The sequence below is a fragment of the Oncorhynchus mykiss genome, chromosome 19 (genome assembly GCF_013265735.2).
Source record: "Oncorhynchus mykiss isolate Arlee chromosome 19, USDA_OmykA_1.1, whole genome shotgun sequence".
NCBI classification, from domain to species: domain Eukaryota; kingdom Metazoa; phylum Chordata; class Actinopteri; order Salmoniformes; family Salmonidae; genus Oncorhynchus; species Oncorhynchus mykiss.
The window spans coordinates 39,296,460-39,362,411 of NC_048583.1; the positions used below are offsets into that span (position 1 = coordinate 39,296,460).

Sequence of the window (65,952 nt, forward strand, 5' to 3'; positions counted from 1 at the left end):
GCTCATCCCAGGTGTGTGTTGAAATGCAAGTCCTTCCTTGCTGCGAAATTCAATTAAATCTTTCTTACAGTGCTAATAATCCCAAACAATGTCAACACAATCCTCATAGATGTAGAAGACACATTTGAAAGCAAAAATGAATTAGTTGTTTAATTTATGGTCTTCCAGCACCTCTGACCATGTCTTTTCTTAGCTCCCCTGACAGCGTTGGTGATAGCCAGAGACGTTGGTCTGATAGCGGCTGTTTTCTACGTCAGATACAAGACTGTCCCACCTCCTGTAAGTCTCACACACACACACAGCGGGCTGGTTCAGGGCTGTCACGGACACTTGCCCATCAGTAGGATACAGGAACGAGGAGATGAATGGCAGTGGATCCAGAACTTTGTTGCGTCTAGATCTTTGGCGTTGCTCTTTTTAGACTACATAATAATTATCTTCCGCTCCCTCCTCTTGCTCTCTTCTCTCTCGTTCCAGGTGACTCTCAGTAAGTTTTTTAACCCCTGCTACACAACAGCGCAGCTCAAACCCACCACCCTCAGCAAGGTAAGTTTCTGTACCATATATATATATATACACACACAAACACATATATCTAAATATATACACAAACACACGCATATATCTAAATACCCATGCAAAAAAAGTCATACAACAGTCCTCAGTCGTTTGTCTAGTTGGTTAATCGTGTGTGTGTGGGTTGTATGCTTGCGTGCAGGTCAACACAGCGATCCAGCTCTTCCTAGTAGCAGCATCGTTGGCCTCACCTGTCTTTCACTACACAGACAGTCCGCTCCTGCAAGCCCTATGGTAAGACACACACCACAGGCAGTCTGTTTTGGCACACTGCACTCTGAAACTCTAAATGGTTAATTGTTTTTGTTCTGCATGTGTTGGTAATACTGTGTTTATGTGCAGGTATATCACAGCGGTAACGACGACTGTGTCAGGCTACAGCTACTATCACTATGGCATGAAGACTGTCGCTGTGCTCAACAGCACCAAGTAACCATGGCAACTCAGCAAGCGCCAAGTAACGGTTGCAACTTAATACACTCCACAACCATTGTTGCGCCTGAGTACTCAAGTTGAACACACACCCACGTGTGTTTGGAAAGACTCCAAAATGAACTGAGTGTGTATTTTTAATCTCAGTATTGCCATGGGAACGTTTTGTATCTGATGAATGTGATTAAACCATAAACCTGCTCTACTGCCGTATTTATCAACTCCTTGTTTAGATTGCTAGTATGGTCTGTAAAGAAGATCATGATTCTGCAAGAGTGTGTGTGTGGCAGGAATTTTAAATGTGTATGCGATGGGGACGTTTTCGACATTGCCACCAATTGTACCAAGAAGGTTTAGTGTGTCAAAGCTGTGTGTTAGTGACATCTGCTGGTCTACTGAAGTCACCAGCTGTTGATTGACTATTGATATTTGTATTGCCATTTGTTTTTAAAATGTTTATTTAACTAGGCAAGTCAGTTATGAACACATTCTTATTTACAATGATGGCCTACCCATGCTGCGCCACTCGGCAGTTCTGTCTCCTAGCTTAGTGATTTCTCCAATAGAGCAGGTTTTGTCAAACCCTAAGAAGCTCATGGTTCAGTGAGACAAGATTGGGAAGGATGGCTGTGCACGGCTAGTCAAACTGCAACATCAGTAATAATGGAAAGAAACATGATTTAATGAGGCTTCAAATGATCAGTGGTACTTAAGTAAAAACACTCCCAAAAACGACTTAGTACTTTGAAGTATCTGTACTTTACTATTTAAATCGGACAACTCCATTCCTGAAGAAAATGTACTTTTTACTTTACATTTTCCCTGAAACCAAAGTACTCATTACATTTTGAATGCTTAGCAGGACCGGAAAATGGTCTAATTCACGTACTTAAAGAGAGAATCCCTGGTCATCCCTACTGCGTCTGACCTGGCAGACTCACTAAACACACACTTTGTTTGTAAATTTATGTCTGAGTTGGAATGTGCCCCTGGCTACCTGTAAATAAAAAAAACAAGAAAATCATGCAGTCTAGTTAGATTAATATAAGGAATTTGAAATTATTGACACTTTTGATACTTATTTAAAGCCAAATACTTTGACTTTTACTCAAGTAGGATTTTACTAGGTGACTTTTACTTCAGTCTTTTTCTGTTAAATGTATATTTACTTTCACTCAAGTATGAAAATTGGGTACTTTCCCCACCACTGCAAATTATACCTGGTGATGAGGGTTATTTCATCAGTACATTACATCAGATTTGTAGTGTTTTGGAAACTTGAAAAGCAGCGAGGATCACTACAATTGACTAATTTATTAAATCATTAATTTATCCAGGTGTTACATGGCTGGTGCCTTGGAATCCAATTTGTGTGTGAGAGAATTCAGCTTCTTCACTCTTCAGATCCCGGAGGTGAATTCAGGTCTTCTGACTAGGGATCTTTTAACCTCCGCCAGAGAACAACATCCTGCGGACAAAATACACAGTTCAACCCTCACCTCTGAACTCAGGTCAGTGCAGATACATGCAGTCATGGGTAACTGCATACGTGGAGTGTGTCTGAAAGTTGCCATGGCGAAAGAACAGGGTGGATGAACAGAAGTTGGTGTCTGGAAAGCGAATTAGCTAATTGGGCAGATTTGTTTCCACTCGACTGTTTCAGGTGGCTGCTATTTTAACATTAAGCTGACCCATTGCACACCGGGATATGGCCTCTCTAACCATTAACGGAGTGCTGATGTTACACACATCACTGTTGATCCACCCACTTTTGCAACACCCACTTTCAGACATTCCAAGTATGCAGTACACATGCTTGGATAAATGAAAGGATTGGAGTTGAGGGCTAGAATTAAGAGACAAGGAGGTAAGGGCCAGAGTAGCTTAATTAGCTATGGATAGTGGTTACCTGCCAGGGCCATCGCCAGATGTAGCTCATCTCTCATGAGCTCCAGAACATAACTGACACCTTGCTCTCCCTACAAACACCCACACACATTTTACATTTCACTTATTTAGCAGACACTCAACTAAAGTAGGTAACAACCACATATGACCATTGTAATTGGCATCATCTGCCCACACACACAGTTGTACCTGGCAGGCGAGCCCCCAGAGTACAGGTCGTCCAAAGAAGACAGCGGTAGCCCACAGAGCTAAGGTCTTCAGGACGTCAGTCCCTCTCCTCACCCCTCTGTCCACGTACACCTCACCAAATCAAATTGTTACCATGAAATGCTTACTTACAATCCCCTAAAATGAACCAACAATGCAGTTCAAGAAATAGTTAAAATATTTCCTATATAAACTAAAGTTTAAAAAAAATCGGATCAATCAAAAAGTAACACAAATGTACATAACAATAATGAGGCTATATACAGGGGATACCGGTACCGAGTCAATGTGCGGGATACAGGTTATAGTCGAGGTCATTTGTAAAGTGACTATGCATAGATAATAAACAGTGAGTAGCGGCAGTGGAAAAACCTATGGAGGACGGGGTCAATGTAAAATAGTCCGGGTGGCCATTTGATTAGTTGTTCAGCAATTTTATGGCTTGGGTGTAGAAGCTGTTAAGGAGACTTTTAAAATCTTGTTTAGTGTTCTGGGGCCGCATGTCTTGTTCTGGGCTTTATTTACAATGCGTCTGCCGCAAATGCAACCCCCCCCCCGGACATTCCTACTTCATAGACAACAACCCTAAGTTCAACCAGGTCCCTACACATCAATCATCATGACAACTTCAAAGGAATAGATGCAATATAGATATAAAATAACACACCCTCTAACTATATAAATGAACATACGTTTTCATAAATATTTTTTTTTACCCATGCCGTCTACTTTATTCTCTCTGCTGTCGGTGATCAGGTGTTGTGTCGTCAGCAAACTTAATGATGGTGTTGGAGTCATGTTTGGCCATGCAGTCATGGGTGAACAGGGAGTACAGGTGGGGACTAAGCACGCACCCCTGAGGGGCCACAGTGTTGAGGATCAGCAAACGTGTTGTTGCCTACCCTTACCACCTGGGGGCGGCCATTCAGGAAGTCCAGGATCCAGTTGCACAGGGAGGTGTTTAGCTTGGTGATGAGCTTTGTTGGCACTATGGTGCCCACCAACACCACCTCGGACACCACATCCAGCTACAGACAGACACATATAACACATGTCACAGGCTATAAAATTAAACATTTTTGAAGAGTGTGTGTGTGTTGGGTTCCCTCACCATAGCTGGGACCCCGTCTAGCTGCCTATCTTTGCTTTAAATCAGTGTACACACGAGCACACTCTCGCAGAATTTTTCTCTCTCCATCAACTCCATTCAAATTGCATCCAAAATAGATAATCCTGTTCTATATTGATTTATAGCCCTATATACAGTATATACAGTGGGGAGAACAAGTATTTGATACACTGCCGATTTTGCAGATTTTCCTACTTACAAAGTATGTAGAGGTCTGTAATTTTTAGCATAAAATCCAGAAAATCACATTGTATGATTTTTAAGTAATTCATTTGCATTTTATTGCATGACATAAGTATTTGATCACCTACCAACCAGTAAGAATTCCAGCTCTCACAGACCTGTTAGTTTTTCTTTAAGAAGCCCTCCTGTTCTCCACTCATTACCTGTATTAACTGCACCTGTTTCAACTCGTTACCTGTATAAAAGATACCTGTCCACACACTCAATCAAACAGACTCCAACCTCTTCACAATGGCCAAGACCAGGGAGCTGTGTAAGGACATCAGGGATAAAATTGTAAATTAATTACTTAAAAATTTGTTTTAGATTCCGTCTCTCACAGTTGAAGTGTACCTATGATAAAAGTTACAGACCTCTACATGCTTTGTAAGTAGGAAAACCTGCAAAATCGGCAGTGTATCAAATACTTGTTCTCCCCACTGTATATTTCCATATATAGACACACCCTACGTGTTTTAATAAAATCAACTAAGCTATATGTACTGAGATTGTCTGATGCTTTGAGCACGCTGTTTGATTAAATAATTAAGACACACAAATTACTCAAGAGGGAACCAGAGATAAAGATTGCCTAACCAGAAGAAAGAAAACCTGTTCTTGACCCTCCTCCCACTGCTGATGGCCTTAGAATATTCTGCCTTTATGCATCTGAAGTTGCCGGTAATAGGCTATACCAGCGGTCGGCAACCTTTTCCATTTGGAGTGTCAATTTATGTTACCATTTCTACCAATCTGCGTGCCAGTTATGATTTTCATAAGCACAATTTCGTAGAACAGTTTAATTTCATTAAAATAGTCTTTGTATCTCAAAATCATTGTCCGTGGTTAATCTACAGTCTAGATTTAAATGAAAATTATACAAATCTAAAAGTAACTTTTATTGCCATTGCCAACTATGTAAAAATAGCCTACATAAAAACATTGCAGCCTGCATGTAAAAAATATCCTGATAAAAATAAATATCCTATAAATCACATTGGCTATGCGGGACAGACACAGCTGTAGGCTATTTGTGCAACGGATAAGAAGTAATCAAATCAAATTGTATTTGTCACATGCTCCGAATACAACAGGTGTAGAACTTACCGTGAAATGCTTACTTACAAGCCCTTAACCAACAGTGCAGTTCAAGAAAAAGAGTTAAGAAAATATTGACTAAATAAACTAAAGTAAAATCAAACAAAACCGGGAGAAGGGTGAATCTGTAGACATGCTGAGATAAAATGACATACTCTGACAGAATTCAGCCAGCCTTCAAATCAAATCAAATCAAATGTATTGGTCATATACATGTGTTTAGCAGATGTTATTGCGGGTGTAGCAAAATGCTTGTGCTTCTAGCTCCGAGAGTGCAGTAATATCTAACAAGTAATATCTAACAGTTTCAGAACCCAAAATACACGTAAAATGAATTAAAGAATGGATTAAGAATATATATATATATAAACTCAGCAAAAAAAGAAACGTCCCCTTTTCAGGACCCTGTCTTTCAAAGATAAATAGTAAAAATCTAAATAACTTCACCAATCTTCATTGTAAAGTGTTTAAACATTGTTTCAAATGCTTGTTCAATGAACCATAAACAATTAATGAGCATGCACCTGTGGAACGGTCATTAAGATACTAACAGCTTACAGACGGTAGGCAATTAAGGTCACAGTTATGAAAACTTAGGACACTAAAGAGGCCTTTCTACTGACTCTGAAAAACACCAAAAGAAAGATGCCCAGGGACCCTGCTCATCTGCGTGAACGTGCCTTAGGCATGCTGCAAGGAGACATGAAGACTGCAGACGTGGCCAGGGCAATAAATTGTAATGTCCATACTGTGAGACGCCTAAGACAGCGCTACAGGGAGACAGGATGGACAGCTGATTGTCCTCGCAGTGGCATACCATGTGTAACAACACCTGCACAGGATCGGTACATCCGAACATCACACCTGCGGGACAGGTACAGGATAGCAACAACAACTTCCTGAGTTACACCTGACATGACCCTCTAGCATGACAATGTCACCAGCCATACTGCTCATTCTGTGCGTGATTTCCTGCAAGACTTTTTTGAGCCCCCCCCCCGCCTTTGTTCAGGGACACATTATCCCATTTCTGTTAGTCACGCGTGTGGAACTTGTTCAGTTTATGTCTCAGTTGTTGAATCTTGTTATGTTCATACAAATATTTACACATGTCACGTTTGCTGAAAATAAACGCAGTTGACAATGAGAGGACGTTTCTTTTTTTGCTGAGTTTATATGTCAGAGCGGCATTGGACTAAGATATAGTGGCATAGTATGGAATATGATATATACATATGAGATGGGTGATGCAATATTTACACACAATTAAAGTGCCCAAAATACCATAGAATAGTATAGAGTACTGTTTACACATATGAGATGAGTAATGCAAGATTACAGAGAAATTATTAAGTGGCTAGTGTTTCATTTTCCTTAAAGTGGCCAGTGATTCCTAATCTATGTCTATAGGCAGCAGCCTCTGATATGCTGAAGATGGCTGTTTAACAGTCAGTGGTGTAGTATAGAATACAATATGAGATGGGTGATGCAAGATGTAAACACAATTTAAAAGTGACAAAAATATCGTAGAATAGTGTGGAGTGCAGTTTATACATAGGAGTTGGGTAATGCTAGATACAGAAACATTATTAAAGTGGCTAGTGATCCATTTCTAAAAACACCAGTTTCAACGTCAACAGTGAAGAGGCGTCTCCGGGATGCTGGCCTTCTATGCAGAGTTGCAAAGAAAAAGCCATATCTCAGACTGGCCAATAAAAAAAAAATATTAAAATGGGCAGAAGAACACAGACACTGGACAGAGGAACTCAGCATCCCGGAGTCGCCTCTTCACTGTTGAAGTTGAGACTGGTGTTTTTCGGGTACTATTTAGTGAAGCTGCCAGTTGAGGACTTGTGAGGCGCCACAACGGCCCTCAAAGAACTTCAGTGGACTTTATGCAAACTGGAAACCACATATATCCTGAGGCTGCATTTATTGTAGCTGAAAGTTCTGGTGAGTTACCGTTGCTCTAATATACAATAGTTCTTCCCGGCTGTATGTAATGACAAAAAACAATTCCTGAGCAAATAACGTAAAAAAAATAGTACATAAACAAAATACTGCAGAGTTTCCTAAGAGCTAGTCGTGATGCTGCCATCTATGTCAGCACCATCACGTCAGATGATGCCAGAGGTTTCAAAGATTTAAACTATTGCTGTACATTTATACATTATATTATCCAAGAATAGAATCAATGGTTCAATCATTTAAATTACCATTATTCCCAGATCCCAGACTGTAGGTCTACCCATCAACTCAGATGGAATTTTGTATCTGTTCACCGATTGTTATAATATACTGCAAAATTCACCTGAGCTCCGTAGACTGGTCTTCCCTGGCTGTCTGATGAGCATAGTATTGTGTACTGACTGTGCACCTGACAGTATAGCTTGTAGAGCTGTTTATACCATGTCATTGTGAAAAGTAGGCAATTATCTAGGGAAACTGACAGATCAATAGCGTTACATTGCTATACTCATATTGCGCTGTCAAAAAAGTAAAAATAAAAATATTGGTCTTCGATTGTTTGGCCTCTGGTTTCATCGTTCGATTCAGGTCTAGTGTTATTGAGGCACAAATATTAGCTAAAGTTAGTGAGCTACCGAATGTTAGCCAACTTTTGGCTAGCTCTAATAGTAAGGTTACACCAACTGAATAAAACTAGCCAAGTTAATTTGAAACAGGACAAAAAGGCTACAAAACATTTCACACACACAAAATCAAAATCAAATCAAATCAAATTTATTTATATAGCCCTTCGTACATCAGCTGATATCTCAAAGTGCTGTACAGAAACCCAGCCTAAAACCCCAAACAGCAAGCAATGCAGGTGTAGAAGCACGGTGGCTAGGAAAAACTCCCTAGAAAGGCCAAAACCTAGGAAGAAACCTAGAGAGGAACCAGGCTATGTGGGGTGGCCAGTCCTCTTCTGGCTGTGCTGGGTGGAGATTATAACAGAACATGTTCAAATGTTCATAAAAGACCAGCATGGTCGAATAATAATAAGGCAGAACAGTTGAAACTGGAGCAGCAGCACAGTCAGGTGGACTGGGGACAGCAAGGAGTCATCATGTCAGGTATTCCTGGGGCATGGTCCTAGGGCTCAGGTCCTCCGAGAGAGAGAAAGAAATAGAGAATGAGAGAGCATATGTGGGATGGCCAGTCCTCTTCTGGCTGTGCCGGGTGGAGATTATAACAGAACATGGCCAAGATGTTCAAATGTTCATAAATGACCAGCATGGTCGAATAATAATAAGGCAGAACAGTTGAAACTGGAGCAGCAGCACGGCCAGGTGGACTGGGGACAGCAAGGAGTCATCATGTCAGGTAGTCCTGGTGCATGGAGGGGGCGCCAACCCAGACAGGATGACCACATCAGTGAATCAACCCACTCAGGTGACGCACCCCCTCCAGGGACGGCATGAGAGAGCCCCAGTAAGCCAGTGACTCAGCCCCTGTAATAGGGTTAGAGGCAGAGAATCCCAGTGGAAAGAGGGGAACCGGCCAGGCAGAGACAGCAAGGGCGGTTCGTTGCTCCAGAGCCTTTCCGTTCACCCTCCCAATCCTGGGCCAGACTACACTCAATCATATGACCCACTGAAGAGATGAGTCTTCAGTAGAGACTTAAAGGTTGAGACCGAGTTTGCGTCTCTGACATGGGTAGGCAGACCGTTCCATAAAAATGGAGCTCTATAGGAGAAAGCCCTGCCTCCAGCTGTTTGCTTAGAAATTCTAGGGACAATTAGGAGGCCTGCGTCTTGTGACCTTAGCGTACGTGTAGGTATGTACGGCAGGACCAGATCAGAGAGATAGGTAGGAGCAAGCCCATGTAATGCTTTGTAGGTTAGCAGTAAAACCTTGAAATCAGCCCTTGCTTTGACAGGAAGCCAGTGTAGAGAGGCTAGCACTGGAGTAATATGATCCATTTTTTTGGTTCTAGTCAGGATTCTAGCAGCCGTATTTAGCACTAACTGAAGTTTATTTAGTGCTTTATCCGGGTAGCCGGAAAGTAGAGCATTGCAGTAGTCTAACCTAGAAGTGACAAAAGCATGGATTAATTTTTCTGCATCATTTTTGGACAGAAAGTTTCTGATTTTTGCAATGTTACGTAGATGGAAAAAAACTGTCCTTGAAATGGTCTTGATATGTTCTTCAAAAGAGAGATCAGGGTCCAGAGTAACGCCGAGGTCCTTCACAGTTTTATTTGAGACGACTGTACAACCATTAAGATTAATTGTCAGATTCAACAGAAGATCTCTTTGTTTCTTGGGACCTAGAACAAGCATCTCTGTTTTGTCCGAGTTTAAAAGTAGAACGTTTGCAGCCATCCACTTCCTTATGTCTGAAACACATTCTTCTAGCAAGGGCAATTTTGGGGCTTCACCATGTTTAATTGAAATGTACAGCTGTGTGTCATCCGCATAGCAGTGAAAGTTAACATTATGTTTTCGAATAACATCCCCAAGAGGTAAAATATATTATGAAAACAATAGTGGTCCTAAAACGGAACCTTGAGGAACACCGAAATTTACAGTTGATTTGTCAGAGGACAAACCATTCACAGAGACAAACTGATATCTTTCCGACAGATAAGATCTAAACCAGGCCAGAACTTGTCCGTGTAGACCAATTTGGGTTTCCAATCTCTCCAAAAGAATGTGGTGATCGATGGTATCAAAAGCAGCACTAAGGTCTAGGAGCACGAGGACAGATGCAGAGCCTCGGTCCGATGCCATTAAAATGTCATTTACCACCTTCACAAGTGCCGTCTCAGTGCTATGATGGGGTCTAAAACCAGACTGAAGCATTTCGTATACATTGTTTGTCTTCAGGAAGGCAGTGAGTTGTTGCGCAACAGCCTTTTCTAAAAATGTTGACAGGAATGGAAGATTCGATATAGGCTGATAGTTTTTTATATTTTCTGGGTCAAGGTTTGGCTTTTTCAAGAGAGGCTTTATTACTGCCACTTTTAGTGAGTTTGGTACACATCCGGTGGATAGAGAGCCGTTTATTATGTTCAACATAGGAGGGCCAAGCACAGGAAGCAGCTCTTTCAGTAGTTTAGTTGGAATAGGGTCCAGTATGCAGCTTGAAGGTTTAGAGGCCATGATTATTTTCATCATTGTGTCAAGAGATATAATACTAAAACACTTGAGCGTCTCTCTTGATCATAGGTCCTGGCAGAGTTGTGCAGACTCAGGACAACTGAGCTTTGAAGGAATACGGAGATTTAAGGAGCAGTCCGTAATTTGCTTTCTAATAATCATAATCTTTTCCTCAAAGAAGTTCATGAATTTATCACTGCTAAAGTGAAAGTCATCCACTCTTGGGGAATGCTGCTTTTTAGTTAGCTTTGCGACAGTATCAAAAAGGAATTTCGGATTGTTCTTATTTTCTTCAATTACAGTGCCTTGCGAAAATATTCGGCCCCCTTGAACTTTGCAACCTTTTGCCACATTTCAGGCTTCAAACATAAAGATATTGTGAAGAATCAACAACAAGTGGGACACAATCATGAAGTGGAATGACATTTATTGGATATTTCAAACTTTTTTAACAAATCAAAAACTGAAAAATTGGGCGTGCAAAATTATTCAGCCCCCTTAAGTTAATACTTTGTAGCGCCACCTTTTGCTGCGATTACAGCTGTAAGTCGCTTGGGGTATGTCTCTATCAGTTTTGCACATCGAGAGACTGACATTTTTTCCCATTCCTCCTTGCAAAACAGCTCGAGTTCAGTGAGGTTGGATGGAGAGCATTTGTGAACAGCAGTTTTCAGTTCTTTCCACAGATTCTCGATTGGATTCAGGTCTGGACTTTGACTTGGCCATTCTAACACCTGGATATGTTTATTTTTGAACCATTCCATTGTAGATTTTGCTTTATGTTTTGGATCATTGTCTTGTTGGAAGACAAATCTCCGTCCCAGTCTCAGGTCTTTTGCTGAGTCTCCTGACTCCATCAGGTTTTCTTCCAGAATGGTCCTGTATTTGGCTCCATCCATCTTCCCATCAATTTTAACCATCTTCCCTGTCCCTGCTGAAGAAAAGCAGGCCCAAACCATGATGCTGCCACCACCATGTTTGACAGTGGGGATGGTCTGTGTTGCTTTTACGCCAAACATAACGTTTTGCATTGTTGCCAAAAAGTTCAATTTTGGTTTCATCTGACCAGAGCACCTTCTTCCACATGTTTGGTGTGTCTCCCAGGTGGCTTGTGGCAAACTTTAAACAACACTTTTTATGGATATCTTTAAGAAATGGCTTTCTTCTTGCCACTCTTCCATAAAGGCCAGATTTGTGCAATATACGACTGATTGTTGTCCTATGGACAGAGTCTCCCACCTCAGCTGTAGATCTCTGCAGTTCATCCAGAGTGATCATGGGCCTCTTGGCTGCATCTCTGATCAGTCTTCTCCTTGTATGAGCTGAAAGTTTAGAGGGACGGCCAGGTCTTGGTAGATTTGCAGTGGTCTGATACTCCTTCCATTTCAATATTATCGCTTGCACAGTTCTCCTTGGGATGTTTAAAGCTTGGGAAATCTTTTTGTATCCAAATCCGGCTTTAAACTTCTTCACAACAGTATCTCGGACCTGCCTGGTGTGTTCCTTGTTCTTCATGATGCTCTCTGCGCTTTTAACGGACCTCTGAGACTATCACAGTGCAGGTGCATTTATACGGAGACTTGATTACACACAGGTGGATTGTATTTATCATCATTAATCTTTTAGGTCAACATTGGATCATTCAGAGATCCTCACTGAACTTCTGGAGAGAGTTTGCTGCACTGAAAGTAAAGGGGCTGAATAATTTTGCACGCCCAATTTTTCAGTTTTTGATTTGTTAAAAAAGTTTGAAATATCCAATAAATGTCGTTCCACTTCATGATTGTGTCCCACTTGTTGTTGATTCTTCACAAAAAAATACAGTTTTATATCTTTATGTTTGAAGCCTGAAATGTGGCAAAAGGTCGCAAAGTTCAAGGGGGCCGAATACTTTCGCAATGCACTGTAAATGTTAGCAACACCTCCGCCTTTGCGGGATGCACGGGGGATATGGTCACTAGTGTAGCCAGGAGGTGAGGCCTCATTTAACACAGTAAATTCATCAGGCTTAAGCCATGTTTCAGTCAGGCAAATCACATCAAGATTATGATCAGTGATTAGTTCATTGACTATAATTGCCTTTGAAGTAAGGGATCTAACATTAAGTAGCCCTATTTTGAGATGTGAGGTATCATGATCTCTTTCAATAATGACAGGAATGGAGGTGGTCTTTATCCTAGTGAGAGGCGAACACCGCCATGAGGCGAACACCGCCATGTTTAGTTTTGCCCAACCTAGGTCGAGGCACAGACACGGTCTCAATGGTGATAGCTGAGCTGACTACACTGACTGTGCTAGTGGCAGACTCCACTATGCTGGCAGGCTGGCTAACAGCCTGATGCCTGGCCTGCACCCTATTTCATTGTGGAGCTAGAGGAGTTAGAGCCCTGTCTATGTTGGTAGATAAAATGAGAGCACCCCTCCAGCTAGGATGGAGTCCGTCACTCCTCAGCAGGTCAGGCTTGGTCCTGTTTGTGGGTGAGTCCCAGAAAGAGGGCCAATTATCTACAAATTCTATCTTTTGGGAGGGGCAGAAAACAGTTTTCAACCAGCGATTGAGTTGTGAGACTGCTGTAGAGCTCATCACTCCCCCTAACTGGGAGGGGGCCAGAGACAATTACTCGATGCCGACACATCTTTCTAGCTGATTTACACGCAGAAGCTATGTTGCGCTTGGTGATCTCTGACTGTTTCATCCTAACATCGTTGGTGCCGACGTGGATAACAATATCTCTATACTCTCTACACTTGCCAGTTTTTGCTTTAGCCAACACCATCTTCAGATTAGCCTTAACGTCGGTAGCCCTGCCCCCCGGTAAACAGTGTATGATCGCTGGATGATTCGTTTTAAGTCTAATACTGCGGGTAATGGAGTCGCCAATGAATAGAGTTTTCAATTTGTCAGAGCTAATGGTGGGAAGCTTCGGGGTCCCAGACCCCGTAACCGGAGGAGTAGAGACCAGAGAAGACTCGGCCTCTGACTCCGACCCGCTGCTTAATGGGGAAAACCGGTTGAAAGTTTCTGTCGGCTGAATGAGCGACACCGGTTGAGCGTTCCTACAGCATTTCCTTCCAGAAACCGTGAGAAAGTTGTCCGGCTGCGGGGACTGTGCCAGGGGATTTATACTACTATCTGTACTTACTGGTGGCACAGACGCTGTTTCATCCTTTCCTACACTGAAATTACCCTTGCCTAGCGATTGCGTAAGGCGAGTACAGCGACTGCAATTAGAAGGCATCATGTTAATGTTACTACTTAGTTTCGGCTGTTGGAGGTCCTGACGAATCGTGTCCAGATAAAGCGTCCGGAGTGAAAAAGTTGAGGAGGAAAAAACAAAAATATAAACGGTAATTAAAAAGTAAAAACCGTAAATTTGTCAGGTAGCAAAACAGGTTGCCAACAAAACGCACAGCAACTCAAAAACAAGTCTGCAAGTTGTGACCGGAAATGACGTGTGCACAGTGTACTGACTGATCATCTATAATCATATGCAGTAGCTAGGCTAGTTTTTAGATACAGTTAACCTGACAGTTGGCTAGTGACTAGAGCTGAACTGGCTGTGGTAGCTACTAGCTAGTTCATTCTCTTCAGACAGAACTTCATTTGAGAGAGAATTAAATATTACTGTAGCTAACATTATATGTCAGTTACACTGATAGCTCAGCACTGGGAATATATTTTTTTTCTTCTGTTAAGTCAAACAGCAGTTACCTTGCCAGCTACATCATTCAAATAAAGAGTAGCCAGTTTCTGTTCTCCTTGCTTTTATGACTTGGAAAAAAAGTGTAACATACACAGAGACAGCAGCACCATGCCTTTCAGAAGCTTTGCCTTCACACAGCCTGTCCGCATGCTCTGTGGTGTCTGCTTGGTCCTAAATCCAGCCATCTGAAACCGGCCAAACAGCCTACCCAACCACTCTGAGGCGCCCGCATGATCCTAAAGTACACCGATGCAGCTTTTAGTAACACAGTGCAATAATTAAACTGGGGGGGGGACAAAAATTATATTTTAGAATGCAACTGGCGCCCCTGTTTTCGGGTGCCAGCAAGCATCTTTTTCATGTCAGTCAGTCACAGAGTTTCTAAACCATACTGTACTGTCTTTGAGTCAGTCATGTTTGGTCTAGATAACTAGTTTGCCTGTCTGTAAAGAGAAGAGCGGGCTGTACGTTGATCCTGCTGCTCTGATTGGAGAGAGTGAAGCTGTATTTCTTTGTCCACTTGCTTCATAATTTCACCCGATCACTTTTCCTCGCATCGGTCTGATCATTTAGATTGCTGCTGCCTGCTACTATGATAAATCAAATGGCGAGGAGGTTTGCTATCACACTATCAATATGCATAATATCTAACAAGTGGGGCAAGGGCAAAGAAAAAAGATGAAACTAATATACATTCTGACAGCAAATTTGGTTGCCTGCTACAAATTGAGCACACAAACACACCCACCCCTCCACACTACTCCTAATCTGTAGCTTTTTTTGCAGTGAGAATGTGCAGGGAGGTATTTTGACAACATCTATTTAGGGATATTTTTATTTATTTAACTAGGCAAGTCAGTTAAGAATAAATTCTTATTTACAATGACAGCCTAGGAACAGTGGGTTAACTACCTTGTTCAGGGACAGAATGAAAGATTTTTACCTTGTCAGCTCGGGGTTTCGATCTAGCAACCTTCCAGTTACTCGTCCACCATGCTAACAACTAGACTACCTGCCGCTACAGTTTTTTCTACACTACAGTTTTTTCCAATCACTAGTATCATCTGATCCGACTATCAGCTGTCAATTTATGGATACGAGTATGGTGGCCATGTCGGCACACCCCTACTTTCATAACAACCACATACAAACAGCATGAGCACTGTGATTGTTGGATAATTCCTTCTCGCATCCATGCTCTCTCCTCTTCCCTTTGCTTTTGGACTTCAGTGCACAACACATCAGCTGTCTGTGACCAGGTGAAAATAACTTACCAAGCCATATCATAACCGCTAACCGCTACACACAGCCTACATCGTTGTCACCATATTAGCTAACATCAAGTCAACATAACTACTAGAACTTACACATCAGTAAATGCTCTGTAATCATACAGTACATTTAGCAAGCAGTTTAGCAGTTACACAGTGGCAATAAATTAATAAAACCAAAAGCTTACCTTGACTTGGTTGAGTTCCAGTGCCAGCTAGGTAACATAGCATCACTCTCTGGTTGAACCGGGTGTTTGAGTAGGCTAAACTAACTAGCTGCATTTGATAGTAAGTGAAAGTGAAAAAAAAGAAAATAAATATAGCTAGCTCTCTCTCGCCCTCTCTCTCTCTCTTGCTTCTCCTTAATTTTTGAAGAAATTCATATGTTAAAAACATTTAAACTATTGTCTTTCTCTCTCTTTGAGTCAAATACACACCACATGTTATGCACTGCAGTGCAGTGCTACTGAGCTGTAGCTTATGATTTCAATACTAGATTCATTCTCTGATCCTTTGATTGGGTGGATAACATGTACAGTACCAGTCAAATGTTTGGAAACCCCTACTCCTTCCAGGGTTTTTATTTATTTTTGTATTTTCTAGATTGTAGAGTAATTGGGAAGACATCAACACTATGAAATAACACATATGGTAACCAAAAAAGTGTTAAACAAATCAAAATATATTCTATATTTGAGATTCTTCAAAGTTGTCACCCTTGAAGTCATCTTGGCATTCTCTCAACCAGCTTCATGAGGTAGTCTCCTGGAATGCATTTCAATTAACAGGTGAGCCTTGTTAAAAGTTAATTTGTGGAATTTCTTTCCTTCTTAATGCGTTTTTTATTTACCTTTATTTAACCAGGTAGGCAAGTTGAGAACAAGTTCTCATTTACAATTGCGACCTGGCCAAGATAAAGCAAAGCAGTTCGACAGATACAACGACACAGAGTTACACATGGAGTATAACAAACATACAGTCAATAATACAGTATAAACAAGTCTATATACAATGTGAGCAAATGAGGTGAGAAGGGAGGTAAAGGCAAAAAAGGCCATGGTGGCAAGGTAAATACAATATAGCAAGTAAAACACTGGAATGGTAGTTTTGCAATGGAAGAATGTGCAAAGTAGAAATAAAAATAATGGGGTGCAAAGGAGCAAAATAAATAAATAAATTAAATACAGTTGGGAAAGAGGTAGTTGTTTGGGCTTAATTATAGGTGGGCTATGTACAGGTGCAGTGATCTGTGAGCTGCTCTGACAGTTGGTGCTTAAAGCTAGTGAGGGAGATAAGTGTTTCCAGTTTCAGAGATTTTTGTAGTTCGTTCCAGTCATTGGCAGCAGAGAACTGGAAAGAGAGGCGGCCAAAGAAAGAATTGGTTTTGGGGGTGACTAGAGAGATGTACCTGCTGGAGCGTGTGCTACAGGTGGGAGATGCTATGGTGACCAGTGAGCTGAGATAAGGGGGGACTTTACCTAGCAGGGTCTTGTAGATGACATGGAGCCAGTGGGTTTGGCGACGAGTATGAAGCGAGGGCCAGCCAACGAGAGCGTACAGGTCGCAATGGTGGGTAGTATATGGGGCTTTGGTGACAAAACGGATTGCACTGTGATAGACTGCATCCAATTTGTTGAGTAGGGTATTGGAGGCTATTTTGTAAATGACATCGCCAAAGTCGAGGATTGGTAGGATGGTCAGTTTTACAAGGGTATGTTTGGCAGCATGAGTGAAGGATGCTTTGTTGCGAAATAGGAAGCCAATTCTAGATTTAACTTTGGATTGGAGATGTTTGATATGGGTCTGGAAGGAGAGTTTACAGTCTAACCAGACACCTAAGTATTTGTAGTTGTCCACGTATTCTAAGTCAGAGCCGTCCAGAGTAGTGATGTTGGACAGGCGGGTAGGTGCAGATAGCGATCGGTTGAAGAGCATGCATTTAGTTTTACTTGTATTTAAGAGCAATTGGAGGCCACGGAAGGAGAGTTGTATGGCATTGAAGCTTGCCTGGAGGGTTGTTAACACAGTGTCCAAAGAAGGGCCGGAAGTATACAGAATGGTGTCGTCTGCGTAGAGGTGGATCAGAGACTCACCAGCAGCAAGAGCGACCTCATTGATGTATACAGAGAAGAGAGTCGGTCCAAGAATTGAACCCTGTGGCACCCCCATAGAGACTGCCAGAGGTCCGGACAACAGACCCTCCGATTTGACACACTGAACTCTATCAGAGAAGTAGTTGGTGAACCAGGCGAGGCAATCATTTGAGAAACCAAGGCTGTTGAGTCTGCCGATGAGGATGTGGTGATTGACAGAGTCGAAAGCCTTGGCCAGATCAATGAATACGGCTGCACAGTAATGTTTCTTATCGATGGCGGTTAAGATATCGTTTAGGACCTTGAGCGTGGCTGAGGTGCACCCATGACCAGCTCTGAAACCAGATTGCATAGCAGAGAAGGTATGGTGAGATTCGAAATGGTCGGTAATCTGTTTGTTGACTTGGCTTTCGAAGACCTTAGAAAGGCATGGTAGGATAGATATAGGTCTGTAGCAGTTTGGGTCAAGAGTGTCCCCCCCTTTGAAGAGGGGGATGACCGCAGCTGCTTTCCAATCTTTGGGAATCTCAGACGTTTTAGCCAATAAGTTGTGTTGTGACAAGGTTGGGGTGGTATACAGAAGATAGCCCTATTTGGTAAAAGACCAGTCCATATTATAGCAAGAACGGCTCAAATAAGTAAAACAACGGTCCATCATTAATTTAAGACATGAAGGTCAGTCCATCCGGAAAATGTCAAGAACTTTGAAAGTTTCTTCAAGTGCAGTTGCAAAAATCATCAAGCACTATGATGAAACTGGCTCTCATGAAGACCGCCACAACAAAGGAAAACCCAGAGTTACCTCTACTGCAGAGGATACATTCATTTGAGTTAACTGCACCTCAGATAGCAGCCCAAATAAATGCTTCACAGAGTTCAATTAAAATCTCAACATCAACTGTTCAGAGGAGACTGCGTGAATCAGGCCTTCATGGTTGAATTGCTGCAAAGAAACCACTACTAAAGGACACTAATAAGAAGAAAAGACTTTCTTGGGCCAAGAAACCCGAGCAATGGACATTAAACCGGTGGAAATCTGTCCTTTGGTCTGTTGAGTCCAAATTTGATATTTTGGGTTCCGACCGCCGAGTTTTTGTGAGACACAGAGGTGGTGAATGGATGATCTCTGTATGTGTGGTACTCACTATGAAGCATGGAGGAGGAGGTGTGATGGTGTGGCGGTGCTTTGCTGGTGACACTATCAGGGATTTATTTAGAATTCAAGGCACACTTAACCAGCATGGCTACCACAGCATTTTGCAGCGATACCCATCCCACCTGGTTTGTGCTTAGTGAGACTAACATTTGTTTTTTAACAGGACAATGGCCAAAAACACACCTCCAGGCTGTTTAAGGGCTATTTTACCAAGGAGAGTGATGGAGTGCTGCATCAGATGACCTGGCCTCCACAATCACCTGACCTCAACCCAATTGAGATTGTTTGGGATTAGTTGGAGTCAAGAAAAAGCAGCCAACAAGTGGTCAGCATATGTCGGAACTCCTACAAGACTGTTGGAAAAGCATTCCTCATGAAGCTGGTTCAGAGAATGCCAAGAGTGTGCAAAGCTGTCATCAAGACAAAGGGTGGCTACTTTGAAGAATCTCAAATATAAAATATATTTTGATTTGTTTAACACTTTTTTTGGTAACTACAATAGTAAAACTAGTAAAAATAAAGAAAAACCCTGTAATGTGTAGGTGTGTCCAAACTTTTGACAGGTACTGTATGTCTCTGGGCTTAGCTATGCCACAGCCTCTGCCATAGAAGCAAACAGAGCATGGCTTTGTGTCCATGGTTGCACCTTTGCAATGCAGAAAACCGCTCGTCAGTAGCTCAAATTGTTCAACACTAGAGACCTATTTTACCAGAGCTAAAAATATATATATACACAAATTAACCATCAAGAGCAAGGAACTATCAAAACAATTTCAAATAAATCCTATTTAATCCCCCAAAATTATTTTACTCGAAATGTGCAGTATGGATCAGATGAGAAAGCAGTCATTACCACTAAATAAATTCTGTTAATTTTATCCTATCAAGGTGTGCCACGGTTCAAAAAAGTTTAGAATTAAGGTAGTTAAGAGGGCAAAGTTAATGTCAGTGTGGGCAGGAGTTGAATTCCAAACTTTTAGGCGCTAGAAGACAGCTGGTTACACAAGAGAAGCTGAGTGCAGCCCACACACACACACACACACACACACACACACACACACACACACACACACACACACACACACACACACACACACACACACACACACACACACACACACACATCTGTCCTCCTGATGCCTCTCCAGTCTCCTCTGCCCAGTCCCGAAATAGCAGCCATCCTCCTACTCCCACTCTTACATAAGATCACATTTCACTGCAGAGAAACTCATCGAAGTGTGTGTTTGTGTGTCTACATACTCTAGTAGGTTGTAAGGGAGAGGTGATTTGGCATCTTTCTCAGAATGATGACATTGTCAACATGTTCAGTACCCTTCAAAAGCACATTTTGTTATGTTACAGCCTTATTCTAAAATGTATTAAATTGTTTTGGGCTGTTGGGTGTTTATTAATAGTAAAGTAGTAATACCATAACATAGTGAAAGTATTATTAGTGTGTAAATAACCGGTCCCATGAGCAGCCCAGTGACAAGTGTTGCCATGGCAAAGGAGAGGTAGGAGCCCCACGACAGCATGTCCAAATCCCACCTTGAATACCCATGAGTCCGCTGCACACGCACACACGTATGATTCTGTGTGTGGATCCTTTACACCATTCAGTGTGTGTGAGTGTCAGTGTGAGTGTGAGTGTGTGTGTGTGTGTGTGAGTGAGTGAGTGAGTGAGTGAGAGAGAGAGAGAGATTGGGTCTCACCCTGATCCACAGAGAAAGCCTGAAAAGTCCGGCCATGCAACTCATCCTGGAGGGAGGAGATCCACAAAGTCAATGCTAAAGTCAGATATTAGGTTACTGCCAGGTAACTGCCAAAATAATAGCACCTGCTTTCAATATACTTTGGATCCCTCATTTACTCAAGTGTTTCCATTATTTTGTGTTTACAGAAGAGAAAATTAATATTTCCATGTTTATGTGTAATATACTGTATGTGGTGTGTATATTTACAGAGGAGAAAGAAGGAGACTTTCACGAAGGCAGTCCTCCCACCTAATGTCAGAGACTTACGCATGGAACTCCAACGCCTCACGGACAGACACGTACCTCCTCACGCTACCCTCCTTTACACTGTAAAATATACACACACACAGATAAATACTGTACACTTACATGGAAAAGTTAGAGGTTTACTGAGATACTAACTGGAAAATGGTTGGTTGTGTAGTGTGAGAGAGAGAGAGAGAGAGAGAGAGAGAATTATAAATACAGTTTATACGGTAAAAAGAAATAGCATCTAAAATATATTTAAACATACCATAAATGTCTACATACGCCATAAATGTCGTGGTAATGACTGGGGCAGAATCAGTGGAATGGTATCAAATACATCAAACACATTGTTTCCAGTTGTTTGATGCCATTCCATTTGCTCCGTTCTGGACATTATTATGAGCCGTTCTCCCCTCAGCTGCCTCCACTGTATTATATGATACAATATCAAGCACTTGTTGCCTTTACAACTTGTCTAAGTTCTATTATCAAATGATTTCAGCCAGTGTATGGTTGTGGATTGACTGCGTTGGTTGAATCGAATGTTGGCATATTGGCAGATCATTTGAAAAATGTATGGAATCATTCCTCTAAAACTGTCTGGCTCGTTAGCTAACAAAGATACGGTGCAGATAAATTCTTAAAATTCCTCATTTTATAATTATGATGAGGCAACAGTTACACTGTCTGTCTGTATGTCTGTCTGTATGTCCCTATATGGAACATTTACAGTGCTTTCAGAAAGTATTCACACCCCCTTGACTTTTTCCACATTTTGTTGTGTTACAACCTAAATTGAAAATTGATCAGTTGGTCACTGGCCTACAGACAATACACCATAATATCAAAGTGGAATTATGTTTTTTTTATTTTTATGTTTACTAATTAATGAAAAATGAAAAGCTGAAATGTCTTGAATCAGTAAGTATTCAACTCCTTTGTTATGGCAAGTCTAAATAAGTTCAGGAGTAACAAGTCATGCATTACAAGTCACCTAATAATTTGCATGGACTCACTCGGTGTGTAATAATAGTGTTTTATATGATTTTTGAATAACTACCTCATCTCTGTACCCAACACATATCTGCCTCGCAAAGGGCACATATTGGTAGATGGGTAAAAAAAAGCAGACATTGAATATACTTTTGAGCATGGTGAAGTCATTAATTACACTTTGGAAGGTGTAGCAATACACACAGTCACTACAAAGATACAGGCGTCCTTCCTAACTCAGTTGTCGAAGAGGAAGAAAACCTCTCAGGGATTTTAACATGAGGCCAATGGTGACTTTAAAACAGTTACAGAGTTTAATGGCTGTGATAGGAGAAAATGATGGACATTGTAGTTACTCCACAATACTAACCTAATCGACAGAGTGAAAAAAAGAAAGCCTGAACGGAATAAAAATATTCCAAAGCCTGCATCCTGTTTGCAACAAGGCACTAAAGGAATACGTGTCCTGAATACAAAGCGTTGTGTTTGGGGGAAATCCAATACAACACATTACTGAGTACCTGTCATGTTCTGACCTTAGTTCCTTTGTTTTGTCTTAGTTTAAGTATGGTCAGGGCGTGAGTTGGGGTGGGCAGTCTATGTTCCTTTTTCTATGATTTGGGATTTCTGTGTTTGGCCTGGTATGGTTTTCAATCAGAGGCAGCTGTCAATCGTTGTCCCTGATTGAGAACCATACTTAGGTAGCCTGTTTTCACCCTTGAGTTTCTTTTCTGTTTTGTGTTTTGCTGCACCGTTCAGGACTGGTCGTTTTTGTCGGTTTATTGTTTTTGTTCAAGTGTTCAGTATTCGTATTAAATACAATATGGACACCTACCACGCTGCGCATTGGTCTGACACTTCTTGTCTAACAATGATCAAGAACCAATTTGACAGAGCTTGAAGAATTTTTATAATGGACAAATGATAAAAATCCAGGTGTGGAAAGCTTCCCCAGAAAGACTCACAGCTGTAAAGCTGCCAAAGGTGCTTCTACAAAGTATTGATTTAGTGGTGTGAATACTTATGTAAATGAGAAACATTTTCAATTAATTTGCAAACATTTCTAAAAACATGTTTTCACTTTGTCTTTATGGGGTATTATGTGTAGATGCGTGAGAAAAAAACATATATGTAATTCATTTTGAATTCAGACTGTAACTCAACAAAATGTGGAATAAGTCAAGGGGTATGAATACATTCTGAAGGCACTCTCCATCCATAGTGACCGTCCAGTTATTGTCAGGACGCCTGTCTCTGTTTCTGCTACAGCAGACTCCACAATGGAGCTGAGGAATATTATTAATAAGGACAGGAGTGGTTGGACAAGTTGACTACATGATCATTTACATGAAGGTGAATGAATAATACATGACAGTTTACAGGAACATTTTGGTTTCAACTGTGCCATGTTGCTGTTCCCGAAACTGCCTGAACTTTTAAACACGGGGGGTAACAAACAGTGATTATTTTAAGGTGGACCGGCCAAGTGTGTGTGTGTTTGTAGTCTGATACGTCAGAGCCAGATCTTAACATGTAAAACATATTTTTGAAAGATATGTTTAACATACACTCATCTGTGCAATATACAGTTGGAGTCGGAAGTTTACATACACCTTAGCCAAATACTTTTAAATACAATGAATACAATTGTTGTAATACAATTGTTTAAATACAATTCCTGACATTTAATCTGAGTAAAAATTCACTGTCTTAGGTCAGTTAGGATCATCACTTTATTTTAAGAATGTTAGATGTCAGAATAATAGTAGAGAGAATGATTTATTTCAGCTTTTATTTCTTTCATCACATTCCCAATGGGTCAGAAGTTTACATACACTCAATTAGTATTTGGTAGCATTGCCTTTAAATTGTTTAACTTGGGTAAAATGTTTCGGGTAGCCTTCCACAAGCTTCCCACAATAAGTTTGGTGAATTTTGGCCATTCCTCCTGACATAGCTGGTGTATCTGAGTCAGGTTTATAGGCCTCTTTGCTTGCACACACTTTTTCAGTTCAGCCCACTAATTTTCTATAGGATTGAGGTCAGGGCTTTGTGATGGCCACTGTAATACATTGACTTTGTTGTCCTTAAGCCATTTTGCCACAACTTTGGAAGTATGCTTGGGGTTATTTGGGGTCATTTGGAAGAACCATTTGCGACCAATCTTTAACTTCCTGTCTGATGTCTTGAGATGTTGCTTCAATATATCCACATAATTTTCCTACCTCATGGTGCCATCTATTTTGTGAAGTGCACCAGTCTCTCCTGCAGAAAAGCACCCCCACAACATGATGCTGCCACCCCCATGCTTCATGGTTGGGATGGTGTTCTTCGGCTTGCAAGCCTCCCCATTTTTCCTCCAAACATAACAATGGTCATTATGGCCAATTGTTTCTATTTTTGTTTCATCAGGCCAGAGGACATTTCTCCAAAAAGTACGATCTTTGTCCCCATGTGCTGTTGCAAACCGTAGTCTGGCTTTTTTATGGCGGTTTTGGAGCAGTGGCCTCTTACTTGCTGAGCGGCCTTTCAAGTTTGTCGATATAGGACTCGTTTTACTGTGCATATAGTTACTTTGTACCTGTTTCCGCCAGCATCTTCACAAGTTCCTTTGGTGTTGCTCTGGGACTGAGTTGCACATTTCGCACCAAAGTACGTTCATTTCTAGGAGACAGAATGTGTCTCCTTCCTGAGCGGTATGACCGCTGCGTGGTCCCATGATGTTTATACTTGCTTACTATTGTTTGAACAGATGAGCGTGGTACCTTCAGGCATTTGGAAATTGCTCTCAAGGATGAACCAGACTTGTGGAGGTCTACAATATAATTTTAGGTCTTGGCTGATTTCTTTTGATTTTCCCATGATGTCAAGCGAAGAGGCACTGAGTTTGAAGGTAGGCCTTGAAATACATCTACAGGTACACCTCCAATTGGCTCAAATGATGTCAATTAGCCTATCAGAAGCTTCTAAATCCATGATATCATTTTCTAGAATTTTCCAAGCTGTTTAAAGGCACAGTCAACTTAGTGTATGCAAACTTCAGACCCACTGGAATTGTGATACAGTGAATTATAAGTGAAACAATCTGTCTGTAAACAATTGTTGGAAAAATTACTTGTGTCATGCACAAAGTAGATGTCCTGACCGACTTGCCAAAACTATAGTTTGTTAACAAGAACTTTGTGGAGTGGTTGAAAAACGAGTTTTAATGACTCCAACCTAAGTGTATGTAAACTTCCGACTCAACTGTTTAACATGTGGCAGGTAGACTAGTGGTTAGAGCGTTGGGCTAGAAAACAGAAGGTTACAAGATTGAATCCCTGAGCTGACAAGGTAAAAATCTGTCGTTCTGCCTCTGAACAAGGCAGTTAACGCACTGTTCTAAGGCCGTCATTGAAAATAAGAATTTGTTCTTAACTGACTTGCCTAGTAACATTTTTATAAAAAAATAAAATAGCACAATTAATGGGCTTGTAAATTATGATAGAACACATATCTAAGCAATGTGAACATGACAGAGAGAGGGATAGGCTTGAGTCTTTTATTCAGCTATCACCAAATTATTATCTTTCCAAATATATATATAAAAATCCACTCTGGGCAAATGGCCTGTGGCACAAAAGGAAACAGTTTACATCACTGCTACTTTAGCCATGTGTCATATTAAATAAAAACACAGCTAATGAAATGTACCATTAAGGTAAGACTTTACTTGACACCCAGCGTCATAACCATGACATATGTTATAACAGTTGATAGAACTTGTCATACATAACCTGTTATAATATGGTCATAACACTGTCATGACACATATTTAGACCTGTTGTGACACATATTGCGTTATTTTATGGCTGGTTATGACACCTACTTAAAAGTGTCAAAACCCACAAAACATTTCATAGCCTATAGCCTGTTATTGTAATTGTGCACACATTGATGTCAGACATGCACCTTCCCAAAATGCTCTGTTGCTGATGACTGGGATGAATGCAGGAGCCGATTTCAGGAGCAGGACAAGGCACCTTATTTTTGACTGATGACTGATATAAGGGCATGTACTGTATATGATAGGCCTATCTGGCTGATATGATTATGATGGTCATAATGCTTCTTGACAGTGTCATAAAGTGTATTTTCTTAGTCCAAGTAAAGTGACACAGGATGGTCATAACGCTTCATGACAGTGCCATAAAATGTTATTTAAAATATTATGACAAAACATGACTGTAAAGAATTCATCACAACAACAACTAAGGATTTAAGAAATAAACTTTCAACAATAGGAAACTTCTTGGCAGGGAAAAAACTAATTTGAATAAATGTGGGCACTTTTGACACTCTTCTGCAGGTGTCATAACCAGCCATAAAATAAGGAAATATATGTCACAACAGGTGTAAATATATGGGTCATGACAGTGTTATAACCATATTATGACAAGTTACGTCAGCTTTTCTGACATATTATGACATGGTTATGACCGTGTCATAATGTGTTATGACACTGGGTGTCAAGTGAAGTGTTACCGAAGTTAATATATTTTGGAAGGATTGTACAGAATCATAGTGCCAACACAATCACATGGCATAGACATTAGCGCCACGGGGTCGGAGGTGTGCGGTAGGGAGCTGGCAAGGGAGTGGCCTCAGCATCTGGCTTGGAGCCTTTGTGGTGGTCGCAACAGTTGAATTGTAGAGTTTCCGCCCCATATACCTGCTGTTAGTTGGAAGAATTTTAGCAGGATGATTGGTGGGCAGTATTCTAAAGCATGGGGGGAGGTGGTGGTACGAGAGTGTTCTCCACATACCCAGGATACATCCCCAACAGGGAGGAGGTGGTACATGCTTCTTCTGTAAACACATTTCCAAAAATATTAGTAACATTCTCACAGTTAAAATACAACTGTCCACTACTTTAAATTTACATGAATTAAAGGGAATACCTCACCCTTAGTCTGAGCCAGCCACCACTTTTAAAACAGCAGGGGTCTTAGGCTCAGCCACTAGCTGGCTGCCAGTTTGGCTCTGAGGGTTGCCCTTGAGGTGGTTCACCACTGATAAATGAATGGTTACATGAAACATCACAATTATCATTTGGTCACTCAATGTGTCACATGTTACTTAACAGGGCCCATCACATAGAAATAGAATCCATGGATTCTATGGCCCCTCACATGTTTCCTATCTTTTAATACTATGTTTTTTTGTGTACTGCACCACTGAAACTGGCTCTGAACTTGTTCTTAACTGACTTAACTAGTTAACTATAGGTTAAATAAATAAATAAATAGATAATAAATTATGATGATTTGTCCAATGCCAGAATCATGGCACAGGGAAACAAAACACTGATTGTGTGTATATTGTACTGCAGAAATGTAAAGGGTACGCTGTCTGCCTGTTTGTATGTCCTCTCCTTTCTTCTCCAGTCATCATCGCAATCACATTGTAACTACACTATTCTTTATTTAGTACTGGATGAGTGTAGAGGGTACACATAAGCCTTTGGTTTCTGTATACACACACACACACACACACACACACACACACACACACACACACACACACACACACACACACACACACACACACACACACACACACTATATTAACCACACACACACACACACTATATTAACCACACACACACACCATATCAAGTACATAAATGCTGTACCTCGCCCACACACTCAGGACTCTTCACCACTTGAGGATGGAGTGGGAGGGTAGGAGCTGAAATAGCTCCTGCAGTAGTCCTGTACACACGAGCACGTGCACCGACCACAGGTCAAGCTTTTTAGGATTCAAACCCTTGCAACCAACCATGATGGAAAACCTGTACAGGTATGTATGGTCCTATGGTATGGTGCTGCACGTGGGAGCCCATACCCTCTGTATTGTTTTTGATGAATATTTGATTTAAAAAATAGATACAATTTATTATGGATCCAATAAGCTACATTGGTTTCATATTATCTCTCTCTCTCTCTTTGTCTGTCTGTGTGTGTGTCTGTGTGTGTGTGTCTGTGTGAGTGTGGGCGTGCAGGCTCCATACGCATGTCAGAGTGAGTCAGTGTGTGGAGGCAGTAGCAGTTATGTCTCACAGAGCGAGCTGACAGATAGAACAGGACAGCTAGTACTATATTATCCTGTTTTACACTAGGTATACAAGAGGACACTGATACTAGAAGAGTAACCCTAAGACAGTCAGCTAGTACAGTAGGACGCATTATACTAAAGAGGAATATACTGTTGATTCTACAGAACTGACTAAACAGGGCAAAAGACACCGTTGATTGTAGATGGATATGCAGCTTGTTTCAGTGATGTAAATACCAGATCATTATCATCCACCCCTCTCAGTCTACTGACTAAAGAGGAGAGAAGAGGAGAGCAAGACAGGAGAGTAGAAAGAGTATAAACGGGAAGGGAAAGAGGACTTCCCGCGCTCCTGGTTGAAGGTGTGTGTGTACCATGGCAGGGGCTCAGCCAGGGACACATGCTCTGAAGCTTAAACCCCCGACCGTCCCCGATACTCTGCAGAATGGCAGCCGCTTCATGAAATGGGACGATGTGAGTATCAGTGTGTGAGTGTGTTGTTAACACTCCTTTTAGGAATGATAAGTGCTAGACATTTAAGATGAAAATGTGCACACACTTGACGTTTGTGGTTGTGATTACACATGTAATGTGGTTGCAAATATGTTGTACCGTGTGTGTGTGTGTGTGTGTGTGTGTGTGTGTGTACATGTACGTGTGTGTACATGTGTGTACATGTGTGTACATGTGTGTGTAAGTGTGTGTACGTGCACCTGTTTGCAAGAATGTGTGTTGGTATGTTGAAGGTTTTAAGCACAGAGCAAGGATACAGAGAAATGTGCTGGCATGTTGCTATGGTAACTGCCATGGTTAAAATCCCTCCTTGGTTAGCCGAAATGTTCCACCACATAAAAGAGAGAGATAGATAGAGAGAGAGAGAGTGTGTGTGTGCATTGGTGCGTACGTGTGTGTCTCAGTATATATTTCTAAGTAAAGAGGTAATTTGGGACCAAAGTGATTCATGCTTATGCAACGCCTTAGTCAAACCCAACTCAGCTTCTAACATGCGCACGCACGCACGCACGCACGCACGCACGCGCACACACACACACACACACACACAATACAACATATTCACAACCACATTACATGCATAATAACAACCAACAATGTCAAGTGTGTGTGCTAATCTCTGTCTCCTTGTGGTCAGGATCTCTCAACAGTGACTCCCATCACCCTGACTGTGGATCCACACGGATACTTCCTTCACTGGACTGACCAGAACAAGGTACACACACACACACACACACACACACACACACACACACACACACACACAGGAGCTAAGTGGAGGAGACGCCATGCAGTCTCTCACTTTGGGACTCCCACTGTGTATTCTGCTTCCTGCTGGGGCTTAGTCCCCGTGTGTGTGTGTGTGTGTGTGTGTGTGTGTGTGTGTGTGTGTGTGTGTGTGTGTGTGTGTGTGTGTGTGTGTGTGTGTGTGTGTGTGTGTGTTTTTGAGTGAGTGAGTGAGTGAGTGATGAATATTTTAACACCCCTCGCACTCCTTCTCTCATGTCTTTACTCCCTCCCTCATTATCTCTCTATCCTTTTTTCTCTCTGTCTTTCTCCCTTCTATCTCTCCTGCAGGAGACAGAGTTGTTAGACATCACCCATATAAAGGATGCCAGAACAGGGAAGAGCACCAAAACACCAAAGGTACTTAACCCCCAGGACCTCTGAATCTTAACCCAAGCATGTCAAACCAGGCTCCTGTTGGTTTTCATCACTGCCTTTGATTCATAGTCTGATTCCCTAGCCAATCAGCAATACTAATCAGTTACACTGATCAATGATGTACCATGTTGAAATAAAAACACATTTTGAGGACTGGAGCTGACACCCCTGGTCTAACCTGGGACCTTGACCCCTAACCTCTAAACTCTGACCCTCTGTCCTCTCTAGGAGGCGAAGCTGCGTGAGCTGCTTGATGTGGGGAACCTAGTTGGTCGTATAGAGAATCGTTTGTTGACCATAGTCACAGGACCGGACATGGTCAACATCACATACCTCAACTTCATGGCCCTGCAAGAGGAGGAGGCCACGGTATGCACACACACACACACACACACAGACACACACACAGACACACACACAGACACACACACAGACACACACACAGACACACACACAGACACACACACAGACACACACACACACACACACACTGTTCCTCTCTTTGTCTCTGTTGTATAGGAGTGGGCTGAGGAGCTGTTCTCTCTGGCCTCCAACCTGTTGAGTCACAACATGAACAGAGAAACAAGTCTGGAGAAAGCGTGAGTCTATCAGGAAAATTCATTTTGGGGCTGATTAAATCTTTACGGCATTTAAAAAGGAAAGGCGGGTGCCAGACAGATCTGTGATAGCAATGGAGATCACTGGGAATGTTGGTGTGACAGAGGTGTGTTTATTCCTGTCTCCCTTTTTCCTAATCTTTCTCTAACAGGTATGTCAGACTGACCCTGCAGCCAAACTCAGAGGGGCGGATCCCAGTCAAGAAGTGAGTGAATCCCATTCGTTCCTCAATCATTTTAGGGGATCGTCCTGAGCAAGGTGTTGTGCAGAATCACTGATCTATATAAATGACCTGGTATCCCAAATAACTACTCATTATGGGGTCAAGATTAGTGAATCTGTGCAGTGTTTTTCTCAGGGCCCATCCCTTCGAACACAAATTGTCACTCCCCTGTCTGCTGATTAACTCCCTGTGAATCCTTTGGGATGTGATTGGTTTATATTGTGCATGTCCTGCCCCTTTTATCCAGCATCGTCCGCATGTTCTCAGCGGACAAAAAGAGGGTGGAGACGGCTTTGGAACACTGCAACCTACCATTTGGACGGGTATAGATTATAACTATGGAATACTATATAATATAACAAACTATACAACATAAAAGCTGGTAGTGGTGGTATTTTAACTGGTAGTTATTTCCTCTCACACTCAAGCCAACTATTTAAATGACCACTTCTTGAAACCTGAATCATCTCAGTGGTATTTGTGTTCCTCTGCAGAGTGACTCTATTCCCCTTGAGGACTTCACCCCTGACCTTTACAGATCTTTCCTCTCCCACCTCTGTCCTCGGCCAGAACTAAGCTCAGTTTTCTCTCAGCAGTAAGTACTGATACTACCTCCTGGTACCCAGCTCTAAACCCTGACCCTTTCTGATCCTTCCTCTCCGATCCTCTGCTGTTCAGCCAGAACTCAGCTCAGTCTTCTCTCAGCACTATGTACAGTCACTAATTCCTGACTATTTCTCTCTCTCTTTCTATAGAGGTGCTAAGGGTGCTTACCTGTCGGTGGATCAGATGACAGAGTTCATTAATGAGAGGCAGAGAGATCCTCGTCTGAATGAGATTCTGTATCCTCCTCTCAGACCCTCTCAGACACAGACACTGATGGAGAAATATGAACTCAACCACAGCCTGCTCAAACAAGGTGTGTGTGAGTGTGTGTTTTGTGTGCATGCGTTGGTGCCTACGTGTAAGCTTGCGTGCATGCATGTATGCATACTTTTGTGTGTGAGATATGAGTGTCTTTGTGTATACACAGTGCATTCGGAAATTATTCAGACCCCTTTACTTTTTCAACATTTGTTACGTTAGTCTTACCGTTACAGTTTTTTCCCCTCATCAATCTCAACACAATACCCCATAATGACAAAGCAAAAATAGGATTTTATAAATTTTTGCAAGTGTAAAAAAACGAAAAATGGAAATATCACATGTACATAAGTATTCAGACCATTTACTCAGTACTTTGAAGCACCTTTGGCATCGATTACAACCTTGAGTCTTGGGTATGACGCTACAAGTTTGGCACACCTGCATTTGGGGAGTTTCGCCCATTCTTCTCTGCAAATCACCTCAAACTCAGTCAGCTTGGATGGGGAGCGCCTCTGCACAGCTATTTTCAGGTCTTTCCAGAGATGTTCGATCACGTTCAAGTCCAGGCTCTGGCTGGGCCACTCAAGGACATTCAGAGACCTGTCCTGAATCTACTACCGCGTTGTCTTGGCTGTGTGCTTAGGGTCATTGTCCTGTTGGAAGGTGAACCTTCACCCCAGTCTGAGGTCTTGAGCAGGTTTTCATCAAGAATCTCTCTGTCCCTCGATCCTGACTAGTCTTCCAGTCCCTGCCACTGAAAAACATCCCCACAGCATGATGCTGCCACCACCATGCTTCACCGTTGGGATGGTGCCAGGTTTCCTCCAGACGTGACACTTGGCATTCAGGCCAATGAGTTGAATCTTAGTTTCATCAGACAAGAGAATCTTGTTTCTCATGGTCTGAGAGTCCTTTAGGTGCCTTTTGGCAAACACCAAGCAGGCTGTCATGTGTTTTTTACTGAGGAGTGGCTTCCGTCTGGCCACTCCTACCATAAAGTCCTGACTGGTGGAGTGTTGCAGAGATTGTTGTCCTTCTGGAAGGTTCTCCCATCTCTACAGAGGAACTCTGGAGCTCTGTCAGAGTGACCATAGGGTTCTTGGTCACCTCCTTGACCAAGGCCCTTCTCCCCTGATTGCTCAGTTTGGCCAGGCGGCCAGCTCTAGGAAGAGTCTTGATTTTTCCAAACTTCTTCCATTGAGCAAACAGCTGAACCTGGCACTGTGGTTTTGGGGACCTTCAATGCGCGGAAATGTTTTGGTGCCCTTCCTAGATCTGTGCCTCAACACAAACCCATCTCGGAGCTCTACGGACAATTCCTTCGACCCCGTGGCTTGGTTTTTGCTCTGACATGCACTGTCAACTGTGGGACCATATATAGACAGGTGTGTGCCTTTCCAAATCATGTCCAATCAATTGAATTCACCACAGGTGGACTCCAATCAAGTTGTAGAAACATGTCAAGGATGATCAATGGAAACAGAATACACCTGAGTTCAATTTCAAGTCTCATAGCAAAGGGTCTGAATACTTATGTAAATAAGGTGTTTCAGTTTTTAATTTGTAATAAATTAGCAAGTTTCTAAAAACCTCTTTTCGCTTTGTCAAAATGGGGTATTGTGTGTAGATTGCTGATGTTTTTTATTTTATTTAATCCATTTTAGAATAAGGCTGTAAAGTAACAAAATGTGGAAAAAGTAAAGGGGTCTGAATACTTTGTGCCTGTGTGTTCTGTAGGCCTGATCACGTTGGAGGGGCTCAGCAAGTACCTAGTGTCTGATGAGAACGGAGTGATTCCTCCTGAGAAGCTGGACCAGTCCGAAGACATGACCTTCCCTCTGTCTCACTACTTCATCAACTCCTCACATAACACCTACCTCACAGGTACACACACAATAGTGATTTAGGGTCATGAAATATTGTGTGGTTGAGGGGGTGGGTGTGTTGAATAAAGAGAACACAATACCTTACATCCATAATGTACTGTATCATACATTTATAATTCTTGTGCCATTTATATTTATAGGCTACTTTGAGGTTTTTCTCTCATTATTTTAGGTTATCTGGCATTCGTGTGTAAGCCTACACTTTAGGGCCTAACTGTAGCCTATGCACGCCAAATAGCCTTTATGCCAATCACGAAATGCTGTTGGGAACGGGCAGAACAAGTTCATGTAGATCCACAGAGGAAAAAAAAATCTTGAGTGTAATTCAATAAAAGTAAAGCTGTGAAATGGAGAGTTAAAAATAAAGAGAAGAGAGGGCAAGAAAAGTCATGTTTGGGAAAGATTTGAAGTGATAAGAGGATGAAAGCAGTGCCGGGCTCTGTTATGTCTTATGATTGTGAGGCGCTGTACAAATAGAGAGTAACAGGACGGGAACAGACGTGGAGAAATGTTATTTGCTGGCTGCTACCAGCTCTCACAGTCAGAATGAGATGTTCACCCATGTTTCTCAAATGTTGAAGTTCTTCCAAACATCAAGTGTTTAAGGTTAAGTTTAGGCATTAACTCAGAATGTTTAAGGTAAGAGTTCAGGTATGGGATAGGCTTGGAACAAAAATGTCAAAAACAACTTTTTATTGCTGGATTCCAACTCGCAGCCTTTGGAATCAGAGACAGATGCTTACGCCCATCCGCCATTCCCGTCCACATCGCCCTAGCAAAACCAAAATCTACTTGAAGGTTACAGTGCTTACTGTTGCCCCTAGTGGCTGGTTTCCACGTCATCTCCCGACTTCCTCAGACATGGATGGATGTCAAATACTGACTTGTCTCACAGGTCACCTGGATGATTTATTTCAGCATCCTGAGAGAATGCGAAGTTAGATACTGTCTGTATAGCTATTTTTAATCAGCATCTTAAAAGCTGATATGCATCCTGTAATGATGTATGCTGAGAGTCGGGAAGCAAGTACAGGGAGTGAATATTTAATAAATAAACGGTACATTATACACAACAAGAACAGCACATAGACATGAAACAGAAACAATAACGCCTGGGGAAGGAACCAAAGGGAGTGACATAAATAGGGCAGGTAATCAAGGAGGTAATGGAATCCAGGTGGGTGTCAATAAGTGCTGGTGGGCGTGACGATGGTGACAGGTGTGCATAATCAGCAGTCTGGTGACCTAGAGGCCAAAGAGGGAGTATACGTGACACATCCAAGCCAAACTGAAATCTTATCAGAAACATCTTGGGTCGTTTTCATAGCTTTCTATTTCCTTAAAACCGGTCAAACTGATGTCATTTAGACATTTTGCATAGAAAATCTTTCCTGGTTTTTGTTGTTGTCGATTTATTGAATTTTCTCCCAGGTCCCCAAATGTCTTTGCTCTGCAAAGAAGCAGAGATGACAGAGAACTTTACCGATGTCAACTAGAATGAAGCATTCATTCTATTGATTTAAGACATTATTCTGGTGAGCAAGGGTTTCTTTGGTCTTCTAGGGAAACATAATGACAGAAGAGAAGGTGCATGTATGCAATGATAGATAAGTTGATGAACAAATAGAAATTATAACTGGAAACATATCTTCAGTGCATTCAGAAAGTATTTTGTTATCTGACAGCCTTATTCTAAAATTGATTAAATTGTTTTAAAATTTTTTTAATCATCAATCTACAGTACACACAATACCCCATAATGACAAAGCAAAAACAATTTTTTAGATGTTTTTGCAAATTATAAAAAATACAAAATTGAAATATCAGATTTACAAAGGTATTCAGACCCTTTACTCAGTACTTTGTTGAAGCACCTTTGGCAGTGATTATAGCCTCAGGTCTTCTTGGGTATGACTCTACATACATGGCACACCTGGGGAGTTTCTCCTATTTTTCTCTGGAGATCCTTTCAAGCTTTGTCAGGTTGGAAGGGGACCATCGCTGCACATATTTTTCAGGTCTCTCCAGAGATGTTTGATCAGGTTCAAGTCTTGGCTCTGGCAGTGCCACTCAATGACATTCAGAAGCCACTCCTGCGTTGTCTTGGCTGTGTGTTTAGGGTCGTTGTCCTGTTAGAAGGTGAACCTTCGCCCCAGTCTGAGCTCTCTGGAGCAGGTTTTCATCAAGGATCTCTCTGTACTTTCCTCTGTTCATCTTTCATTCGATCCTGACTAGTCTCCCAGTCCCTGCTGCTGAACAACATCTACACAGCATGATGCTGCCACCACCATGCTTCACTGTAGGGATGGTATTGGCCAGGTGATGAGCGGTGCCTGGTTTCCTCCAGATGTGACGCTGGCATTCAGGCCAAAGAAGTTCAATGTTGGTTTCATCGGACCAGAGAATCTTGTTTCTCATGGTCTATGAGTCCTTTAGGTGCCTTTTGGCAAACTCCAAGTGGGCTGTCATGTGCTTTTACTGAGAAGTGGCTTCCGTCTGGCCACTCTACCTTAAAGTCCTGATTGGTGGAGTGCTGCAGAGATTGTTGTCCTTCTGGAAGGTTCTCCCATCTTGACAGAGGAACTCTGGAGCTCTGTCAGAGTGACCATAGGGCTCTTGGTCACCTCCCTGACCAAGGCCCTTCTCCACCGATTGCTCAGTTTGGCCAGGCGGCCAGCTCTAGGAAGAGTCTTGATTTTTCCAAACTTCTTCCATTGAGCAAACAGCTGAACCTGGCATCACTAACACACACACACACACACCTATTATTTGTTGACTCACACAAATCTAATCTGTGTGTAGGCCTATATATATTTATAAATATGTGTGTGTGTGTGTGTGTGTGTGTGTGTGTGTGTGTGTGTAGCGGGGCAGCTGGCAGGTAGTTCGTCAGTGGAGATGTACCGTCAAGTGATGTTGGCAGGCTGTCGGTGTGTGGAGTTAGACTGTTGGAAAGGACGGACCACAGAGGAGGAACCAGTCATCACACACGGATTCACCATGACCTCAGAGATCTGCTTTAAGGTACAGGCATGTCGCACGCCGCTCGCTCGCACGCACACACAAACACACACATGCTCTGAAATCTCCTGCATCAAGGCTAACTCCATTCGTCTGTGTCAAGGCCTTGTCTCTGCTTCGAAAACGGATAATTTTATTCTGATATAGTCTATATCGGACGTGGCAGGCCACTGCAGTAACTTGAATACTGTCATGTTTGTGGAACCATTCCTGAACAATCCTAGCTTTGTGTCATTGGGCATTATCCTGCTGAAAAAATATTTTCACAGATGGATACAGTGCTGCCATGAAGGGATGCACCTGATTGGCAATGTGTGGCTCAGTTAGTTGGGCATGGTGCTTGCAACACCAGGGTTGTGGGTTTGATACCCACGGGGGACCCGTGTGAAAAATAATAAAAATGTATGTACTCACTACTGTAAGTTGCTCTGGAGAAAAGCGTATGCTAAATGATGTAAAAATGGGGCATTCAAACATTGCTCCACTTGTATTTAACCTTTATTTAACTAGGCAAGTCAGTTAAGAACAAATTCTTATTTTCAATGACGGCCTAGGAACAGTGGGTTAACTGCCTGTTCAGGGGCAGCTAATTGGCAATGTGTGGCTCAGTTAGTTGCTTGTCAGCTCGGGGGTTTGAACTTGCAACCTTCCGGTTACTAGTCCAACACTCTAACCACTAGGCTACCCTGCCGCCTTGAAAACACACCCCACACCTTGACACCACCACAACCTGCCTTCAATGTTGAAACGGTGCGTGATAGATGCAGTAGTGTAAAAATACTTTAAAGTACTACTTAAGTAGTTTTTTGGGGTATCTGTACTTTACTATTTCTATTTTTGACAACTTTTACTTTTACTTCACTACATTCCTAAAGAAAATAATGTACTTTTTACTCCATACATTTTCCCTGACACCCAAAAGTACTCGTTACATTTTGAATGGTTAGCAGGTGTTGGGAGTGTGTATTGGAGGCGAAGTCAGGTGCAGGAGAGCAGAGTGTAGTGAACAGGCACACTTTTTATTCCGGTCAAAAATGACAGCACAAAATACATAAAATGTGCTCAAAACACGGAACATAGACAAAAAGTAATGTGCGTAACAATATCCACAATATCAAAATACACGTAACACAATCAATCCTACACAAAGACATGATGGGGAACAGAGGAATAAATACATATGAATTGATTGGGGAATGAAAAATAGGTGTGCAGGGAACAAGACAAAACAAATGGATACATGAAAAATGGAGCGGCAATGGCTAGAAAGTCGGTGACGTCGACCGCCGAACGCCGCCTGAACAAGGAGCCGACTTCGGCGGAAGTCATAATAGCAGGACAGGACAATTGTCAAATTCACACACTTATCAAGAGAACATCCCATGTCATCCCTACTACCTCTGATCTGACGGACTCACTAAACATATGCTTCATTTGTAAATGGGAAACTGTTGAGCGTGAAAAACCCAGCTGCGTTGCAATTCTTGACACACTCGAGCGTTGCAGTTCTTGACACACCTAATGTTTTGTACACTCAGTGTATATATGTGTAATAAAATAACCAACTATTATAACTTCTCCTTTTACGCTACAGGAGGTGATTGAGGCCATCGCTGAGTGTGCTTTCAAAACCTCTCCTTTTCCTGTCATCCTGTCCTTCGAAAACCATGTGGACTCGTGAGTGAACATATACTGTATATATATATATATATTAATAGGCGAATATGTTAGAAAATATTTGGTGAATTGGTCTTTAATCCTGACCCCTGACCTTTAATCCTAACAGGCCAAAGCAACAAGCCAAGATGGCAGAATATTGTAGGTCGATTTTTGGAGATGCACTACTGATTGACCCACTGGAGAAATATCCTGTAAGTTATACCCCCCCCCCCCCCCCCACACACACACACACACACTTGCATGCATGTAAACTGATATGTGTGTGCGTTGCCTGTGCGTGTGTGTCTGTTTGTTTGTGTGTGTGTTAGCTGGAGTCTGGGGTACCCCTGCCAAGTCCTCAGGAGCTGATAGGTAAGATCCTCATTAAGAACAAGAAATCCCACAAGCCCTCGGCTGCCCATGGCAACAAGAGAATGGCAGAGCACCCAACCAACCAGAGCGTAGCAGCAGAACAAGCAACAGATGAACCCTCGTCTCCTAGCAACATTACAGAAGGTGAGGCTGTCTGCAAGTGTGCTCTAATGCATAAACATTATGATAATAATAATAATCATGTTCATCGTCTTCATCACTATCACAGCTGGTGAGGCTCTCTAGAAGCTTTTTATGAGAGATGACAACAAAAACACTTTTAGAGTATATGAAAATGTAAACATTATTTCAGGAGAAATAGAGGCTGACGACGATGACGATGACGATGATGATGATGACGATGACTGTAAGAAGACATCAGATGAGGTGAGTTCAGTAGCTTGTACTCTCCTACCATGGTTACTTGGTTACCCTTTAACACTGCTGATGTAGATTAGAGTGGAGTGTCAGGGTTAGGGTAACATGGCTGCCTGTTATGTGATGACTTTGTCTCCAGGGGACAGCAGAGGAGCGGGAGGCTGTAGCCACAGAGGAGATGTCCACTCTGGTCAACTACGTCCAGCCCACCAAGTTTAACTCCTTCGAGGCGTCCAAAAGTATGCTGGCTCACTGCATATACACTGAGTATACCAAACATTAGGAACACATTCACATGGAACACATGTTGGCCCATGTTGATTCCAATACTTCCCAATGTTGTGTCAAGTTGGCTGGATGTCCTTTGGGTGGTGGACCATTCTTGATACACACGGGAAACTGTCGAGTGTAAAAAACCCAGCATCGTTGCAGTTCTTGACACAAACCAGTGCGCCTGGCATCTACTATCATACCCTATTCAAATGCACTTAAATGTTTTGTCTTTCCCACTCACCCTCAATTGTCAAAAGGCTTAAAAATCCTTCTTTAACCTGTCTCCTCCACTCCATCTACACTGATTTGAAGTGGATTTAACAAGTGACATCAGTAAGGGATCATAGCTTTCACCTGGATTCAATTGGTCAGTCTATGTCATGGAAAGAGCAGGTGTTCTTAATGTTTTGTATACTCAGTGTAAACACACATATGAGCGCATAAACACACAAATGCATAATAAACCATTATGTTCTTTCCCCAGAGGTTAATCGTAGCTATCAAATGTCATCATTTGTGGAGACTAAAGCTCTGGAGCACCTCACGAAGTCGCCCGTGGAGTTTGTGGAGTATCCTTAAGATTCAGCTGCCCTCTAAATAACCCCAACAATAACCCGGAACCCTAACTCTTCTTCAGTATTAGTTTGTAGTGTGGTTGATTTACTTCCCGCCTAAGGGTTTGCTTTGCTCTCTATTGAAGCTAATTCCATTGAAGATTAGCAGCAGTTAAGTCTCATCAATGCAGTTGACTAATATACAGGCCCTACTCTACACTCTTAGAAAAAGGGTTCCAAAAGGGTTCTGTGGCTGTTCGCATAGGAGGACCCCTTTTGGGTTCCATGTAGAACCCCTATGTGGAAAGGCTTCTACATGGGAACCAAAAAGGTCCTATCTGGAACCAAAATGGGTTATTCAAAGGGTTCTTCTAGGGGACAGTCAAAGAACCCTTGTTGGTTCTAAGATCAATCAATCAATCAAATGTATTTATAAAGCCCTTTTTACATCTGCCGATGTCACAAAGTGCTATACAGAACCCCACCCTAAAACCCCAAACAGCAAGCAATTCAGACGTAGAAGCACAGTGGCTAGGAAAAACTCTGGCCAGTCCTCTTCTGGCTGTGCCGGGTGGAGTGTTCTAGGAAGAGTGTTCTTACTATAATGTAATGTCATGTCTTTAACATGTCCTCTCAGATATAACAAGCAGCAGTTGAGTCGTATCTACCCTAAAGGCACTAGGGTGGACTCTTCCAACTACATGCCACAACTCTTCTGGAACGCTGGCTGCCAGCTGGTGGCGCTCAACTTCCAAACTATAGGTGAGGCCTGCCTACTTGACCTGTGACCCCTGACCTCTCTTAACCTCTGACCTCCCCATGACCTCTGTCTCTCTCTCTTTCTTTATCCCTCTCTCTCTCAGATCTGTCTATGCAGTTGAACTTGGGCATGTATGAGTACAATGGGAAGAGTGGCTACAGACTGAAACCAGAGTTCATGAGACGACCAGACAAACACTTTGACCCGTTCGCTGAGAGCACAGTGGACGGCATTGTGGCTAACACAGTCAAGGTCAAGGTAGAAGTTACAGAATACTCTAACCATAACCATAACCCAACCAACACACTGTCTGTCAAGGTTAACCAGTTACTGTAGTTTAGACTGAATTGTGGATATAAGATTAGCCCATTTAATCTGAGCGTCTCTCTCCTACAGATAATATCAGGCCAGTTTCTGAGCGACAAGAAGGTAGGTGTGTACGTAGAGCTCGACATGTTTGGTCTTCCTGTGGACACCAGGAGAAAAGCCCTGAAGACCAAAACATCCCAAAGCAACGCTATCAACCCTGTCTGGGACGAGGACCCAATCATCTTCAAGAAGGTGAGACAACAGTATGACCGACTGGGTTTGAACCCAGGTCCCCTAAATGCCATAAGACTGGACTGTGTTAGCCCTCTAAGCTAAAGCCTAGGCATTAGCTCAGAGAGCTAACTCAAATCTTCAGGATTCAGGCAAACTGTATAATCCTAGGTAGCATATAATATCGAAGTGTAACAGTTTAGCTGTGTAAAACTGTATTATTTTAACTGTATAACTGTGTATAATATTAAAGTATATCAATGTATGACTGTGTCTAATTGTGTTTTTGTAGGTAGTTCTCCCGACATTGGCCTCTCTGAGGATTGCTGCATTTGAGGAAGGAGGAAAGTTCATAGGTCACCGTATTATCCCTGTGCCAGCCATACGGCCCGGTAAATCAAATCAAATCAAATTTTATTTGTCACATACACATGGTTGGCAGATGTTAATGTGAGTGTAGCGAAATGCTTGTGCTTCTAGTTCTGACCATGCAGTAATATCGAACAAGTAATCTAACAATTTCACAACAACTAAATCAAATCAAATCAAATTTATTTATATAGCCCTTCGTACATCAGCTGATATCTCAAAGTGCTGTACAGAAACCCAACCTAAAACCTCAAACAGCAAGCAATGCTGGTGTAGAAGCACGGTGGCTAGGAAAAACTCCCATGAAAGGCCAAAACCTAGGAAGAAACCTAGAGAGGAACCAGGCTATGTGGGGTGGCCAGTCCTCTTCTGGCTGTGTCAGGTGGAGATTATAACAGAACATGGCCAAGATGTTAAAATGTTCATAAATGACCAGCATGGTCAAATAATAATAATCACAGGCAGAACAGTTGAAACTGGAGCAGCAGCATGGCCAGGTGGACTGGGGACAGCAAGGAGTCATCATGTCAGGTAGTCCTGAGGCATGGTCCTAGGGCTCAGGTCCTCAGAGAAAGAAAGAGAGAAAGAGAGAATTAGAGAGAGCATACTTAAATTCACACAGGACACCGGATAGGACAGGATAAATACTCCAGATATAACAAACTGACCCTAGCCCCCCGACACACTAAACTACTGCAGCATAAACACCTGAGGCTGAGACAGGAGGGGTCAGGAGACACTGTGGCCCCATCCGATGACACCCCCGGACAGGGCCAAACAGGAAGGATAGGAAGGAACTACCTTATACACACAAGTGTAAAGGAATGAATAAGAATATGTACATAAAAATATATGGATGAGCGATGGCCGAACAGCATAGGCAAGATGCAGTAGATGGTATAGAGTACAGTATATACATATGAGATGAGTAATTTAGGGTATGTAAACATTATATAAAGTGGCATTGTTTAAAGTGGCTAGTGACACATTTATTACATCCAATTGTCCATTATTAAAGTGGCTAGAGATGAGTCAGTGTGTTAGCAGCAGCCACTCAATGTTAGTGATGGCTGTTTAACAGTCTGATGGCCTTGAGATAGAAGTTGTTTTTTAGTCTCTCAGTCCCCGCTTTGATGCACCTGTACTGACCTCGCCTTCTGGATGATAGCGGGGTGAACAGGCAGTGGCTCAGGTGGCTGTTGTCCTTGATAATCTTTTTGGCCTTCCTGTGACATCGGGTGGTGTAGGTGTCCTGGAGGGCAGGTAGTTTGCCCCCGGTGATGCGTTGTGCAGACCTCACTACCCTCTGGAGAACCTTATGGTTGTGGACGGAGCAGTTGCCGTTCCAGGCGGTGATACAGCACGACAGGATGCTCTCGATTGTGCATCTGTAAAAGTTTGTGAGTGCTTTTGGTGACAAGCCAAATTTCTTCAGCCTCCTGAGGTTGAAGAGGCGCTGCTGCACCTTCTTCACCACGCTGTCTGTGTGGGTGGACTATTTCAGTTTGTTCGTGATGTGTACGCCGAGGAACTTAAAACTTTCCACCTTCTCTACTACTGTCCCATCGATGTGGATAGGGGGGTGCTCCCTCTGCTGTTTCCTAAAGTCCACGATCATATCCTTTGTTTTGTTGATATTGAGTGTGAGGTTATTTTCCTGACACCACTCTCCGAGGGCCCTCACCTCCTCCCTGTAGGCCGTCTCGTCGTTGTTGGTGTTGGAATCGGCTAAACTTTGAACATTGAGATATTAAATAAATGATAGAGACGAAGCCTTGAATAAAAAAGAATCTGTAGCGACCCAGAAGGCTTTGGAATGTGTTTGATGGAGGAGAGGAGAGTGATGTGTTGATATAGGGAAGACAGATAGATATCTGTGGATTAGGTGAAGGAGGGGTTGAGGTCAGGAGGTGAGGCGTGAGGTCAGTTCCCCTTAAGGGAGTAATCAGGGTTAGTATCTGGTTACCTTCTTTCACTTGGGCATAAACTATGGATGGAGAGAGGGAGTATCTTAAGTAGGATGTATATAACTGTGATGTCTGAAATGTTTGCTGTCTGATTACAGCTGTACAGAACCTTTGGGAATGATTCAACTTGGTTACAGCTGAGTTATTTACTCTGAAAAATAAGAACCCAACATTGGTAATCAAGCCTACCACTGTAGTGTCGTCTGCAAACTTGATGATTGAGTTGGAGGCGTGCATGGCCACGCAGTCATGGGTGAACAAGGGGTACAGGAGAGGGCTGAGAACGCACCCCTGTGGGGCCCCAGTGTTGAGTATCAGCGGGGTGGAGATGTTGTTTCCTACCCTCACCACCTGGGGGCGGCCCGTCAGGAAGTCCAGGACCCAGTTGCACAGGGCAGGGTCGAGACCCAGGGTCTTGAGCTTAATGATGAGTTTGGAGTGTACTATGATGTTAAATGCTGAGTTGTAGTCGATGAACAGCATTCTTACATAGGTATTCCTCTTGTCCAGATGGGTTAGGGCAGTGTGCAGTGTGATTGCGATTGCATCGTCTGTGGACCTATTGGGGCGGTAAGCAAATTGGAGTGGGTCTAGGGTGTCAGGTAGGGTGGAGGTGATATAGTCCTTGACTAGTCCCTCAAAGCACTTCATGATGACGGAAGTGAGTGCTACAGGGCGATAGTCGTTTAGCTCAGTTACCTTAGCTTTCTTGGGAACAGGAACAACATTATATTTACCTGTAAACAGCAAACACTGTTTCTGCAAATAGTTTTCTGTTTCTTTCTCTCTGTAGTCCTTATTGTCCTCTGTTTTCCTCTCCGGTCCTCAGGTTATTAACTATGTTCTGTCTGTCTTAGGTTATCGCTACATTGGCTTGAGGAATGAGAAGAACCAGTCTCTGATTCTGCCTGCTGTGTTTGTCTACATTGAAGTGAAGGATTATGTCCCAGACACCTTTGCAGGTAGGTCTGGTGTACGACAATGCCTATTAGACCTGGAGGTCTCTGTATAAGCTTAGTACCAGCTTAGTCATCAGTGGTAAGGAACACGTGCATGTGTGGCAGGAATATCTGGCCTCAGAGAAGTAGTCTTTTTCTTCAGCTTGCCCACATTGCATCAAGGCTAATCCCTAATGTGTGTGTGTGTGTGTGTGTGTTTGCGTGTGTAGATGTGATCGAGGCGCTGTCTAACCCCATCCGATATGTGAATCTCCTGGAGCAGCGGTCCCAGCAGCTGGCTGCTCTCACCCTAGAGGAAGGGGAGGAGGAGACCAGCAAAGAGGTTTGTGGTCAAACTAGGGTTTTGTGGTCAAAAGAGGGTTATGGACAGTAAAAACGGGCTCTCCTTGATACACATGCATTTAGAAATACTGTTACATTGCTGTTGTTGCTGGTGTTGATTGTAATGTTAAATGTTGTTGATGCTTTTGTGTTATAAAGGTTGAGGCTAATGCTGATCAGCCAGGGCCCGCTGAGCCAAAAGCAAACCTACGAACTGCTCCTCTGGAGAACGGTCTCAGCCCCAGCCCTACCGTCACACCCAGGACTCCTACTAACACACCTCAGCCTGCAGCCACAGGTAACCCTGGACTTCTGACTCCTGACCAACCAACTTCTATCTGCCAAAGTCACACCCAAGACTGCTACAATGTCACCGCAGATATATTGACATTAATTAATTTTCCCATTTAACTGGTGTGCCGCCAACCAATAATAGTGTTTTTGTTGTCTTTTCAGAACCAGCCAAACCAGCGTTGAAGACTGAAGACATGGTGCAGAGCGTTCTGATAGGTCAGAGGGATCAGGGGGCGGGATTGTGTGTGGTCAGTATAAGACAGTGTGGCTGTGGTGTGTAGTCTATGTGCTCGACTGTGTGGTCTCTGCCGGTTCAGATATGGAGGCGGCCACACTAGAGGAGCTCAGGCAACAGAAGCTGATCATGCGGGAGCAGAAAAGACACTACAGGGAGATGAAGGATGTGGTGAAGAGACACCAGAAGAAGACTTTGGAGATGGTGAAGGAACATACCACCAAATACAACCAGGCTAAGAACCAACACACACGCAGACACAACGCTCTACTGAAGACTAAGCAACATGGTAAGACAAGGTAGGTAGGGTGGAGGGGGGTTGGGGGAGTAAGGTAGAGTGTTGCATTGTGTGTGTGTATGTGTGCGTTGTCCCTAACCCTGACTCATGTCCCTCTTGTGTGTGTGTGTGTGTGTGTGTGTGTGTGTGTGTGTGTGTGTGTGCGCACGTGCGCGTGCATGTGTGTGTTGTAGAAGTTTGACGCCTGGAGGGGAGGCTGAACTGAAGCAGTTTGATGAGGAGGGAGAGGACCAACTGGGGGAGCTGAGAGAACAACAACAGCAACAGCTACTGGAGCTGAGGCAGGAACAATACTACAGCGAGAAATACCTCAAAAGAGAACATATCAAACAGGTAACACACACACACACACATTAATACATTATATAACTGTACATTCTAATACTCACCACTATTGCAGCTGATGGAGAAACTGACTACGGTGACTGAGGAAAGCCAGAACAACCAGATGAAGAAATTAAAAGACATCTGTGACAAGTGAGTTTGACATGACTGTGAGACGTCTGTTTAACAGAGACGTAAAGTGAGTGTATTATAAAGATATAATTGTAAACAATTCTACAAAATATCTCATTTGTGATGCTCCACCGTTGTAGAGAAAAGAAAGACCTGAAAAAGAAAATGGAAAAGAGGAGAACAGAGAAAATCAAAGAAGCAATGACGAAAGAGAAGCACTTGGCTGAAGAGTAAGAGGGAACTCTCTCTCTCTCTCTGTGTGTGTGTGTGTGTGTGTGTGTGTGTGTGTGTGTGTGTGTGACAGAGAGATAGAAATACAGCCTATGTGTATGATTGAATTTCTTCTTCTGTTGTCAGGGAGAAGTTGGAGATCAACAAATCATATGTGAATGAAGTGGTACAGAACATCAAGAGGGTGAGGATGAAAGGGTTTGGGGACAGACATCACTCAAAACTCTTGTTGGTGAATCATCTGTGTGACGTCAAGTACTGTTATTTTCCTGAGAAGTGATAGCGATTCCAGGATCGAGTGGTCCAATCACTGAAGGTAACCTCTCTGTTCTCTGCTCTAGCTGGAGGACGCCCAGTCAAAACGTCAAGAGAGACTGGTGGAGCAGCACAAAGGCATCCAGCAGCAGATTCTGGATGAAAAACCAAAGGTGACAGCCCAACTAACCCATGACCTCTAACCTTTAACCCCGTAGCCCATATTTATTTATGTATTTATTTAACCTTTATTTAACCAGGTAGGCCAGTTGAGAACAAGTTCTCATTTACAACTGCGACCTGGCCAAGATAAAGCAAAGCAGTGTGACAAAAACAACACAGAGTTACACATGGGATAAACAATCGGACAGTCAATAACACAATGGAAAAGTCTGTATACAGTGTGTGCAAATTAAGTAAGGAGGTAAGGCAATAAATAGGTCAATAGTGGCGAAGTAATTACAAATTAGCAATTTACACTGGAGTGATAGATGTGCAGATGAGGATATGCAAGTAAAAATACTGGTGTGCAAAATAGCAGAAAAAAAACCCAAATATGGTGATGAGGTAGGTAGTTGGCTGGTTGGATGGGCTATTTACAGATGGGCAGTGTACAGCTGCAGTGATTGGGAAGCTGCTCTGACAGCTGATGCTTAGAGTTAGTGAGGGAGATAAAAGTCTCCAACTTCAGTGATTTTTGCAAATTTTTGCAAATTTTGTTCCAGTCATTGGCAGCAGAGAACTGAAAGGAAAGGCGGCCAAAAGAGGTGTTGGCTTTGGGGGTGACCAGTGAAATATACCTGCTGGAACGTGTGCTACGGGTGGATGTTGATATGGTGACCAGTGAGCTGAGATAAGGCGGAGCTTTACCTAGCGAAGATTTATAGATGACCTGGAGCCAGTGGGTTTGGCGACGAATATGTAGCGAGGACCAGCCAACGAGAGCATACAGATCACAGTGGTGGGTAGTATATGGGGCTTTGGTGACAAAACGGATGACACTGTGATAGACTGCATCCAATTTGCTGAGTAGAGTGTTGGAGGCTATTTTGTAAATGACATCGCCAAAGTCAAGGATCGGTAGGATGGTCAGTTTTACAAGGGTATGTTCGGCAGCATGAGTGAAGGAGGCTTTGTTGTGAAATAGGAAGCTGAGTCTAGATTTAACTTTGGATTGGAGATGCTTAATGTGAGTCTGGAAGGAGAGTTTACAGTCTAGCCAGATACCTAGGTATTTATAGTTGTCCACATATTCTAAGTCGGAACCGTCCAGAGTAGTGATGCAAGTCGGGTGGGCAGGTGCGGGCAGCGATCGGTTGAAGAGCACGCATTTAATTTTACTAGCATTTAAGAGCAGTTGGAGGCCACGGAAGGAGTGTTGTATGGCGTTGAAGCTCGTGTCCAAAGAAGGGCCAGATGTATACAGAATGGTGTCGTCTGCATAGGGGTGGATCAAAGAATCACCCGCAGCAAGAGCGACATCATTGATATATACAGAGAAAAGAGTCGGCCCAAGAATTGAACCCTATGGCACCCCCATAGGGACTGCCAGAGGTCCGGACAACAGGCCCTCCGATTTGACACACTGAACTCTATCTGAGAAGTAGTTAGTGAACCAGGCGAGGAAGTCATTAGAGAAACCAAGGCTGTTGAGTCTGCCGATAAGAATGCGGTGATTGACAGAGTCGAAAGCCTTGGCCAGGTCAATGAAGACGGCTGCACAGTACTGTCTTTTATCGATGGTGGTTATGATATCGTTTAGGAACTTGAGCATGGCTGAGGTGCACCCGTGACCAGCTCGGAAACCAGATTGCATAGCGGAGAAGTTACGGTGGGATTCTAAATGGTCGGTGATCTGTTTGTTCACTTGGCTTTCGAAGACTTTAGAAAGGCAGGGCAAGAGCAGGATGGATATAGGTCTGTAACAGTTTGGGTCTAGAGTGTCTCCCCCTTTGAAGAAGGGGATGACCACGGCCGCTTTCCAAACTTTAGGAATCTCAGATGATACGAGTAATAGGGGTTGCAACAATTGCAGCGGATAATTTTAGGAAGAGAGGGTCCAGATTGTCTAGCCCAGCTGATTTGTAGGGATCCAGATTTTGCAGCTCTTTCAGAACATCAGCTGTCTGGATTTGGGTGAAGGAGAAGCGGGGGGGGGGGGGGGGGGGGGGGGGCTTGGGCCAGTTGCTGCGGGGGGTGCAGAGCTGTTGGTCGGGGTTGGGGTAGCCAGATGGAAAGCGTGGCCATCCGTAGAGAAATGCTTATTGAAATTCTCAATTATTGTGGATTTATCAGTGGTGACAACGTTTTCTAGTCTCAGTGCAGTGGGCAGCTGGGTAGGAGATGCTCTTATTCTCCATGGACTTTACTGTGTCCCAAATCTTTTTGGAATTAATTCTGCAGGATGCAAATTTCTGTTTGAAAAAGCTAGCCTTTTCTTTCCTAAATGACTGTGTGTATTGGTTCCTGACTTCCCTGAACAGTTGCATATTGCAGGGACTATTCGAAGCTAGTGCAGTCCGCCACAGGGTGTTTTTGTGCTGGTCAAGGGCAGTCAGTCTGGAGTGAACCAAGGGCTGTATCTGTACTTAGTTCTACATTTTTTGAAAGGGGCATGCTTATTTAAGATGGTCAGGAAAGCACTTTTAAAGAACAACCAGGCATCCTCTACTGACGGGATGAGGTCAATATCCTTCCAGGATACCCGGGCCAGGTTGATTAGAAAGGCCTGCTCATTGAAGTGTTTCAGAGAGTGTTTGACAGTGATGAGGGGTGGTTGTTTGACCGCGGACCGATAACGGATGCAGGCAATGAGGCAGTGATCGCTGAGATCCTGGTTGAAAACAGCAGAGGTGTATTTAGAGGGAAAGTTGGTCAGGATGATATCTATTAGGGTGCCCATGTTTACAGATTTGAGGTTGTACCTGATAGGTTTCTTGATAAATTTGTGTGAGATTGAGGGTATCTAGCTTAGATTGTAGGACGGCCGGGGTGCTAAGCATATCCCAATTTAGGTCACCTAGCAGGACGATCTCTGACGATAGATGGGGGGCAATCAATTCACATATGGTGTCCAGGGCACAGCTAGGAGCTGAGGGGGTTCTATAACAGGCGACAACAGTGAGGGACTTATTTCAGGAGAGATGGATCTTTAAAAGTAGAAGCTCAAACTGTTTGGGCATAGACCTGGATAGTATGACAGAACTCTGCAGGCTATCTCTACAGTAGATTGCAATTCCGCCACCTTTAGCAGTTCTGTCTTGATGGAAAATATTGTAATTGGGGATGGAAATTTCAGAGTTTTTAGTGGCCTTCCTAAGCCAGGATTCAGACATGGCTAGCACATCAGGGTTGGCGGAGTGTGCTAAAGCAGTGAATAAAGCAAATTTAGGGAGGAGGCTTCTGATGTTAACATGCATGAACCCAAGGCTTTTACGGTTGCAGAAGTCAACAAATGAGAGCGCCTGGGGACACACAGGGCATGGGTTAACCTCTACATCACCAGAGGAACAGAGGAGGAGTAGGATGAGGGTACGGCTAAAGGCTATAAGAACTGGTTGTCTAATGCGTTGGGAACAGAGAATAAAAGGAGCAGATTTCTGGGCGTGGCAGGATAGATTCAGGGCATAGTGTACAGACAAGGGTAAGGTAGGGCACGAGTACAGTAGGGGTAAACCTAGGCATTGAGTGTCGATGAGAGAGGTTACATCTCTGGAGGCGCCAGTTAAGCTGGGTGCGGTCTCCGCATGTGTGGGGGGTTGGACAAAGGAGCTATCTAAGGCATGTTGAGCAGGACTAGGGGCTCCACAGTAAAATAAAACAATGAGAGCTGCCCTAAACAACAGTATACAAAGCATATTGACATTAGAGAAAGGCATAAGCAATCACAGGTGTTGATTGGGAGAGCTAAGACAACAATGGGTGAGACAACAACGGGTAAACAGCTAGGACAACAACAACGGGTATATAGCGATGAATGGGCAGAGAGGGTCAGTTAGCTACACACAGGGCCTGAGTTTGAGGCTGGGGCAGACAGATAAACAAAATTAAGTACCGTGTTAATGGACAGTCCAGCAGGCATTGGCTGTGTAGCCGAGTGATCATAGTGTCCAATGAGCAGCACAAGATGAAACAGGGAACCGTTCGGTTGATTACCACATTGAGCGAGTGGGAGACAAGGCGTTCAGGGAGCTAGCAGGCCGGGGCTAGCAGATGGATCATCACCAAACATCCACGACGCAGAGGCCGGTTGAGAGCACATCGGCCGAGTTACGTCAGCAGACCTGCAGACCAGTAGTGATGGATCGGCGGGGCTCCGTGTCGACAAAGAGTCCAGACCAATTGGCAAGAGAAGTGTTGTAGTTGGTGTACTTTGTTTACTAGCCGGGTGATGGGCCTAGCTCAGGGCTAAATGGTGCATGCTTCTGGACAAGGGCCTTAGCCACAATAGCTCCTCGGTAGCCACTAGCTAGCTGCGAAGATCCATTGTAATGGTTCAGAGCTTGCGGCAGGAATCCGGTGATGTAGTGGAAAAAAGCAGTAACGATATGCTCAGGGTTGGTTTCGTGCTGTGCAGACTGGCAGGTATTATCCGGGCTATCCAGACTAAAGCTGCAGGAGTCCGAGTTAAATGTAAAGACCGCTAGCAGAGGCTAACAATGACTAAATAGCTAATAGCTAATTAGCTGACTAACTAATGATGGAGGTTCCAGTTATAACGTCTATAAAAAAAATAGCTGATCCGTACCACATTGGGTTGCAGGAATGTATATTTATTTTGAAAATTGAAAAAATAGATTGAAATGTATACAAAAACCCCCGCAAAAGACAATATTTACATGGGACGAAAATAAACACGTCTTACTGCTGCGCCACCTTGAATTACCATAAACCGCAAACGCCTAACTCTAACCCCTGACCTCTGACCCCAGCTGCAGGGTGCGGTGGAGGCGGAGTACCAGGAGAAGTTCCGCCTGTTGCCGGGGGAGATCCAGGACTTCTTGCAGAACAGAAAAGGAGGGGTAAAAGGTCATGTCGTGCCCCGCCCCTCCACCCCTCATGACACGCTCTCTGAGGAGGAACTAGATGAGGACCGAAGGGAGTGAGAGAGAATGGGGAAAAAGTCCATCCTTTTCATACTCCTACTCTGTAACCAGGAAAACAATGAGTGGTTGCATGGTCGAGGAGAGTGTCAATTCGTTAGTAGGCGAACGGAGAAGTATGCTCACCTCCTCAATTACCTACTTTGGCAGAGGATGCACAAGAGTATCCTCCTGACGGCTAGCGCAAAAGTGTTTAAAAATGTGCCACACCCCCTTTGAATCAGCTGTTGTTTTCTCAAAGGAGAAAAGCATGAACATATTGTATCTATAAAATGTGTTGCACAACAAGCTACATTTGTTTTTATCACATTTATTTTGGGATTCCACCCCTGTAAATATAATTTGTCTGACAATGCGAAAGTGGAGAAGGAGAGTCTCATTTCATACAAGTGGATTTGTTTCCACATTTCCTCTCCTCGCCTCTGCACCTCGATTACCTTTGATCTTTTTCAAAAGCAGGCAAGCAGTGGATGGAGGAGAGGACATGAGGAGTTGAGCAAAACCAATTGAGGTTCTGCCAGAGAGAGAGAGAGCTTTTCTTCTTAATGAATGCTGGTTTAGTGATGCACTCTACAGGTAGTCGGGACAATGTGTATTGTCATGTTATCTGCGGTATATTAACCATAACGTTTTGATAGTTGAGATTTGATATACAATATACTAACACTGCTACATTGTGCTCTCCTGCCTTAGAGGACTCATAAGTAGGCCTAGTGGCCGAGCAGAGTGTGTTGCATGAAGCCAAGCAAAGCACGTTATTATTCTACTGACCACATCTTGACCTCAGACACGGTCCTGTTGTTCTGACCGCATGTGATTCTTATCTGGTCATGGGGTTGTGGTAGTCAGTGGACAAGGGAGAGGCTCTTTGCTGAATTTCTATTTGCACTGAAATGTAGACTATTTGCTTCTCTTTGCAACACTCCTGGCTGTCTGTGCTTTTCTCTTGAAAGACGTTGCTGCTGAAAAGGTTTGTTTGATTGTTTTCTACTTGATATTAATGCTTTTAGAGAGTTTTATATACAGAAATTTTGCTAATGACATTAAAAATAATGAGCTGTTGATTGTTGTGGTTCCTTACAGTTTCAGGGATGCATGACTTTATGCAGTATTTTTATTGAATGTTTCAAATGTACTATTATATGGTTATTAACAAGGATGTACTGGTTCAATCATAATTAATGACTTAGTTTAATTTTAGTTTATGTTAAATTATATTTAATACAATTATATCCCAAACCATTTCCACCCCTAACTCATGTCTTACTCCTGATGTAGTGTAAAATAACCAAATAAAATGTCAGATCCAACAAATATTGAAGAAGCGGTTTCACAGGGGACCAACAATGTGTTGCAACAGGCTGAGTATGTTTTTGTTTGGTTATTTATTTGTATTTGTTTTACTTTTATGACATTATCTTGAATACTGTTAATGTTAGGGGACTGTGTGCCTGGGTTAAGGTGAGGGCATTTGTCCTGTGTATGTGCTTTGCCCAGAATTTGGGAAATCCCTTATTTTAAATATTGCACTTTAAGCATGATAAAATACGTTTGACTATTTTTCTGGGGTTGGATGTATATTTTGATAAAACAACTACAGGCCTAGTATACCGTAGTAGTTACAAAAAATGAAGTTGTATTAAGTTTGGATCAATAAAATTACATGAATCCCTATGAAAACCTACATTTCTCAACATGTTATGGAATTACAAACTGGGTTTAAGTCTCTTTTTGAATACAGGTTTCAGGTAATTATATTAATATTTCTGATGTATATAATTGTATTGGGTGTATTTGTATATAGTTGCATTTGTTTGATTGTGGTACTATATTCAATAATGATAAGATAAGTAAAATATGTTGGGTGTTACTAGTAAGTATGTTACTAGTAAGAATTATTTGTTGATATGTTTAACTTTAAAAGTTCTCACTTGTATAGAGCCTTAGCTCTCAGTAAAGATTTGCCCCTTGTTTTTGTGATTACTTTGAACAACATTTATGACTAAAATATTTATTCTGAAATGAGATGTGTGTATTTTCTTTTGTTAAAAGCATAATCTAAATTCACACAATCTAACTTGTACCCACAAATGCAAAAATGTTATATTGAAAACACTGACATAAGTTTATTTTAACAGCCATACAAAAGCATATAAAATCGACAGCTCTTCCGGGTGGATAGACGCTTGACAAATCAGTCAATATTGGCAATAACAGTGTTGTGCCACCGTATGGTGCCACCACTGAGTTTTTGGACAGGCACATCCACTAACTGCAAACTCAGAGTAATTTGAAAAAAGAAGAAGATTTTTTTTTTATGATTCCTTGGTAAACCACAGCCTTGGACATTTTGAACAATAAAATACATTAAAATAAAATAAAAAGCTCAATGTCATTACATTCTGTATAACTTGTCATAGTTGTATTGCATTTAATGTTGACCATTTTTCACAGTGGGATTTTTTTCTTCTGTGAATTTACAATTTCCTCCCATATGTACTGAGGTCCGCAGTGATTACAGTCTGTGCAGTTTTTAAGAAACGCACGTGAGCTTTGATTACATGTTGCGTTGTTGTTGTTTTTGTGCCTTTTGAGAGTATACCTTTTGTTCTGGTGCTCTAATTCAAGTGACAGCATGTCGATCAAGATGCATGGAGCCCGCCCCCTTCATCCTTCCCCCCATTCCGCCACCCTCCCTGCTCCCTGGCCGTAGCAAGCAGCAGTGAAGACGAGGTAGTTTTGAAGCCGTGGCATTAATGATCTCATCTCAGCCTGATCTCCGCATCCTACAGAGGATCTTATGACCAACACAGGGATAAAGTAAAATAAACGACGGTACGTTGAATGTATTTATTTGTCAGGATTGATACGAAATATTTATTCCTGAAACTCTTATCAAATGTTAGTCTGGTGAGGCGGGGGGGGGGGGGCTAGCTAGCTATGTTAGCTACACATTTAGCTAGGTAGTTAAACCATTTTGTAAAGCAGAAGTATACACTCCAGTTTGAGAAGGGTAAGAAATTATGTAGTTGGAAAAAATGAAGTTTTGTAATTTGAAAACGGTGTCACAATGTATCCCAATTTTATCTCGATGAGTAGGAATTGGCTAGCTAGCTAGTTATTTCAAAATGGCCTCATCTCCATTGTCGCCCCAGCTTCCCTTTTGCTCGAACTAGACAAAGCATGCGGTGCAGCTACCAGAGAAGGCCACTAGCGATTGCAATGGGTGCAATGTAAATAACTGATTTAATTTTGTAAATTAATTTTTTTATTAACCTATTATGAATTGCAGGATGCACCCTCGCACTGTTGGGTAGTCAGATAATTTCTCCATTGAAATAACCATAAGCGGCCGTGGAAATATCGACGTCAGTACTGTGGGGGAGGGGAGCCAATTCCTAGGTGGAGCCATAGACGAGGAGGAGGATCTCTGGTGGAGCTGTTGCTCTTTGAAGTTTAGTGGTGTAAACTGAGACATAACACAGGGTACTTGCAACAAGCACAGGATTGAGGTTCCCTCCTTACATGAGGCACTGACAGACTAATTGATTGGAGTAATCAGCAAAAGACAACCTTGAAGTGTTGTATGTTGTCTTGACCTATGTTTTGTTTTTATAGCCACATTAACCTATTTGATCCTTTTTTCCATGGATATCGGCCTAACAGATTTGTATTGAACAGTCCTTTTTAGGTTTGCAGTGTTTTATAAGGAGCAATAAGGCCCCATCCTCGCACCAGTAACTCATTCTTGTCACATCATAATGATTGCACCTCTTTTTCCTTGTTTTCAGATATCCAATCAGCTAGACTTCCTTAGTAGAAACCCGTTGTTTGTGGTGATTGGTGAATTAACATGAACACAGTGTTGTTGTTACTTGTGTAGTATTTTGCTTCTTAGTTAGAATTCATCCTTTGTTTTTGACAGGCTTCACTAAGGTAAAAAAAAACAACAACAAAAAACAGAGAGAGTACATTCATATGTCTGCCTCACATTTATTTTTATTTTTAGTAGGGTACCTGGCAACGCCCCTCATGAATTGGACTAGAACATTTGCAGCTATGTAAATACCATTTGGGTTCTAGCAACTTGGAACACACAAACGTTTGCTGAAGTTTGCATGTTTTCTTGTACTTCAGAGGTTTGTGTCAAAAACCTACTGTTCATACATTTTATCTGTGGTCTGATGCAGGTCCCTTTGCAGTGTTCAGTTGTTGCAGTTAAAATAATCTTACTTTTCAGTAAGGGCACCAGTCCAATTGTGCGACAGAGTATTTCATCATAGTTTATTTATGGATAAAGTCTGCATTCAAGTTAGGTTCATTAACACAGTCAAAGCACTCTTCTGGTTACTTCCAATGGTAAAAATATACAGTAAATGCAAGTGTCACCTTGTGATAGCATTTGTTGCTCCAGTGGTAAGATGTCCACTAGGATAGGACCGAAGCTAAATGTTCTCCCCTGGCCAGACTGATTGATTGTGCCCCTGTGATGTCCACAGTGTACCCCTACAGCTCTAGAATAGATACAATACATTGCTAATTAGGAATGCTGCATAAGTTGCTATTATCAACTGTGTGCTTTTTTGCTATCAGCAAGTATAGTGTTAAAATAATCTATACTGAACAAAAATATAAACGCAACATGTAAAGTGTTTGTCCCAGTTTTCATGAGCTGTAATAAAAGATCCCAGAAATGTTCCAAATGCACAAAAAGCTTATTTATCTCCAATTTTGTGCACACATTTCTTTACATCCCTGTTAGTGAGCATTTCTCCTGGCAGGTGTGGCATATCAATAAGCTGATTAAACAACATGGTCATTACACAGGTGCACCTTGTGCTGGGGACAATAAAAGGCCACTCTAAAATGTGCAGTTTTGTCACACAACACAATGCCACAGATGTCTCAGATTTGAGGGAGCGTGCAATTGGCATTCTGAATACAGTCATGTCCACCAGAGCTGTTGCCAGAGAATGTAATGTTAATTTCTCTACCATAAGCCGCCTCAACGTTGTTGTAGAGAATTTGGCAGTATGCCCAACCGCAGACCACGTGTAACCACGCCTGACAGCTGATAAAACAGGATAGTTTCTGTCTGTAATAAAGCCCTTTTTTTGGGAAAAACTCATTCTGATTGGCTGCCAGGCTGCACCCCTGTCCAGTCATGTGAAATACATAGATTAGGGACAAATTCATTTTTTCTATTGACTGATTTCATTATATGAACTGTAACTCCGAATTTTTTTTGCATGTTGCGTTTATATTTTTCGATCAGTATATTGACTAAAAAATGTTTGTTGTTTTGAAACTGTCTCTTGTCTGTTTTAGTTTTCTTTATTGCATACTTACCTCCTGTTTTTATATCCTTTGTTGCTTCGTGGATGGTTGATCCACGTAGCAGAGTAGTAACGCCAATCAATGCCCTACCCAGAGCTCTCTGAGGGGACGCATACCCTTACAGAAGTTCCTTTGTTTTAGTCTTATGGGAAATGTAGTCACACCAGGCTCATGTCCTGTGTTCTCTCCCTACTCTGCTCTCCCCGGCTTGTTTGTCCCTTGGAGCCAGCAGCCGACCCTGTTGTTTTGAGGCAAGTCTTCTGATATCTTCTCATTCAGGCAGAGATACAGCATCGGGAAGGTTAATGTTAACTTTTCCTCCTTTCCCTGTAATGACATTCTAGCAGTTCTAGTTTTCGGAGCATGGTGTGTGCATATCTCAAACACAATATCACATTAAACCTGTGTGGTTTCATTTGACTTTTCTTACCCAGTATGTGTCCTGTTCTCTTTTGTACTACCGGAGTGAAGTTGTTAACTCACTTTTGCCCATAATTAGGAGATGTCTGACGACAGGTGGCAGTGGGGTGGGATGGTGTGTGTACATGAGCTGATTGTGTTTTTTTGAGAAAAATCTGACCTGTCCTGACTTTGACCGCAGTGATGGCAGGTGGTTGGTAACATGCTGTATTTTCGGTGGTTCAGTGGGTCTGTTAAAAGTGTGGTTGTTCCGCCCAGCAGGAGCCTTGCTTCAGACTGGCCTAAAATGGGCAGAAAGGGTGCAGAACAAAAGCTGCTTGTTGCTTGTACAAAAGTACTGAAGCGCTGCAGCCGGGACCAAGCTGCTATGCTAATGCCTGTGCCTCTCAACAGGAAAGGTATAGCAAACTTTCAGAAAAACAACAAGCCATTTATACTGTAGGCCACTACATGAATATTTAGCTAACCTAGAGATTCTTCATCACAGAATTCTCTTACCAATTGAAATTTAGCTTATCACCTTAATAGTTTGTCCTTATGCCACACACTTCAAACATAACACCACACATAAGTTCATTCATTTTTAGAATGTACTTTTGATAAGTAAAATTCTGCAAAACAACAGTCTTTCATGATACCATCTGTGTTTGTGTCAGAATGGTAACATTTTTGTGACAGATTTTTCATCAATAACACTCTCCGTCTCCCCTCACCCCAGAGAGCCAAAATGTTCCCGAAGGGCACGAAGCGCAAGTTTTCTGACTCCGGGGATGAACCTGCGGCAGGCGGTGAGGATGTAAACCAGCCGAGTTCGGTGGCCGTAAGGATGCTGTCATCCTACAGCCTGCAGCGGCAGTCCCTGCTGGACATGTCCCTAATCAAGCTGCAGCTGTGCCACATGCTGGTGGAGCCCAACCTGTGCCGTTCAGTGCTGATTGCCAACACGGTGAGGCAGATCCAGGAGGAGATGACCCAGGACGGCACCTGGCAGATCATGACCCAGGCCCTGAGTGCTGCCAACGCTGCTGCCCAGTGCTCTGCAGACCGCCTGGTGGCCACCGAGGTGCTGTGTCGGCAGACCGAGGCAACCCAGGGGGAGCAGGTACTCAAGCCCTTCCCAGCGGTGGGGTCAGAGGGTTGCCCTGCAGAAGAAGAGGAGGAGGTGGTAGTGGAGGAGGAGGGCGAGGGGGGGGTGACCATGTCCACGGTTTCCCCCCAAGCCCCAACCTCCTACCTGCCAGGCACCTTTGGCATGGACCCCTGCTGGGAAGAGGAAAATGGTGAAGATGAGGAGGAAGATGAGGACAGTGAGGAGTGTGGGTCTGGTTCGGAGGAGGGAGACAGTGACAGGCTTGTGGAGGACTCCAGGACAGCAGAGCAGGTCTTTGGCACGTTCGAGATCAAAAACCCTGCGCCCAGCCCCGACCCTGCCCTGGAGGAACTGTTTTCAGATGTGGATGCGTCCTATTACGACCTTGACACGGTGCTGACAGGCATGCAGAGTGCGCCTAAGATGGGGCCCTACGACCTCCTGGAGAGCCTGTCCTCCCATGGGCCCTCACCCCTCAGCTCTAGCACCAGCTGCCGATCAGACCTCAATGAACTGGACCACATCATGGAGATCATAGTGGGCTCCTGAGAAACAACACATTGCCATTCATACAGACTTGGTAGACTCTTTACAGACAATGCACATGGTGCGTACATGGATATGGTGTTATTATTATACATTCAGACGTTGAGGGTTTATGAAATCAATAACTTATTCAGTGTTACCACATGCAGGTGTGCATCTGTTAGTGGGCAGAGATTACAGCATATACCATTATGATTTTTCTTATTTACATACTTTTCTATGTTTCCTTTTATCATACAATCTATTTTTTCCAGTTTTGTTTTAATTTATTGTTATGTATGGACTGAAGAACAATGTCATTACACTACACAAGAATAGAGACCGGAACATCCAAACCTTTGAAGCAATGTATATTTTCCTAAAGACTAAAACAAATATTAGTGAAATAGATGTATATTGTACGTATATATGTATATTGAAATATATTTTTTGCAACATACAGTTTGGGAAATGTACCAGTATGACTACATCTAATCCCCCCCTTTTATTTTTAATCTGACAGAGATTTTGAAATGTTAATGTAGCCCGATTCGACCAGTCTTCCTATGGTTTGGAATCAAGTCTCAAGACAGGGACCGTCCTGCTTTTTCAGGCACATTTTTTTCCCCCCGCTTGATTTGAATCCGTCTCTTACGACCTAGACTAGATTTGTTCAAGTATTAACAGAAACTCTTGCTTGATATCAGCATTAAGAAGCCATATTTTCTGATATTTGTGTTATTACAAATTGAGAATAATGGGTTGACCCATTAAGTTATTACTTTTTAATTTATTTAATTTATTAAATAGACACAAACATGCCAAGTTGCTTTTAACTGAATCGTGTAGACCCATGTGATATATTTTATATATCACAAGGGTCTACCGAACACCCCCCCTTTTTTCTTCAAAAATAACTATGGGCCTGGGTTTACTATTCACTATGCAGTTCATTTGTGAAATGATATTTTGTACAGAATTCATTCATGTTTTTTTTTCTTTTTCCATTTTTTTGGGATGTACAAGCAACTGCCATTCTAAAGATTTTTCAAAATGTCTTATCATGATTAAGAGATTACTCAGGCAAACCGTATCAGTTAAATCCGACAGTATTACTCCGGTCATTACTACCACAACACTCCTCTGAATGATGTCACTCTGCTTCAAACAGGAGCTAGAATTTCAACCATTGTAAAGTATATGCATTTTTATATTAATAAAAAATGTAGCATCTTTGTAAATATTTTTTATAATAAAAGGTGCAAAGTTAATTGTCATTTATTTTATTTTTTAACTAGATAAAATGTATCTGTTAGTTTAAGGATCAACCCTTTTTTTTCAATTTTCACCTAAAATGACATACCCATATCTAACTGCCTGTAGCTCAGGACCTGAAGCAAGGATATGCATTTTCTTGATACCATTTGAAAGGAAACACTTTGAAGTTTGTGGAAATATGAAATGAATATAGGAGAATGTAACGCAAAGAAAAAAACATGCGTTTTAATTTTTTTTGTACCATCTTTGAAATGGAAGAGAAAGGCCATAATGTATTATTGCAGCACATGCGCAATATAGAATTTGGCCACTAGAAGGCAGTAGTGTATGAGCAAAGATTTAGACTGATCCAATGAACATGTTCAGAATGTTGTATCAAGACAGCCCAAATGTGCCTAATTGGTTTATTGATACATTTTCAAGTTCATAATTGTGCGCTCTCAAACAATAGCATGGTATTCTTTCACTGTAATAGCTACTGTAAATTGGACAGTGTAGTTATGTCTAAAATTATTGTTAATCTATCTGATATGGGCAGAAAGGTATGTCCTGGGATTTTTTGTTTGTTACTTACAACCTCATGCTAATCACATTAGCCTATGTTAGCTCAACTGTCCTGTGGGGGGACACCAATCCCGTAGAGGTTATTAAAGGTAAACTAAGTTCAAGGTATTGTGTTTGATGTGAAGTTGGTGAAAGACACTAAGATGTCCAATGTGCATACCAATCAGTGGACAAACAACAAAATGTAAACAATTGAGAAAATGCACACCATAATATTTTCACATGCAAATACCACTTGGTTTCTATGGCATACAGTGCTTTCGGGAAGTATTCAGACCCCTTGACTTTTTCTACATTTTGTTACCTTACAGCCTTATTCTAAAATGGATTAAATCTACACACAATACCCCATAATGACAAAGCAAAAACAGGTTTTTAGAAATGTTTGTAAAAACTCTGGAAATATCACATTGACATAAATATTCAGAACCTTTACTCGGTACTTTGTTAAAGCACATTTGGCAGCGATTACAGCCTGGAGTCTTATTGGGTATGACGCTACAAGCTTGGCACACCTGTATTTGGGGAGCATCTCCCATTCTTCTCTGCAGACCCTCTAAAGCGCTGTCAGGTTGGATGTGGAGTGTTGCTGTACAGCTATTTTCAGGTCTCCAGAGATGTTCGATCGGGTTCGAGTCTGGGCTCTGGCTGGGCCACTTGAGGACATTCAGAGACTTGTCCCGAAGCCACTCCTGCGTTGTCTTGTTTGTGTGCTTATGGTTGTTGTCCTGTTGGAAGGGGAACCTTCACCCCAGTCTGAGGTCCAGAGTGCTCTGGAGCAGATCTTCATCAAGGATCTCTCTTTACTCTGCTCCGTTCATCTTTCCCTCTATTCATCTTCCCTAAATCCCAGTCCCTGCTGCTTAAAAACATCCCCACAGCATGATGCTGCCACCACCATGCTTCACATTAGGGATGGTGCCAGACATGATGCTTGGCCTTCAGGCCAAAGAGTTCTAAATTGGTTTCATCAGACCAGAGAATCTTGTTTCTCATGGTCTGAGTCCTTTAGTTGCCTATTGACAAACTCCAAGTGGGCTGCCGTGCCTTTTACTGAGGAGTGGCTTTCGTCTGGCCACTACCATAAAGGCCTGATTGGTGGAGTGCAGCGGAGATGGTTGTTCTTCTGGAAGGATCTCCCATCTCCACAGAGGAACTCTGGAGCCCTGTCAGTGACCATCGGGTTCTTGTTGCCCTCCCTGACCAAGGCCTTTCTCCCCCGATTGCTCAGTTTGGCCAGGTGGCCAGCTCTAGGAAGTCTCTTGGTAATTCCAAACATCTTCCATTTAAGAATGATGGAGGCCACTGTGTTCTTGGGGACCTTCATTGCTGCAGACATTATTTGGTACCCTTCCCCAGATTTGTGCCTCGACACTATCCTGTCTCGGAGCTCTACGGACAATTCCTTCGACCTGGCTTTGTTTTTGCTCTGACATGCACTGTCAACTGTGGGACCTTATATAGACAGGTGTGTGCCTTTCCAATCACGTCCAATGAATGGAATTTACCACAGGTGGACTTTAATCAAGCTGTAGAAACATCTCAAGGATGATCAATGGAAACAGATGCACCTGAGCTCAATTTTGAGTCTCATAGCAAAGGTTCTGAATACTTATGTAAATGTGGTATTTCTGTTTTTTGAAATGTCTAAACCTGTTTTTGCTGTGTCATGGTGTTTTTATTTTATTCAATCAATTTTAGAATAAGGCTGTAACATAATAAATTGTGGAAAAAGGGAAGGGGTCTGAATACTTTGTGAATGCACCGTATCTGTAGTGCTCAATAAATTATTTTCCATGAGAACAACATTACACTTCTTTACAAATTATGTGAAACTACATAATTTGTACAGTAAGTTAATGACGACAAAAATATGAACACTGGGTCCTCCTTAGATTTTAGTTATTGATGGCATATTCTTACAAATAGTCATTGAAATGACTAAATCATATTGAAATATACAAAAACACATTGATCTCAAAGTATGTTCTTATTAATTCCTCTCCTTCAAGGTTATCATGTACATTTCACCTTCACAATTACAATAGGCCTTTGTCCTTACATGGCTGTTCATGGTCCCTTCGACCACAATAGTTATTTTCTCATAAGGAACATTTATGTTACATTGTATGAGTGCCTTCAGAAAGTATTTCCACCCCTTTTACACATTTTGTTATGTTCAAATGGGAGAAAAATGTATTTAATTGTCCTTTTTTTTTGTCAACGAACCCCTCACAATACTCTGTAATTGGGGTGGCAGGTAGCCTACTGGTTAGTGTGTTGGACTAGTAACCGAAAGTTTACAAGATCAAATCCCTGAGCCGACAAGGTAAAAATCTCTCATTCTGCCCCTGAACAAGGCAGTTAACCCACTGTTCCTAGGCCATCATTGAAAATAAGAATTTGTTCTTAACTAACATGCCTAGTTAAATAAAGGTAAAAAAAAAATACATTTCAGGCTTCAAACATAAAGATATAAAACTGTATTTTTTTGTGAAGAATCAACAACAAGTGGGACACAATCATGAAGTGGAACGACATTTATTGGATATTTCAAACTTTTTTAACAAATCAAAAACTGAAAAATTGGGCGTGCAAAATTATTCAGCCCCTTTACTTTCAGTGCAGCAAACTCTCTCCAGAAGTTCAGTGAGGATCTCTGAATGATCCAATGTTGACCTAAATGACTAATGATGATAAATACAATCCACCTGTGTGTAATCAAGTCTCCGTATAAATGCACCTGCACTGTGATAGTCTCAGAGGTCCGTTAAAAGCGCAGAGAGCATCATGAAGAACAAGGAACACACCAGGCAGGTCCGAGATACTGTTGTGAAGATGTTTAAAGCCGGATTTGGATACAAAAAGATTTCCCAAGCTTTAAACATCCCAAGGAGCACTGTGAAAGCGATAATATTGAAATGGAAGGAGTATCAGACCACTGCAAATCTACCAAGACCTGGCCGTCCCTCTAAACTTTCAGCTCATACAAGGAGAAGACTGATCAGAGATGCAGCCAAGAGGCCCATGATCACTCTGGATGAACTGCAGAGATCTACAGCTGAGGTGGGAGACTCTGTCCATAGGACAACAATCAGTCGTATATTGCACAAATCTGGCCTTTATGGAAGAGTGGCAAGAAGAAAGCCATTTCTTAAAGATATCCATAAAAAGTGTCGTTTAAAGTTTGCCACAAGCCACCTGGGAGACACACCAAACATGTGGAAGAAGGTGCTCTGGTCAGATGAAACCAAAATTGGAACTTTTTGGCAACAATGCAAAACGTTATGTTTGGCATAAAAGCAACACAGCTGAACACATCATCCCCACTGTCAAACATGGTGGTGGCAGCATCATGGTTTGGGCCTGCTTTTCTTCAGCAGGGACAGGGAAGATGGTTAAAATTGATGGGAAGATGGATGGAGCCAAATACAGGACCATTCTGGAAGAAAACCTGATGGAGTCTGCAAAAGACCTGAGACTGGGACAGAGATTTGTCTTCCAACAAGACAATGATCCAAAACATAAAGCAAAATCTACAATGGAATGGTTCAAAAATAAACATATCCAGGTGTTAGAATGGCCAAGTCAAAGTCCAGACCTGAATCCAATCGAGAATCTGTGGAAAGAACTGAAAACTGCTGTTCACAAATGCTCTCCATCCAACCTCACTGAGCTCGAGCTGTTTTGCAAGGAGGAATGGGAAAAAAATTCAGTCTCTCGATGTGCAAAACTGATAGAGACATACCCCAAGCGACTTACAGCTGTAATCGCAGCAAAAGGTGGCGCTACAAAGTATTAACTTAAGGGGGCTGAATAATTTTGCACGCCCAATTTTTCAGTTTTTGATTTGTTAAAAAAGTTTGAAATATCCAATAAATGTCGTTCCACTTCATGATTGTGTCCCACTTGTTGTTGATTCTTCACAAAAAAATACAGTTTTATATCTTTATGTTTGAAGCCTGAAATGTGGCAAAAGGTCGCAAAGTTCAAGGGGGCCAAATACTTTCGCAAGGCACTGTACCTGGCCTCTCTGACTTGCCTTTGAATGATGTCCACCATGATTCCCTGCTTTGTGACAGTATTTGGGAGGAGGACGGGCCACTCACCTACCCAGGGTGTGCTGAAGGAAACGGCCTGGGTGTCTCCTCACCACACCATATTGCCTACATCTCCCTCTCAGGACAGCTCTTCTGGACACCCCAGATCCAAAGCCCCTTGGCACCCCTTTGCTCTTCTAAGAGCAAGACACCAAACTCCCTGGGCTGCCTCACAGACCTTTCCCCGGATGGCATCTTTGAGGACAAGGACACCTGCATGTACTACTCCTCTGATCTCCCCTCTGCCTGGGCCTGCTACCTGTCCTGATGGGCCAGTGGGATGGCCTCCTGGGGGAACGAGGGACTAAAGATGTGCTCCAGTTATCTCGGTCAGCACATTACAGCCGTGTCTGACCGACCTCAATGATCTGGACCACATTATGGAGATCCTGGTCAGCTCGTGATTCATGGGGGTCACATCAGGGGTCATCCTTGTTAAGGATCTGAACATCATCAGGATAACCTGGCTTGGTCCGGTTAAGAATTGTAAATGACAATATATATTTTTTACAATATGGATAGTATTTTTGTCATAATACAATGGTTTTATTCAGGTGACGGAGACTTGTGTATCTACTGTGAACAGAATATTCCCTTTTTGAGGCAGTTAGTAGAATGCAAGAAAAATATGCACTCCCTGTAGAGCTTGTCTTGTTATATAATACCTCTTCTTGAAATTGTACATTATCTTTGCATTTAATCTAATTATTCCAATTCTACTTCTCTTGATCAGCACTGTACTTGTAAAGTCTGTCACACCCTGATCTGTCACCTGTCTTTGTACTTGTCTCCACCCTCCTCCAGTTGTCGCCCATATTCCCCATTATCCCCTGTGCATTTATATCTGTGTTCTCTGTTTGCCTGTTGCCTGTTCGTCTTGTCTTGTCAAGCCTACCAGTGTGTATTTCGTACTCCTGTTTTCTTGAGCCTGTTTTCTAGTTATGCTGGTTTTGATCATTCTGCCTGCCCTACTCTGCCTTGGACTACTGACCTCTGCCTGCCCAAGACCTGTCGTTTGCCTGCCCCGTTTTATAATAAATGTCATATTTGAACTGTCTGCATCTGGGTCTTATCCTGAGACGTGATAATATTGAGTTATTCTGTATAATCAAAGGAAGTTCCTTGTTCTCATATCAACCACTTTTCCCTTTAAAAAAGAATGCCTTAAAGACTTAAAATAGTTATGTAGAAATGTAGTATTTGAGTTACAATAAGGAAAGTTAGCAAATATATCCATCCAGCTGAGCAGTGAGAGGCTTCCTCCAGTGGCAGACTGGGACAAAAATTAGGCCCTGGCATTTGAGACTCAACAGCCCACATCACCGCTGAC

At 42.4% G+C, this 65,952-nt stretch overlaps 3 protein-coding genes across 6 annotated transcripts in view; all 3 read left to right on the forward strand.

The window, feature by feature from the left end:
* crls1 (cardiolipin synthase 1) overlaps positions 1–1,213 on the forward strand; it is a 3,844-nt gene extending 2,631 nt beyond the window's left edge. For both annotated transcript variants that reach the window (XM_021574179.2, XM_021574178.2), the window contains 5 exons: positions 1–11; positions 194–279; positions 478–546; positions 719–810; positions 919–1,213. The exon at positions 1–11 is cut by the window's left edge and continues 119 nt beyond it. In XM_021574179.2, coding sequence (XP_021429854.2) covers positions 1–11; positions 194–279; positions 478–546; positions 719–810; positions 919–1,009 — 349 coding nt within the window. In that variant the 3' untranslated portion in view covers positions 1,010–1,213. The remainder of the gene's footprint in view (positions 12–193; positions 280–477; positions 547–718; positions 811–918) is intronic.
* Positions 1,214–27,932: 26,719 nt separating this feature from the next.
* LOC110497805 (1-phosphatidylinositol 4,5-bisphosphate phosphodiesterase beta-1) lies at positions 27,933–53,333 on the forward strand. Of its 2 annotated transcripts, XM_021574181.2 has the most exons (32): positions 27,947–28,467; positions 29,144–29,221; positions 29,584–29,652; positions 29,899–30,039; positions 30,190–30,269; positions 30,440–30,493; positions 30,759–30,834; positions 31,006–31,106; positions 31,267–31,430; positions 33,116–33,262; positions 36,131–36,288; positions 37,880–37,962; positions 38,072–38,156; positions 38,274–38,460; positions 38,630–38,703; positions 38,834–38,933; positions 39,452–39,536; positions 40,159–40,283; positions 40,385–40,539; positions 40,678–40,842; positions 41,114–41,213; positions 44,015–44,119; positions 44,326–44,438; positions 44,597–44,735; positions 44,894–44,947; positions 45,049–45,265; positions 45,438–45,597; positions 45,665–45,741; positions 45,861–45,950; positions 46,078–46,135; positions 46,293–46,379; positions 51,138–53,333. In XM_021574181.2, exons 1-32 carry the CDS (start codon positions 28,369–28,371, stop codon positions 51,309–51,311), a joined length of 3,600 nt encoding a protein of 1,199 aa, XP_021429856.2. In that variant the 5' UTR covers positions 27,947–28,368; the 3' UTR covers positions 51,312–53,333. The 2 variants fall into 2 exon arrangements, with proteins under 2 accessions (XP_021429858.2, XP_021429856.2); XM_021574183.2 differs by lacking the exons at positions 45,665–45,741; positions 45,861–45,950; positions 46,078–46,135; positions 46,293–46,379; positions 51,138–53,333 and having other exon boundaries at positions 27,933–28,467; positions 45,049–45,255; positions 45,438–45,577.
* Positions 53,334–53,922: 589 nt separating this feature from the next.
* LOC110497806 (cell division cycle-associated protein 4) lies at positions 53,923–59,951 on the forward strand. Of its 2 annotated transcripts, XM_021574184.2 has the most exons (3): positions 53,981–54,143; positions 57,327–57,463; positions 57,784–59,951. In XM_021574184.2, the coding sequence occupies exon 3, from the start codon at positions 57,793–57,795 to the stop codon at positions 58,702–58,704; it is 912 nt and encodes a 303-aa protein (XP_021429859.1). In that variant the 5' UTR covers positions 53,981–54,143; positions 57,327–57,463; positions 57,784–57,792; the 3' UTR covers positions 58,705–59,951. The 2 variants fall into 2 exon arrangements, with proteins under 2 accessions (XP_021429860.1, XP_021429859.1); XM_021574185.2 differs by lacking the exon at positions 57,327–57,463 and having other exon boundaries at positions 53,923–54,143.
* Positions 59,952–65,952: the final 6,001 nt, after the last annotated feature.

What these genes read in the sequence shown, in the direction of transcription:
- LOC110497805 (XM_021574181.2), top strand. Translation starts at nt 28,369, where the DNA reads ATGGCAGGGGCTCAGCCAGGGACACATGCTCTGAAGCTTAAACCCCCG. An exon ending in CCTCAGAGATCTGCTTTAAG is followed by an intron (nt 36,289 to 37,879) that starts GTACAGGCATGT and finishes TTTACGCTACAG; the next exon opens with GAGGTGATTGAGGCCATCGC. An exon ending in ACCCACTGGAGAAATATCCT is followed by an intron (nt 38,157 to 38,273) that starts GTAAGTTATACC and finishes TGTGTGTGTTAG; the next exon opens with CTGGAGTCTGGGGTACCCCT.
- LOC110497806 (XM_021574185.2), top strand. Translation starts at nt 57,793, where the DNA reads ATGTTCCCGAAGGGCACGAAGCGCAAGTTTTCTGACTCCGGGGATGAA.